Source organism: Engystomops pustulosus, chromosome 10, assembly GCF_040894005.1.
Source record: "Engystomops pustulosus chromosome 10, aEngPut4.maternal, whole genome shotgun sequence".
Taxonomy (NCBI): Eukaryota; Metazoa; Chordata; class Amphibia; order Anura; family Leptodactylidae; genus Engystomops; species Engystomops pustulosus.
In genome coordinates this window covers 3,640,528-3,712,616 of record NC_092420.1, presented here as the reverse complement: position 1 = coordinate 3,712,616, position 72,089 = coordinate 3,640,528, and the positions used below count along the sequence as shown (strand labels likewise).

The following is a 72,089-nucleotide window of genomic DNA, read 5'->3' as shown; positions in this document are numbered from 1 at the left end:
GCTCAATTTCTTAATTTCGATTTGTGCAAAATGGAGGATCTTTAGAGGATCTTTCTATTTTATTTAACTACACAGATGTAATTTTTTTTAATTCAATGGCACAATAAGCCCGGGTCTAGAACATACATTTTTCACCTGATTTGTGACCTTCCTGGAGACTTTCTGTAAGATAAAATCCAAACAATGTGGAACATCCCATATTCTGCTGCTAAGCCTCTGCCATGCAAAATCCCATGGAGTCTGAGGAAAAGCAGGTTTCACAAGTAGAGATGAGCAGGCACCAAAAAGCTTGAGTGCTCATTACTCGTTTCGAATAACGAACCCCATTGAAGTCAATGGGAGACTCAAGCATGTTTAAAGGGGACCAAGGCTCTGCAATAAAATGTGTAATTTTATTGAGAAATACGGAAGTCAGTCCCGTTTCTCCTTTTTTTTCATTCAATGGAATATTCGTGGAACTTCAAAAAGGAGAATGACCCGTGTTAAACATCTGCAATGTGTTCTTCACACATATTGTTCTTCACATACTATTGTGAAGAACACCGTTCGGCACTAATGTCTTCTGATAAGTTAGCAGATGTGTGGAACATCTGCAATGTGTTCTCCCCTGGGTTCTTCACTAAAATGATCCTGTGTTCACTGTTTTCACTGTGTTCTTCACTGTTCTTCACTGTGTTTCCTTAAGTGAAAGCTCGTTATCGAGCAGGCAAAATACTCGTCCGAGCAGCGAGCCGTTTCGAGTACGCTAATACTCGAACGAGCATCAAGCTCGGACGAGTATACTCGCTCATTTCTATTCACAATCCATGTGTCACGGGTGCTCCCGCGATCGCTGTCTTGGATCGCGGGCGCACCCGTGTTCCTGTTGCTGCCCCCGGTCCCGTGCCCCGCTCACCCTCCCTGGCTCCCGCAGCTCGGCGCACGCGTCCCCGTCTCCTAGGGCGGGCGCGCGCGCCATCACTCTAATATTTAAAGGGCCAGCGCGCCAATAATTGGCGCTGGCCTGCTATAAGTTTCTGCCCCTTCCTGTGACCCTTGCCGGATCTTTGAGCCTCACAGCCTAAGAGAAAGCTTCCTTGCGAGTATTCCTGATTTCCTGTGTCCTCCAGCATTCCTCACTGCCTTACTATGTGTTCCTGCTCCCGAGCCCTGTGTTGCCGTGTTACCTGTGTTCCTCTGTGTTGCTGTGTTCCTGTGCCTATATTCCCATCCACTTCTGCCTGGACCTCCCGTTGCTGACCCCGGATTGGACTTTACCCTGCATCTCTGCCACCTGCCTTGACCCTGTGCCTGGACCCGACCACGAGACTGTCTCCTGTTAAGGTACCTAGACCTCGCCTGCCACCGCGGGCCAGTCGCACCTGTGGAACGACCAGGTGGTATCCTGCCGCAGCAAGTCCAACCACGCTTTGTGGCGGGCTCTGGTGAAGACCAGGTGCCACTTGGACTCCGGTCCCAGGTGTTTGCTGGTATCACCTGCCGCGGTGGTCCAGGGGATTCACACACCCCGAATCCTGACAGTAAGATCCGGCCATGGATCCTGCCGAGGTCCCGCTTCCTACTCGTCCCAACTTTGCCGCCATTGTGGTCCAACAATCCCGGGAGATTGCTGCTCAGCGTGAACAGCTGGATCAAGTCACCACCATGCTGCAACAGCTGCTAGCCGCCCAGCTACAGCAACAGGCTCCTTTGCCCGCTCCCGTGACCCCTGCCGGTCCGGTCTGTCCTCCTACCGCTGAACCCCGACTTTGGCTGTCTATGCCCCGCAAGTTTGACGGAGACCCCAAGGATTGCAGGGGCTTTATAACTCAGTGCTCTCTGCAAATAGAGCTCATGCCTTCGCAATTTGTCTCGGAGCGGTCTAAGGTGGCATTATTCGTCAGCCTCCTCTCCGGGAAAGCCCTGGCCTGGGTTACCCCTCTTTGGGATAGAGGCGACCCGGTCACGGCTACGCTCGCGGCTTTTCTGGCAGAGTTCCGGGCTGTATTTGAGGAACCTGCACGGGCCTCTTCTGCCGAGACTGCTTTACTGAACCTGCACCAAGGCAGCTCGTCTGTGGGAGAGTATGCGGTTCAGTTCCGCATCCTGGCCTCTGAACTTGCCTGGAACGATGCAGCCCTCATCGCTACCTTTAAAAAGGGACTCTCTGCGCAGGTCAAGGACGCTCTGGCTGCTCGGGACCTGCCGTCAACTCTGAGTGGTCTTATCACACTGGCCACTTGGATTGATGTTCGCTTCAAGGAACGCGCCAAGGAACTGCGCACTGAGCACCCTCAAGCTCGGGTAAGACGTTTTCCTCGCCTGGCTCCTGCCTTTCAAAGACCTCTCCAGCCTCCGCCTGAATTGCTGAGGAACCTATGCAGGTGGACAGAATTCGTCTCTCCCTAGAGGAGTGTTCAAGACGACAACAGGAGAACCTCTGTCTGTACTGTGTCAGCCCAGAGCACTTCACCTGTCCTGTCCATCCTCAACGTCCGGGAAACGGCAGCACCTAGGCTTCTTGGGAGAGGCGTCCCTAGGTGTAAATACAGCTTCTCCACGTCTGACTCTGCTCCGCAGTGCTGGCACCGGTACCAAGATCCAGGTTTCTGCCTTCCTGGATTCGAGCTCTACAGCGAACTTTGTGGATGCTGCCCTGGTCTCTCAGCATCACTTCCCGGTGGTTTGTCTCGAGAAGCCATTGTCCATAGCCTCGGTCAATGGTCAGATTCTTTCCATGCCCATCTGGTTTCGCACGGAACCCCTGCTTCTGCAAGTTGGTGCCCTACATCAAGAGAGACTTTGTTTTTTTGTGCTGCCCCAAAGCACATCTGCTCTTATGCTAGGTCTCCCCTGGTTGCAGCTACATGCCCCTGTTCTGGATTGGTCTTCTGGGGAGATTCTCCGTTGGGGTCCGGATTGTTCCTCACATTGCATGCGGGTCCTTCCAATACCTGTCAGGACTTCTACGTTGTCTCACAAATCTCTGCAGACACTTCCCGCTCCGTATATGGACTTCGCAGATGTGTTTTCCAAGAGACCAGCTGAGACTCTACCTCCACATCGTTCGCATGATTGCCCTGTGGATCTCCTTCCGGGTGCCACTCTCCCCAGAGGTAGGGTCTATCCGCTTTCTGTTCCTTAGATGGCTGCCATGTCTGAATACATCAAGGAGAATCTGCAGAGGGGTTTCATACGCAAGTCCTCCTCTCCGGCTGGTGCAGGATTCTTTTTTGTCACCAAGAAAGACGGCTCCTTACGTCCCTATATAGACTATCGTGGGCTGAACAAGATCACGGTTAAAAACCGATACCCCTTGCCGTTGATCACGGAACTCTTTGATCGCCTGCGCGGTGCCAAGGTGTTCTCCAAACTGGATCATCCAGATCCGCAAAGGTGACGAGTGGAAGACGGCGTTTAACACCCGTGATGGGCATTTTGAATATTTAGTAATGCCCCTGTAGTCTTTCAGGAATTTGTTAATTACATTTTCCTGGACCTCCTCTATACGTGTGTCGTGGTCTACCTGGATGACATCCTGGTGTACTCTCCGGACCTTGAATCCCACCAGAGACACGTACGTCAAGTTCTTGGTCGACTTCGTGCCAACCATCTCTACGCCAAACTGGAGAAATGCCAGTTTCACCAGCACAGCCTTCCATTTCTTGGTTATATAATTTCCGACAGAGGCCTCCAGATGGATCCCGCGAAACTGTCAACAGTTCTTCAGTGGCCACGCCCAGAGGGCCTCCGAGCCATACAGAGGTTCCTGGGGGTTTGCAAATTATTATTGACAGTTTATTCCCCATTTCTCCACTGTGGTGTCTCCCATCGTGGCGCTCACCAAGAAGGGTGCCAATCCACGTGCCTCGTCTCCTACAGCTGAAGAGGCCTTCTACAAGTTAAAGTGCTTTTGCCTCGGTTCCAGTATTCTCTAGGCCTGATACAGACAAACCTTTTCTTCTTGAGGTGGATGCGTCCTCCGTGGGAGCTGGAGCAGTCCTCACCCAAAAAGGGCCCAGGGGCCGAACTTCCACATGCAGCTTCTTTTCCAAAACCTTTACCCCAGCTGAAAGAAACTATTCGATTGGAGACCGAGAGCTCTTGACCATTAAACTTGCTCTGGAAGAATGGCGGTATCTTCTGAAAGGTGCTCTTCATCCCGTATGTGTGTACACTGACCACAAGAACTTGTTATGCCTCCAGTCTGCCCAGCGCCTGAATCCCAGGCAAGCCCGGTGGTCATTGTTCTTTTCTCGTTTCGACCTGATAATCCATTTTCGTCCGGCAGACAGGAATGTCAAAGCTGATGCTCTATCTCGTGCTTCTGATGTGATTGGAAAGGAACCAGCTCCTCGGCATATAATTTCTCCGGACCAGCTTGTTGTTGAAGCTCCAGTAGATTTTCGCCAGCTACCTCCTGGCAAGACATATGTTAGACCTGCTCTTCGGAAGAGGATTTTGTCTTGGGGACATTCTTCCCATGTGGCTGGGCACCCTGGGGTGTAACGCACCGTGGCCCTCATCTCCCGCCACTACTGGTGGCCTGACCTGGTCAAAGATGTTCGGGAGTTTGTGGGATCCTGCTCCTCCTGTGCCCGCAACAAAGCTTCTCGTCTCAAGCCGGCTGGACTGTTACTACCATTGCCGATACCCAGTCGCCCGTGGTCCCACATGGCAATGGATTTTGTCACTGATCTGCCTGTCTCCTCGGGCAGTACTGTCATCTGGGTGGTGACGGACCGGTTTTCGAAGATGTCACATTTTGTTCCCCTTCCAGGTCTTCCGTCTTCTCCACAGCTTGCCAGCATTTTCTTCAGACATATCTTCCGGCTGCATGGTCTTCCGCTGCACATCGTGTCCGATCGTGGAGTCCAGTTTGTGTCAAAATTCTGGCGTTCCTTGTGTAACCAACTGCAGGTCAACCTTGACTTTTCTTCTGCCTACCACCCTCAGTCTAATGGTCAAGTGGAGAGGGTGAACCAGACTTTGGGCTGCTATCTCCGCCACTTCGTCAAGACAACTGGGCTGACCTCCTACCCTGGGCTGAGTTCTCATATAATTCCCTGGACTCTGGGTCTACTGGCTTGTCTCCGTTCTTTGTGGTCTATGGACGTATTCCTCGCCCTCCTTTCCGCTGTCTACTCCCTCTGATGTCCCTGCAGGACCTCAACTCTATTTGGGACCAGACCCGCCAGTCTTTTCTGTGAGCTACAGACCGTATCAAGACCCAGGCTGATAAGAGGTGTCGGGCTCCTCCCGTCTTTTCTCCTGGTGAAAAAGTATGGTTGTCTTCCAGATACGTCTGACTCAAGATACCTAGCTACAAGCTCAGTCCCCGGTTCCTTGGTCCTTTCGAGGTAATCAAGCACATCAATCAAGTGGCCTACAAACTCCGCCTTCCTCCATCTATGCGCATCCCGAACTCCTTCCATGTCTCCCTTCTGAAACCAGTCATCCTGAACCGCTTCTCCCAACAATCCCCTCCTCCTGCTCCTGAGGCGGATTCCCCAGACGTCTATGAGGTTAAGGAAGCTCTGGACATGAAGTTTGTGAGAGGTAAGCGGTTCTTTCTTGCAGCCTGGAAGGGGTTCGGGCCTGAGGAGAGATCCTGGGAGCCCGAAGAGAACATTTTGGATCGGACTCTCCTCCAGAGGTTTATTGGCCGCAAGAAGAAGAGGGGGAGGCCGAAGGGGGGGTACTGTCACGGCTGCTCCCGCAATCGCTGTCTCGGATCGCGGGCGCACCCATGTTCCTGCTGCTGCCCCCGGTCCCGTGCCCCGATCACCTTCCCTGGCTCCCGCAATGTCCTCTTTGGCTCCCGCAGCTCAGCGTGCGCATCGTCACTCTAAGATTTAAAGGGCCAGCACGCCAATAATTGGCGCTGGCCTGCTATAAGTTTCTGCCCCTTCCTGTGACCCTTGCCGGATCTTTGAGCCTCACAGCCTAAGAGAAAGCTTCCTTGCGAGTATTCCTGCGGATTCTGTTGGAGAACCTGTCACCATCTGTACACATTAGTAAGGTTTAGTCCCTGTAGCAGCATTGTAATCCCTCCTTTGAAGGCAATGATAAGGACATAAGGATAGTGTGACACTAAGTGTGATACCCCTGGGTTACACCATGTAATCGCTGCACCAGGGGCCTACAACCACCATTATCCATACTGCATCTTAGTATGACTGCTCCATGTAGTGATGAAAGGCTGGAGCCTTCATGATCCTGCCCGAGCCAAGTCTGGAGAAATTCTGTAGTCACTATCCTCCACATAACTACTACTAGCCCCAGCGTCTCACCCCAACCTGCCAAACTCTGAAATCCCTTTATTCAGTTGAGCCATTTTCCTTGGATCTTGCTGATGTTACATGGATCCTTTGCTTTTGAAACCTGGTGAATTGGTTCCAGATTTCATGTACTGATCCTATAATCAATGTTATAGTCATAATAATTGTAAGGGGTGGTCCTGGTATTGTAGTCTTTGTTGCTACAGAATATTTAGGACAGGCACTTAGTATGTATTATGTGATATCTGTGACCCTAAGGCTCTGACAGCTTCCTATATATCTCTCCATATTCATTGTCTCGCCCTGAATATCCCGAGGACTCCCTAGTATATTCTGAGCCCCTTATGTATTAGATAAAATGTCCTACAGATTGTGTTTTACTCGAATGAAAAATGGGTCTAGAATTTCCACTTGTAACTTGTGTTTAAAGTTCAAAGTAGATAATTTCTGTAGGTGCATCAGATATTTTGCCATAAATCCTCCTTTTTTTTATAACACTATTTAGTTTGTGTTGTTTATTCTCCACCTAAAGCCGTAACATTTATTTTCAATTTACAGAGATTTATGGGGAATTTTTCAGTGGAACAATAATCCATGTTATGTAATTGAAAGCCTAAAAATTAGGCGTCCCCTTTATTCTTTGGGTCAGGACAATCACAGACAACACATTTACATAGTTTATGTTATAATTTTGGTGCCTTTTTTTGAAATTAGTTTAATCTTTAAAAAAAAAAAAAGAAAATTTCTGCCCTTATACGACCCGTAATTTTTTGTTAGTGTTGGTGTAAATTTTCCGGATGTTGATGGTTTCCTGGAGAACTTTATGACCTCTTGGTGACTTTTTATATTTAGCTTTTTCATCTCTAAGACTAGAATTGGTTTTAAATACATGAAAAAAAATTATAATTCTAGTTTTATCACTAAATGTGCACATGTCCCTTTCTTCTGGATAAATATTGTAACTTTTGTGGTTATTCTTTAATTTTGACCAAATCTTTGAAGCAAATTTTTCTTTGGAAACTTTAATATAATTTATTCAAGAATAACCAAACGTTTAAACAAATTGCATAGATGAATAATACAAGTGAACGTTGTGATATATTTTATTAAAGAAAATGTTCCCGTCTCCTGTTATCCCCTCGTTTGGTCTTTGAGCATTGAGTATAATTCAGACTTCCCTCCTGTCCTCACACTGACAGCTGATAGATATTTTATACTGTTACTAGAGATGAGACAATTATTTGAGATATAATTCTCTGAAGCTTGGAGGAATTTAAAAAAAAATTTTTAGCTTCAAGTCCAAATTGAATCAATCTAGACCAATGTCTCTTCAATTGTCCTGATTGTCAATGATTTTTTTATTGTGATTAGGCCTAACCTTAAACTTATTCTAAACCGAATGCTTATACTAAATGTATCCATCTAAGTGTTTGTTCAGTATATGATGAAAGCAACAATAAGACTTATTAAAACAAAATTATTACAATTTGAGTTACAGACAGTCCCCGGGTTACGTACAAGATAGGGTCCGTAGCTTTGTTCTTAAGTTGAATTTGTATGTAAGTCGGAACTGTATATTTTATCATTGTAGTTCTAGACAAATAATTTTTTTTTTGCCCCAGTGACAATTTGAGTTTCAAATATTTTTGCTGTAATGGGACCAAGGATTATCAATAAAGCTTCACTACAGACACCTTACAGCTGATCATTGCAGCCTGGGACTATAGTAACATCCAGAGAGGTCACCAGAGGTCACAGGGGGCAGAGGGGTCTGTATGTAACTATGGGTTGTCTGTAAGTCGGGTGCCCTTAAGTAGGGGACTGTCTGTATTGCGAGGGGGATTAAAAACCCAGGGGGTCTTAGATTTAACTAGCACAGAAAAGCCAGAAAAGGCAAATATTAACCCTTTCTCATCTCTAAAATATAACTTTTATTACAAGAATTTAAAATTAGAGTTATGCAAATATCGTGCCTAACAATCAATTCAAAATGAAATGGTCAGCCAGGGGTAGGTGGTGCGGTATATAGGATCACAGGTGCTCAGTATATTGCGAGAGTTTTATTGCAGGTAAATTGTGAAGCTAAGTGGGAGGAAGACTAATTTACAATACACTGTCCCACCTACATTAACATGGGTTATTTTTACGTGTAGTACCACATCTCCCCCACTGTATGTTCAACCGTGGCTTATCCTGACACTACAGTATTTTTTGGACTATAAGGCGCACCGGAGTATAAGGATGAATGACCAGCAGGTGGCAGACCTGTGCACAGTTCAAGGCAGCTGTTGTCTGTAAGTGCGGTTCATATATAAGGCGCACTGGACTATAAGGCGCACCTTTGATTTCTGAGAAAATCAAAGGATTTTTAGTGCGCCTTATAGTCCGAAAAATACGGTAATTCTAAATTAAATGTTAGTCGCTACACTTGGAAAACTTGGATTTTTGTAATAAAAGTTCTATTTTAGTGATGAAAAAGGGTTGATATTCTTTTGAAAAATCCTTTTTTGCTGATATTAGATTTAATTAGGGCAGATAATGGAAGCCAAAGAGACCTCTTTCCGAAAGAAATCGTGGCTGGAAGATGTTGTCATGGAAAAGAAAACAAAGGAAAAGTGAATGTGATCAGTCGTAAGTTGTAACATTTAATCATGTCTTAATTACTAGGGGGATTTTCCTGTCATTTTTTGGCAAAAAGAAAGAAAAATGTCAAACAAGGGACAAATACAACCAGTGAAAATCTGTGATTTATTGACCCATGCCATGTCCAAGGAAGAAACATGTCTACTAAGCTAAAGCTAAGGCCTTTCCTTTAGATCTCGGAAATTTGACCTCTAGACCTGAAAAACTTCACACAGAAAATCACCTTGAACTTCACCATCAATGAAGCTAAGAGCTGGACTTCCGAAGATGACACAACAGATTGCTTCATCCTCAGCCTCCTCAAACCTCATCAGTTTTAATCCAACTCAGGGTTAGGGCCCTAACATGCACTTTCTTTTCTCTGGTGGCCTCAGACTGAAAAGATCCTGCACTCAACCTTCCAAATTGCACAATACCAACAAAATAAGGACATCTTTGAAGAACCTTATTGAAAATCTGGAAATAATAATCAATGTAGCAGGTAAAGGTGGTGGCACTGTCATCCTTAATTAAGACTATGTTCTTGAATGTACCAAGCTCTTAACAGATACAGAATACTACTTGCAGTTTACTATGGATCCGAAAATGGAACATATGGAATAGGTGAAGATCCTGCTAATTGAAGCCCATGCTACCAGAATCCTAACAAAAAAGAGTTTCATTAGATTCTACCCAATAATCCACGTACTGCATTATTCTTTTAGCTCTCAAAAATTCGAACCACCTTCCCAGCAAACCTATTATCTCAGGTATTAATTCAGTCACTTCCAACCTTTCAGAAAATGTGGATATACTACTAAGGCTATGTACTCACTGTACTGGCCGCGCGCGTCCCTGCTCACTAGGGCGCAAGCACGCAGGCGCCCCTAGCCTTAAAGGTTCAGGGTCCTCCTGATTGGCTAATCCGGCACCCCCTTATAATCCGACACCTCCCTTCGCGCCTCGCTCGATCTTCAGCTTTGTTTAGGAACTTCCAAGATTTCCTCGCTTTCCATAGCAATTCCCTGTTGAAGAGGAAAGCCCGTCAGTGTTTCCAGACGCTCCTGTGTTCCTGTTGTCTCCAGCTTTTCCAGACACCTCCGTGTTTCCTGTGTCTCAACAGAGTTTCCTGACACCTCAGTGTTTCCTGTGTGTCTCCAGCGTTTCCAGATGTCTCCGTGTTTCCAACACTCCTCCAAGGACCTGTGAGTTTCTGTCCGTTTGGGTCGTGTGCCAGCTCCTGCCTGCTTGTCTGCCATGAGTTCCAGCCCATCCTTCCAAGCAGTACTCCTGCTGTCATCCCAGGCTCGAACTGAGTCCTGCATCCCTAGCTGCCATTGCGGGCCTAGTCGCACTCGTGGAACGACCATGTGGCCCCCTGCCACAGCAAGACCATCCCACTTTTCGGCAGGCTCAGGTGAAGACCAGGTGCCACTTAGACTCCAGTCCCGGGTCTACATCTCCCGCAGTGGTCTAGAGGGTCCACTGGTCCACAGACCCCTCCTTGCGGACTATTCCCACAGAGACTTTCCTCCCCTGTACTCCCAAGTACGTTCCGTTGTATGTTTACCGTTACACTATCAAACCTTTTCAATGTCACATTTGTCATTTTTTTTTCTCAGTGTTCTCCAAAGTTTTTCCCTGGTGGGGAATGCACTAAGTATATGCATACAGTTGACAGAGTACAAGTTACAAGTGGGGTACAACAAATATAAGCATGTGCTGCCCCAAGGGGGAGGGATAGTCAGCAAATTTTAGGTTCTTTCTTCCTTCATGTTGATGACAAATATATCTCTTAGGAAATGAATAATGGCCAAGAGGCCAGTTTGGTTTTTAAGGTCATGTAGACACCCCTCACCTGCCCCTAGACAGTTAAGCCTCCTGTCTGAATCAGGATCTAGAGCCTTGGGTGAATTCTAACTTCTCAACAAGAGGTCATAGGACTATAGTTCCGTTGCCATCAGACCCACACAGATATCCAATATCTTGTGAGACTGAACATGATCCCCTTCCTATGCTTCCATTGAGATTTCCGCATATCTCCCCATTGGAAGCCTCCAAAACAGACTGAGATCCAGGTGCGCATTTACCCCACTGCCCTGATCCCAGAAATGTATCTGGCTGGAGTGGTCCATGATTCCATAACTGGCAAATATTGTTGGCCTTTTCAAGTTTTTGAGGGAACTCTATGAAGACTCTTGGTGCAACGAGGTCTACACAAGGTGTGAAGTGTCTTGCACCACCCATGGAGAAAGCTACCTTATCCAGTGTCAGGGTTCAGGGTCAGTAGACCCCCTGGACCACCACGGGAAATGGTACTAGCCGACACCTGGGACCGGAATCACAGCAGGGTGCCACCAGGTTGATCCTCAGGTGTGACTAGCTCATTGTGGCTGCTAAGGTCGCAGTACAGAATCGTGATCCAGGCTCAATGACAGGAAAAGGCACAAAGTCACAGCAGGCGTCAGAGATGCAGAGGTCAGGTCCGAGGTCACAACCAGAGGTCAACACAGAGGCAAGGATTGTCACAGGAACTCACTGGGAAGCTTTCTCTAGGGCTAATGAGCGCAAAGATCCTGCAGGAAATCCTGGGAAAAGCCGGCCTTTAAGGAAACCTGTAAGTGCCAGCGCCAATCAGTATTGCGCTGGCCCTTTAAATGTTTTAGTGCCGGTGTGCAGGGAGCGGGGACCCGGGCGGGCCAGGCCGGATATGAGCATGTGTGTGGAGAGGTGAGTTAGGTGCGGGGACCCGGGTGATCAAGTCATCAGATCTACATCCAATGGTGACTAGTGTAGTTGCAAGACCCACAGTGGGTGTAGCAGGAGGTCAAGGAGAGTAATGACTAATGGACCCGCTACTAATTCAAATCTGTTCACTGAGAAGAACTTTGACCATACGATGATGAGTTTTCCCCATCATCTAGGGAGGACATAATCAAAAATACCTTTTGCGCTTGAGACCTATGAATTGTGGAGGTTCAACAAACCTGTATGGGGCACATTTACTTACCCGGTCCAGTCGCGATCCCACGCCGCGTTGTCCGACGTGGATTCGGGTTCTGCCGGGATTCACTAAAGTCGTAAGCCGATATCCAGTAGGAGTTGCTGCTGCGCCGAGGTCCACCAGAGTTCACCAGCTTCGTTCCGGTGCATGTAAGTGCTTGATCTTGTGACACATTTCGTTTTTTAAATTCCGCGGTTTTTCCGAATCTGTCGGGTTGTCCAAAGACCACGCCCCCTGATTTCTGTCACGTGAAACTTGGCATGATTGCGCCAAAATCCGATCGCGTGCACCAAAAACCCGGCGGAATTCGGCGCAAAACTGAAAAATTTGGGAAGCCCGACAAAAGTGCGGCCGCGGAGCCCTTAGTAAATGAGCCCTTATGTGTCAATCTCTCCAGGAAGAACATACTTTAGAGTTCAAATCTACTTTTAATGCAAACAAAATTTAGATAGTTGAGATCAGTTCTAGTGATATAGAAGGATAGACTGTGAGGTTCCTGGCCTAGCACAATGGCTGCCTAAACATTTTTTTTACACCACATAATTCTATTCTGAAAATAACCATGAAAATTAATCTCCGGAGACCGATTACATTATTCCTAGATGTGTAGAAAAGAGCTTTGTGGATTCTGCAGTTTCTGCTCCAGGGAGAACTGATGAGATATAAAGCGAGGAACAATGTAAGTATCAGTAATCTTATATCTGGGCCCGGCAGTTTGCACATTGTATCCTTATTTCACATAAAAATCTACTCATTTGTAAGTGTTATCAATTTTTATTTTTTTATTTATTTTTTTTTTCTCACCACATTCTCACCACACTCATGAAGAACCAAACATCCATCACCAGCGTTCTTCTCATGAGTTTATCAGATGATCGGGAGACCCTCTCTGTCCTCTTCATCTTTTCCCTTCTCATCTACCTGATGACTGTCTTCTCCAACTTTCTCATCATCCTTCTAGTTTTTACATATGCTCATCTTCATACACCCATGTATTTCTTTCTTGTAACATTGTCTTTCATGGACATGTCCTACTCATCAGTCACTGCCCCAAGGATGCTTTTTTCCCTCACTACGCGTGACTGGTCCATCTCCCTCCAAAACTGCACAGCGCAAGCGTTTTTTGTGGTGTATTTTGTGGCCTCTGAGGCTTACTTGTTGTCCTCCATGTCTTATGACCGGTATGTAGCCATCTGCTACCCTCTCCATTACTCTCAGGTCATGTCTTGGAGCAAGTGTACTCAGATGGTGTCTTTGGTTTGCTCATCTGCTCTTGTTGCTCCCACCATTTTCATCTTATGTTTAAGAAGATTGACCTTCTGTGGTCCCAAACTCATCAAGAATTTCTTTTGTGACTTGCCCCATTTGTTCCAGATCTCCTGTACTGATCCTACAATCAATGTTCTAATCTTAATGCTAGTAGGTGGTGGTCTTGGCATCATCAACCTTGTTGCCACACTTTACCCCTATGTCAGAATATTTAGGACAGTGCTCAGAATCGGCACCAGTGATGGGAAGAGTAAAGCTTTCTCCACCTGTACGTCTCATCTGACTGTAGTTGTTGTATATTATGCATCAGTAACTTTTATCTACTTTGTGCCTAACACAAGTGAATTTCTCACATTGAATCAAGTGGTCACTGTTATCTATACACAAATCACCCCCTTACTGAACCCCTTAATCTTCAGTCTGAGGAACAAAGACCTGAAAGCTGCACTGCAGAGATCCTTCCACATGCCGAAGCTTCATCCAATCACTGTTAAACGGTGATGCCGTCTTCCATTGGCGGAGGGTCTATGGATATTATATGTTTATGAGGGGTTTACTGTATAGAATGGCTGTTGTCTGAATATACAATTAAAATTTAATTCTGTCTAATCTAATATGTGTTCAATATAACTAAGCACATAGTCATGTAATTTGGTAGATTTTACAAATTAATCTGACCCCTGAATATATTACAGGTAGAAGACATTGCTTCAAAAAATCTAATAGTTAACCACCCTGCGAAGCTGGATCAGCGCTGTCCGACATCCACCTCCATGTGCTTCCTCTGTGCCCTTCGCCCTGGTTTTATTGTTATTCATGGCTAATCTAATGAGGAAATTATATTACAGGCTCACTAGATACTTCCTAGATGTAAGGTTTTATTTTAGTTATACACACACATATACGGGTAATTACCAGGAAGGGACGTTGTGAACAAATCGGTGGCATATTTATTGAGTAGAGCACTAATGATTAAGTGGGGACACTTCTAAGATGGGATACAATTTATTGAGAGGGGACTCATACAGTAGGACACTATTGTAGGGGTCAATATTTAGAGGAGGTGCTAAAAACTAGCAAATCTCTACTATGATCCAAAAGTACTGTTAAGGTAAACCTAGCTAAAAGCATTGTAACAGAGATTTCATTTTAAGATGGCGCCGGCCTCGTGATCATAACGAAAACAATTAAGGCTAACGAACGTCAACATGACGTCAGTAAGCAACAGCAGGGAAGTTCTCCAATCAAGAGACTACATGAGCTGGGAACTCTCCGCCCCTTCTGCTTCCTTCATAATTTCTATATAGTTTTGTGAAACCAAATAAAGCTTGCGCAGTGCAGATTTGCCACGGCCATGATCGCATGAGTGAGATTTAAATCTGCAAATGTGTCTGAATTCATTTCTTATGATGTGAACGCATGCTCATTAATTAGAAACACGCAGCCAACGCACACTAAAAGAGGATAATCTTAAATCCTACCCCAACAGTTGAAGGCACTGCTGAGATGAGAACTCGTGAGCAGGACCAGGAAGCTCCCTCGTTCCAGCATTGTTTGCAGTCTTGGGGATCACCTTTTTCCGACTGGGTCTGATCAGCTCAAGATCACGGTAAGTTTCAGATTACATATGTTTTGCTACTTGCCTGTGACTCGGGGAATGGTGATACTGTGGCTGTAGACAGCTAGGATTGGAGGGTAAATATGTATAGCTACCTGATGTCCTGCATCAAGGTCTGAATTGTTATAGAGCTCTGTATGAGAAGTGCCTTGGCTGCTGTGTGTATGCGATTTGTCAAGCCAGAACCGAAAGGGAGGGGGAGGACGTTCGAAGTTCATGTAGAGAGGAATATAGCGAAGCCGCAGTGAAGATCAGACATATGGGTCGTTAGAATTAGGAGAAAAGGACGGATGTCTGCACCTCAGACATAGGCCGCCAGAATAAGGAGAAAAAGGGCGGATGTTTGCCCGCCAAACATAGGCCGCTAGAATAGGAGAACAGGTAAAGAACTGGTGTCTGGGGATTTTGAAAGGAATTAGGAGAAAAGGGGAGATCGTTAAGCGGGGACCTTCTGATAAACCTCTAACCGACATGCAGTGAGCTAAGTCTCTATAACTGGTGATCGGGGAGCTTGAAGGTCAGCCCTTAAGCCGTGAGCAGCTGCACGGTAAGGGTCTCGGACAAATTATGCTGTGGTTTTGGAATTGAAAGGACGTCCTCCCGGAGGGAACCACTGATGCGCTTGCGATAGTTCAGAACAGGGATGGGAAAGATGTAGGTAGACAGAAGATTGGCTTGATGTAAGTAGAGAGAAGGTTGCTGAGTTAAGTAGGACTGATGGAAAAGTGCAAAGTTGATATGATGGAACAGAAGGGCTGGTAGTTTTGTGCTGAAAAGAAAAGTAATAGTAAAGGTTTGAAGGTTTTGGGATGTGTTGGAGGATCTGATGATTGTACAAGTGAGAAAACTTGATCAGATTTGCAAACAGACACTTAGAACCTCTGACTTTGACGGGCAGACCAGGACAGAGTGACAGAAATCCTTCAGAGTGTCCATTGAAGAAAAAGACAGGCGATAAGGCACATTTCAAAGTTTTGGAAATGGAGAGAATTTGACAAAAAGAGATTTTATTATATTTTCCTTGGGATTGAAAGATGGCCCCTGTAATGCAGACTCCACCCCTGTATCTAGTGGTTAGAGAAGATGACACGCCCTACCCTCCTTCAGTGGTGGCCATCTTAAGACAGTTATATTCCCTTCAAGTCCCCTAAAGTTAATTGCCTATGACTCTACTCTGTTGGCAGCCATAAAGGCTGGTTGAGGATAATAGTTGTAGTATAGCAGCTGAGCACCCTTGAAGGGCCTGCACAGATTCTGAAATAAACGCGGGCTGAGATGACTTCATCTTATTTCAGTTCTCTGTTCGGATTATTCTTGGATGTGCAATGTTGTTTGTTTGGGTGGTCTACTTAAAACTTATTTGATCCTGACAATTAGAGAAAAATTACTATAAAAATTGTTGGAATGTCTCTGGTAACTGCTTTCTGGTGTTTAAGGGGTTAACTAGTCAGACCATGGGGGCAGGCTTCTGCATGGTTTGGATTGGAATTCTGTGTCTGTCTTATCTACGAGAGAGACAGCAACCTTGACATTCACAGAAAACTGAATTTCTCCATATTGAGTTGCTTGGAATCTGTGTTCTGTTATCTCGTGATTCACAGGCTAGTGATAATATTTACAATAGGGAGGGGCAGACCACTGCGTTTAGAGTTCTTACTGACAATCTAAAAAAGACTTGAAGGAATTTATTTGCTTGTGACACAAGAATACAGTATGATGTGACGTCCTCCTGTATACCCCACGAACAGACTAAGCAAGAACGAGCCCCCCAACTGTATTACAGAGCCTATGACTGTCTTTTGTTTCTTTTATGACTAAAAACCAACACACCTGGGTTTTGTTGAGACATTGGAGTCTGGCCAGAAGTTTATAGATAGTTAAGAGAATCCTATATGTCTGGATGAGATAAAGCGGAGACGCACACGGTAATGGAAGAGTTCCATGGGAACAGTTTGCAGCTTTGGGACACATGGGGGAAGACCTGACAGTGTAGTGTACATCTGTTTTGTAATGGGTTGTTACTAAAGGTGTTAACAGACTAGAGACATCTCTACAAGACTTGCGTACACAGGGACCGATAAGACTGACTGAAAGCCAGAGGGAAACAGAGACCAGTTTCACAGACCATAGCAAAGTGAGACTGAGAGAAAGTTGCGGTCCGCTGACAGCCCAACCCAAGGGGGCTTGTTTTGACTGCACGGAGGAGACATTACTGAGGTGAGTGGCATATTCTAATAGGGGGGTGTGGTAAGGAACGAGGATGTCAGCACGCACAAGAACAGATGTGTGACTCCTCCCCTGCTAGCCCGTTGATGATTTTAACCCATTCTCAGTCAAGAAAAAGACCCAGGAAGAACAGCCAGATACATGTAGGATGGTCAATGACTTCCAAGCTGCCAATGAGTGTACTGAAGCCCAGTGGTCCCTAGCCCACACTGGCAGCAGTCCCTGAGAGTGACATATTATTCACTGTTATTGACTTGCCAAAATTTTTCTCTCTGTGCCCCTACAGTACATATTTGTCTTCACCAGTTCAATTTTCCAGTATAGCTGATGCAGATTCCCACAAGGGGGATAAAAATCACCCAGCCAGTACTCCATACTACACGGCCCTATAGGGAGTAGACTGGCAGACTAGCCCCTTACTGGATGATGTCCTTTTACAGTATGTGGATGACCTACTATTTCTGTGCCTTCATTTTTTACAGATTTGCTAGTTGCATTTATTGACCTTATGTGTTTTCTGTTCCAGAAGGGTTGCAAAGTTTCCAGAGACAAACTCCAGTATTGCCAGAAGAAGGTGGTCTTCCTAGGCCACTGCTTCTCAGCCACAGGCAGATACCTGACAGAGGAAAGAAAGCTGGCAGTCGAGAATGTGCCCCTGCCCTTAGGCCCTAGGCCTCTTCATATGTTTCTAGGACTGGCCAGCTCCTGCAGGCCTGGGATAAGGTCTGCTGCCTCCAGCCTGATGCTGCCCCTTGATGACTGCATTGCCTCTTCCCCATTTGCCCTTAGTCAGGAGGCAATTGATGCATTCCATAGCCCTAAGCTGGCAAATCCTGTCTGCCCCGGCCCTAGGCACATCACATTGAACCAGACCTTTTATTTTGCACCAAGTATCTAGGCCACAGGTGTCTTAACCCAGGAACGTGGTGGCCTCCCCAGTGGCCCACTATTAGGCCCAGTTAGACTCAGTCATGAAGGGAGCCTTTCATGCATCAATAGCTGCAGCCAGCAATCTGCTCAGCAGGGCCAGTGAGTTGATCCTAGATCCTAGATCACTCAGTTACAGTGCAAACCCCATATACCTTGCACAGTGTCCTCACCCAAGTACAGCCCAAGCATCTGAGCAAAGGCCGTTCTGTCACCAGTCTTCCAGGATTCAATGAGGGGGTAGAGAAGGGTGATTAACGCAGATGTTGAGTTTTTTCTCATAGATAGCTCCAGGTCTGCAGGAGAAGACAGACAGTTCTACACTGGATATACAGTGGTCAGTGGCGCACATGAGGTAGTACAAGCAGAACCACTCCCTCCACATAGGTCAGCGCAGGAGGTGAAATGATGGCACTCAGGGAAGTGCTACAGCTGGTGGAAGGTAAAAAGGCAAACATCTATACTCAAGGTAAAGTCCTGGGGTCTAAACACGACTATGAACCCATATGGAAGGCCAGAGATTTCCTCACCTCTGCAGGGACCCCCTTTAAGCATGGCACGCTGATTAAAGAGCTCATAGATGCTCTCTTACTTCCACAAGAGGTGGGGATAGTAAAACTAAAAGCACACACAATTTGGTAACTCCACAAGCCAAGGGAAAGTATGTGGCTGATGGGATGGCGAAGGCAGCTGCACAGATGGAGCCCAGAGACTGTCCTGAAGTCTCAGCGGTGACTTCTGAGCTAAAAGTTTGATCCACAGGTGTTCCAGTCCATGGTGGCCCAAATGTCATCAGAAGTGAAGGAAGTGTGGAGGAAATCTGGAGCCCAGATGCCGATGGGACCTGGATGCTGGGAGAGAGGGTGTGCCTGCCCAGAGCCCTGCACCCAACAGTAAGTCAAGTAGCCCACGGACACACACACACATATCCAAAATGGCCATGCTGGTGCTCATAAACCATCAGTGGTTTCCCCCGGGCATTACTACCCCTGTCACTAGACTAGTGAAAGCCTTTATAGCCCGCCAAGGTGGTAAAGACCCCACAGAAGGTGACCCCCAAGCTGCTGTATCCCTTCCAGAGGGTCGAGTCCGGTCGCAAAACACACATCACTGGACAGGTAAAGACCTGAAACCTTGTCCCTCCTGGGTGTAGAGCAAGCCCTGTACACCCCTTTGCCCTTCCCAAGTTGTTGGTGGGTTTGAGATACTTTAAACCGTACTCTTAACCCCTTAAGGACGGAGGGTTTTTCGCCTCATTTCTCGCTCTCCAACTTCAAAAATCCCTAACTTTTTCATTTTTCCGTGTACAGACCTGTGTGAGGGCTTATTTTGTGCGTAACGAATTTTACTTTCCCGCAATGTTATTTATTTTAACATGCCGTGTACTGCGAAGCTGAAAAAAAATTCCAAATGTGGAAAAATTGAAAAAAAACCGCACGTGCGTCACGTTCTTGTGGGCTCAGTTTTTACGACTTTCACTCTTCGCTCCAAATAACATGCCTACTTTATTCTTTGGTTCGGTGCGATCGCGGTGATACCAAATTTATATAGGTTTTATTGTGTTTTAATACATTTTCAAAAATTAAACGAATGTGTACAAAAAAGAAAAATTTTTTTTTGCCATCTTCTGACGCTAATAACTTTTTCATACTTTGGCGCACGGAGATGTGTGAGGGGTCATTTTTTGCGAAATGAGGCGACGTTTTCATTGCTACCATTTTGAGGTCTGTGCGACATTTTGATCATTTTTTATTTCATTTTTTATGTTATGTAAAAAGGTGTAAAAGTCGCATTTCGGACATTTGGGCGCCATTTCCCGCCTCGGAGGTCACCGCCGGCCGTAACCGTTTTTATATTTTGATAGATCGGGCATTTTGGGACGCGGCGATACCTAATATGTTTGTGATTTTTACTGTTTGTTATGTTTTATATCCGTTCTAGGGAAAGGGGGGTGATTTGAACTTTTAATATTTTATTGATTTTTTTTATTTTTTAAACTTTTTTTTTTCTTTTTTTTTCCACTATCTTTTAGACCATCTAGGGTACATTAACCCTAGATGGTCAGATCGCTGCTACCATATACTGCAATACTACAGTATTGCAATATATGGCATTTTTGCAGCACATTCATTACAATGAGCCACTGGCTCATTGTAACGAATATGCAGCTGCCAGATAGCCTCGTGTCAAAAGAAGACACGAGGCTACCATGGCAACCGATCGCCGCCCCCCGATGACGTTCGGGGGCGTGGCGATCGAAAAAAAGATGGCGGCGCCCGCGCGCCGCCGTCTTTTAAACGCCGCCGGCGACTTTGCCGGCGGCGTTTAGGGGGTTAATAGCCGCGATCGGTGCAGGCACCGACCGCGGTTATTAGCGGTGGGGGTTTTGTGCAAAATGCAAAAACCCCCACCTCTGTATGAAGAGGACTCAGCCCGTGAGCCCTCTTCATACATCCCTTATACCTCTGCGCCGTAGAGCTACGGCGCAGAGCGTTAAGGGGTTAAGTTAGAGATCCGGAAGGCCATGGAAGTAACAAGGAAACCATGGCGCCAGTGCCTTCTTGCTGCCCACCATTCAGTTAGGACCACCCTTACCAGAAAGATGGGATTGTCCCCCTTTGAAGTACTTTTTGGCTGTGTATCCCTACTTTCTACAGACCCTATAGCTGATGGCAGGAAACAAGGTGGAACATGCCACACAGTAGAGCCAGGCCTTGAAAAAGGTCGGCAAAAGTGTTTCTGATTCCTTTTCAGATCCAGACAGAGACCTCAGGATGCATAACCTAAAGCCTGGAGACTACGTGGTGGTAAAGGGACACCAGAGAGTCTGGAGCCTCGCAACGATGGTCCTTTCCAAGTCCTGCTGACCAGTGCCATGTCTGTGAATCTAGAGAGAAGTCAGCACGCTTACATGCTTTCTATTGCAAACTTACTTATTCTACTTGCTAGCCGGTCTCTTCTGACTGACTGTATGCTCAGGGACACCCCAACCATGACTATCACTGTATCTATAGGGCTGACCAGGATGCCCCCAGGTTAGGAGACTTTACCTACGGTGGGTGCAACAAGACAATGACCTTCTTTAACATTGACAGCACAGGTAACCCTGTATTAGCAGTGTCTGATGTGTACCGGATTTGTGGGGATAGAAGAGTCAGGTCAGGCCTGGAGGCAGGGAAGGTGAGTGTACTGCGATAACATTTGTGCATTCCTTCCTCGTGATCCCCAGGGATAAGGTTGATCAGTCACATAAAGAAAAGGTAGAGAATCCCAAAGGATTCTGGAGGTCTGAGAGAAGCGCCTAGATGCCAACGTTTATATAGATACAGTGGGAGCACCAAGGGGGGTCCCAGATGAGTTTAAGGCCCACAATCAGATATGTGCAGGACTAGAGTCCATTATTCCCCAGAGAGCTATGAGCAAAGATGTTGATTGTTAAAGGGGTATTCCAGGAATATGAACGTCTGATACAAAAACCCATAATGCTATAAATAAATGAATGTAACAAAACTTAATGTCATTAGACACAAAATGGAGCTTAAATAGTTTGATTTTATGATTCACAACATTTTATGGCCAAGATGGCTGCCACTGGAAACTACAAGTTCCATGATCCTTTAGTTCTCAGTAACTCCTCCTACCTCTTATGTTCTGCTCCCAGTGATGATGTAACAGGTTTTTTGCTCTGTTACCATAGCAATGATGTGTAACTGCCATTACCACAACACTGACCATACTGGGTGCACTGCAACCAACCGACTACAGCCAAACATAGTGGTGATCACATGACCTGCCCAGGCACGTGCAGGACATGTGATGTGAACATGTGACCAGCGGCCATCTTCTATCCTGTGTATGCTCTGCAATGGACCGCATGGAGGAAATTAACGGACTGATTAAAGGGCCAGTAGCATTTTAATTTTCCATTACAGTCTATGTCGGCAGCATTTTCTGCTAACAGGAGCAAAATTTTAAATAACAACTAATTACATATTTTCTTACATTTGTATATGAATTATGCAGATTCCTGGAATACCCCTTTAACTGTTTTTATTGTAATCAACAGTGATTTGTGATGCTTCTCAGAACCGCACGGCTTTGGATATGATCCTTGCTGAGAAGGGAGGAGTCTGTAAGATGGTGGGAGCGGCTTGTTGCATGTACATCTCGGATGACCTCGCCCCCTTTGGATCCCTTCCCCATGCTTTTGCAAAGATTGGAGGACTGTCCAGGGAACTCAAGAGAAACTCTGAAGTGGACACTTTGTCCTTCACTTTGTAGTTGGGGGATTGGAAGGGTTTCCTTTAAGTGGGGGTGATATTGGGGATTGTGATTTTACTCTTGTCACTTATTGTGTGTTATGTGGTCCCCCCCATCAAGTCCACCTAGTATCATGGGTATCAGTAGTAAGCCAAGCCAAAGACCTTGTCTACCTAAATTTGCATAATGAATATATCCCTCTAAGATCAACCACCCCTGAAACATATCAAACAGCCCACGGAGTAGGGAGAGGTAGAGTAGGGATTTGATTTCCATATGTGAAAGTCCACTAAATGGGGGCAAACCCAACAGGGGTCTGCTGTCATCCAACTGGTGAAGAGGAGAGCGATGCACGTATGGGCAGATCTGTAGGTCCTTCTAGACTAAGAGTAGCTGAGAGAGAATCCAGGATTTAGGGGGGACTGTTAAGGTAAACCTGCTGATAGATCAAATCCTGTCATTTCTACTTGTTCTATTTTCCTAAAATCATTGTAACAGAGACTTCATTATAAGATGGTGCCGACATCGTGATCATAATGAAAACAATTAAGGCTAAAGAATGTCAACAAGACTTCAATCCTGATGTCAATAAGCAACAGCAAGGAAGTTCTCCAATCAAGAGACTACACGAGCTGGGAATTCTCCGCCCCTTCTGCTTCCTTCATAATTTCTATATAGTTTTGTGAAACCAAATAAAGCTTGCGCAGTGCAGATTTGCCACGACAATGATAGCATGAGTGAGATTTAAATCAGCAAATGTGTCTGAATTAATTTTTTATTATTTGCTCACATGCTCATTAATTAGAAACACGCAGCCAACGCACACTAAAAGAGGATAATCTTAAATCCTACCTCAACAGTACCTCTTGTATAAGGACTAGAGATGAGCGAACACTAAAATGCTCGGGTACTCGTTATTCGAGACGAACTTTTCCCGATGCTCGAGTGCTCGTCTCGAATAACGAACCCCATTGAAGTCAATGGGAGACTCGAGCATTTTTCAAGGGGACCAAGGCTCTGCACAGGGAAGCTTGGCCAAACACCTGGGAACCTCAGAAAAGGATGGAAACACCACGGAAATGGACAGGAAACAGCAGGGGCAGCATGCATGGATGCCTCTGAGGCTGCATAATCGCACCATTATGCCAAAATTATGGGCAACAGCATGGCCATGACAGAGTGACAGAATGAAGCTAGATAGCATCTAAAACATGCAATAATTGACCCTGACACTATAGGGGACGGCATGCAGAGGCAGCGGCAGCAGCGGCAGGCATGGCAACATACCCTAAATGGACTCAGGCTTCAAACCAATGGGTAGCAGAGAGGAACCAAAGGAGGTGAGCAAGAAGCGCTCAAATAATATCGGTACATGATAAAAGTTTGCCAGTATATTTTGTGGATTACACAGCAGGGTGGCGACAAAGTTAACATGGAAGCCATGAAAACAACCCAAAATTCTGCCTGACACAGCTCGTTTGATAAGGGGACCATGTATGGAGGCAGTGAACTAGTAGTAGATTAAAGGTGCTGCAGTTAAAACTATGTTAGTTGGATCTTGGCATGGAGCTGGCGCTCCGCTGCCAGGCGAGCTTTCGCCAATCCAAGCCCCTGTCTCTAGGCTACTCCCCAAACAGCACTTCTAAGAACCTTTTGTATAAGATCAAGTGTAGTAGCGTTCTTATAAGTTTAGGATATGCCGGGTGAGGGGAATGTAAACAGATGCGCAAGAAGCGCTGAAATAATATCCCTAAATGGTAAAAGTTTGCAAGTATATTTTGGGGATTACACAGCAGGGTGGCGACAAAGTTAACAACTTTGATGTGGAATGCCCTGTAATAGCTCTTGGGCGGTGTGCCTTTTATCGCCTAGGCTCAGCAGTTTCAGCACCGCCTGCTGTCGCTTAGCGATGGCACTGCTGCTGTGCCTAGAGCTACCGACTGATGGCGCCATGCCCACGGATGGTAATTCGGAGGAGGAGGAGGGGTGGGAGGAGGTATAGTAGGCCTTTGAGACCTGGACCGAGGTAGGCCCCGCAATTCTCTGCGTCGGCAGTATATGACCAGCCCCAGGGTCAGACTCGGTCCCAGCCTGCACCAAGTTAAGTGTAGTAGCGTTCTTATAAGTTTGGGATATGGCGGGTGAGGGGAATGTAAACAGATGCGCAAGAAGCGCATGATGCGCATGGAGCTGGCGTTCCGCTGCCAGGCGAGCTTTCGCCAATCCAAGCCCCTGTCTCTAGGCTACTCCCCAAACAGCACTTCTAAGAACCTTTTGTATAAGATCAAGTGTAGTAGCGTTCTTATAAGTTTAGGATATGCCGGGTGAGGGGAATGTAAACAGATGCGCAAGAAGCGCTGAAATAATATCCCTAAATGGTAAAAGTTTGCAAGTATATTTTGGGGATTACACAGCAGGGTGGCGACAAAGTTAACAACTTTGATGTGGAATGCCCTGTAATAGCTCTTGGGCGGTGTGCCTTTTATCGCCTAGGCTCAGCAGTTTCAGCACCGCCTGCTGTCGCTTAGCGATGGCACTGCTGCTGTGCCTAGAGCTACCGACTGATGGCGCCATGCCCACGGATGGTAATTCGGAGGAGGAGGAGGGGTGGGAGGAGGTATAGTAGGCCTTTGAGACCTGGACCGAGGTAGGCCCCGCAATTCTCTGCGTCGGCAGTATATGACCAGCCCCAGGGTCAGACTCGGTCCCAGCCTGCACCAAGTTAAGTGTAGTAGCGTTCTTATAAGTTTGGGATATGGCGGGTGAGGGGAATGTAAACAGATGCGCAAGAAGCGCATGATGCGCATGGAGCTGGCGTTCCGCTGCCAGGCGAGCTTTCGCCAATCCAAGCCCCTGTCTCTAGGCTACTCCCCAAACAGCACTTCTAAGAACCTTTTGTATAAGATCAAGTGTAGTAGCGTTCTTATAAGTTTAGGATATGCCGGGTGAGGGGAATGTAAACAGATGCGCAAGAAGCGCTGAAATAATATCCCTAAATGGTAAAAGTTTGCCAGTATATTTTGGGGATTACACAGCAGGGTGGCGACAAAGTTAACAACTTTGATGTGGAATCCATGAAAACAACCCAAATTTCTGCCTGACACACCTCGTTTGATAAAGGGACGATGTATGGAGGCAGCTATATGGACGACTTTTGGAGGTAGCAATGGAGACAACGTGTGGAGGCTGCTATGGAGACAATTTAATTTGGATAGTGCCTGTATGTGGCAGTCCCAAACATTTTTCAAACCAGAGGAGCAGGTAGGTGGCCCTCCAGTAAAATGGGATAGATTGAGTGCCTGTATGTGGCAGTCCCAAAAATGTTTCAAACCAGAGGAGCAGGTAGGTGGCCCTCCAGTAAAATGGAATAGATTGAGTGCCTGTATGTGGCAGTCCCAAAAATTGTTCAAACCAGAGGAGCAGGTAGGTGGCCCTGCAGTAAAATGGAATAGATTGAGTGCCTGTATGTGGCAGTCCCAAAAATTGTTCAAACCAGAGGAGCAGGTAGGTGGCCCTGCAGTAAAATGGAATAGATTGAGTGCCTGTATGTGGCAGTCCCAAAAATGTTTCAAACCAGAGGAGCAGGTAGGTGGCCCTCCAGTAAAATGGAATAGATTGAGTGCCTGTATGTGGCAGTCCCAAAAATGTTTCAAACCAGAGGAGCAGGTAGGTGGCCCTGCAGTAAAATGGAATAGATTGAGTGCCTGTATGTGGCAGTCCCAAAAATGTTTCAAACCAGAGGAGCAGGTAGGTGGCCCTCCAGTAAAATGGAATAGATTGAGTGCCTGTATGTGGCAGTCCCAAAAATTGTTCAAACCAGAGGAGCAGGTAGGTGGCCCTGCAGTAAAATGGAATAGATTGAGTGCCTGTATGTGGCAGTCCCAAAAATTGTTCAAACCAGAGGAGCAGGTAGGTGGCCCTGCAGTAAAATGGAATAGATTGAGTGCCTGTATGTGGCAGTCCCAAAAATGTTTCAAACCAGAGGAGCAGGTAGGTGGCCCTCCAGTAAAATGGAATAGATTGAGTGCCTGTATGTGGCAGTCCCAAAAATTGTTCAAACCAGAGGAGCAGGTAGGTGGCCCTGCAGTAAAATGGAATAGATTGAGTGCCTGTATGTGGCAGTCCCAAAAATTTTTTAAAACAGAGGACCGGGTAGGTGGCCCTCCAGAAAAATGGAATAGATTGAGTGCCTGTATGTGGCACTCACAAAAATTGTTTCAAACAGAGGACCGGGTAGGTGGCCCTCCAGAAAAATTAAATGCATGAAGTACTATAGCAAGAGCCAGTGGGCCCTGTCAAAAAATAGCCATTTTCCTCTGCTTTACTGTACAAAGAGGAGGAGAAGGAGGAAAATGAGGAGGAGGAGGAGGAGTGGATCAATTATTCAGGTTGAGCTTCCTTCACCTGGTGGAGATTGGAAATTCTGAGAAATCCAGCCTTTATTCATTTTAATAAGCGTCAGCCTGTCAGCGCTGTCAGTCGACAGGCGTGTACGCTTATCGGTGATGATGCCACCAGCTGCACTGAAAACCCGCTCGGACAAGACGCTAGCGGCAGGGCAGGCAAGAACCTCCAAGGCGTACAGCGCCAGTTCGTGCCACATGTCCAGCTTTGAAACCCAGTAGTTGTAGGGAGCTGTGTGATCATTTAGGACGATGGTATGGTCAGCTACGTACTCCCTCACCATCTTTCTGTAAAGATCAGCCCTACTCTGCCGAGACTGGGGACAGGTGACAGTGTCTTGCTGGGGTGACATAAAGCTGGCAAAAGCCTTGTAAAGCGTACCCTTGCCAGTGCTGGACAAGCTGCCTGCTCGCCTACTCTCCCTCGCTACTTGTCCCGCAGAACTACGCACTCTGCCGCTAGCGCTGTCAGAAGGGAAATACTGTTTCAGCTTGTGCACCAGGGCCTGCTGGTATTCATGCATTCTCACACTCCTTTCCTCTCCAGGGATGAGAGTGGGAAGATTTTGCTTGTACCGTGGGTCCAGGAGAGTGAACACCCAGTAATCGGTGCTGGAATAAATTCTTTGAACGCGAGGGTCACGGGATAGGCAGCCTAGCATGAAATCTGCCATATGCGCCAGAGTACCAACGCGTAAGAATTCACTCCCCTCACTGGCCTGACTGTCCATTTCCTCCTCCTCCAACTCCTCCAACTCCTCTTCTTCTGCCCATACACGCTGAACAGTGAAGGACTCAACAATGGTCCCCTCTTGTGTCTCGCCAACATTCTCCTCCTCATCCTCCTCCACCTCCACCTCCTCCGATATGCGCTGAGAAACAGACCTCAGGGTGCTTTGGCTATCAACAAGGGAATATTCTTCCCCCGTCTCTTGTGACGAGCGCAAAGCTTCCGACTTCATGCTGACCAGAGAGTTTTTCAACAGGCCAAGCAGCGGGATGGTGAGGCTGATGATGGCGGCATCGCCACTGACCATCTGTGTTGACTCCTCAAAGTTACTCAGCACCTGACAGATATCAGACATCCACGTCCACTCCTCATTGTAGACTTGAGGAAGCTGACTGACCTGACTACCAGTTCTGGTGGAAGTTGACATCTGGCAGTCTACAATCGCTCTGCGCTGCTGGTAAACTCTGGATAACATGGTCAGTGTTGAATTCCACCTCGTGGGCACGTCGCACAACAGTCGGTGAGCGGGCAGTTGGAGGCGGCGCTGCGCTGCCCTGAGAGTGGCAGCATCTGGGCTGGACTTCCTGAAATGCGCACAGATGCGGCGCACCTTCGTGAGCAAATCAGACAGATTGGGGTATGTCTTGAGGAAACGCTGCACTATCAGATTTAACACATGGGCCAGGCATGGCACATGTGTCAGTCTGCCGAGTTGCAGAGCCGCCACCAGGTTACGGCCGTTGTCACACACAACCATTCCCGGCTTGAGGTTCAGCGGTGCCAGCCACAGATCAGTCTGCGCCGTGATGCCCTGTAATAGCTCTTGGGCGGTGTGCCTTTTGTCGCCTAGGCTCAGCAGTTTGAGCACCGCCTGCTGTCGCTTAGCGACGGCACTGCTGCTGTGCCTAGAGCTACCGACTGATGGCGCCGTGCCCACGGATGGTAGTTCGGAGGAGGAGGTGGAGGAGGGGTGGGAGGAGGAGGAGGCATAGTAGGCCTGAAACACCTGGACCGAGGTAGGCCCCGCAATCCTCGGCGTCGGCAGTATATGAGCAGCCCCAGGGTCAGACTCGGTCCCAGCCTCCACCAAGTTAACCCAATGTGCCGTCAGCGATATATAGTGGCCCTGCCCGGCAGCACTCGTCCACGTGTCCGTGGTCAGGTGGACCTTGTCAGAAACGGCGTTGGTCAGGGCACGGATGATGTTGTCTGACACGTGCTGGTGCAGGGCTGGGACGGCACATCGGGAAAAGTAGTGGCGGCTGGGGACCGAATACCGAGGGGCGGCCGCCGCCATGAGGTTGCGAAAGGCCTCGGTCTCTACTAGCCTATAGGGCAGCATCTCCAGGCTAAGCAATCTGGAGATGTGCACATTAAGGGCTTGGGCGTGCGGGTGGGTTGCACTATATTTGCGTTTCCGCTCCAGCGTCTGGGGTATGGAGAGCTGAACGCTGGTGGATGCTGTGGAGGATCGTGGAGGCGACGATGGGGTTTTTGTGGCAGGGTCCTGGGCAGGGGGCTGACTAGCAGCTGACACAGGGGAAGGAGCAGTGGTGTGCACGGCCGGAGGTGAACGGGCTTGTTGCCACTGAGTGGGGTGCTTAGCATTCATATGCCTGCGCATACTGGTGGTAGTTAAGCTAGTAGTGGTGGAACCCCTGCTGAGCCTGGTTTGGCAAATGTTGCACACCACAGTCCGTCGGTCATCCGGTGTTTCCTTAAAGAACCTCCACACTTCTGAAGATCTAGCCCTCGCCGCAAGAGCCCTCACCACGGGAGCTTCACTAGTTGACAGTGGCGCTGATGCACCAGCTCTGGCCCTGCCTCTCCGTCTGGCCCCACCACTGCCTCTTCCAACCTGTTCAGGTCGAGGACTCTCCTCCGTCTCAGAAGCACTGTGTTCACCCGGCCTCTCAACCCAGCTTGGGTCTGTCACCTCATCATCCTCCGATCCCTCAGTCTGCTCCCCCCTCGGACTTCCTGCCCTGACAACAACTTCCCCACTGTCTGACAACCGTGTCTCCTCATCGTCGGACACCTCTTTACACACTTCCACTACGTCAAGAAGGTCATCATCACCCACAGACTGTGACTGGTGGAAAACCTGGGCATCGGAAAATTGCTCAGCAGCAACCGGACAAGTGGTTTGTGACTGTGGGAAGGGTCCAGAAAACAGTTCCTCAGAGTATGCCGGTTCAAATGCCAAATTTTCCTGGGAGGGGGCAGACTGGGGGGGAGGAGGCTGAGGTGCAGGAGCTGGAGGAGTGGCGATTTCGGTGACATGGGTGGACTGCGTGGAAGACTGACTGGTGGTGGACAAATTGCTCGAAGCATTGTCAGCAATCCACGACATCACCTGTTCGCACTGTTCTGGCCTCAACAGTGCTCTACCACGAGTCCCAGTAACTTCAGACATGAACCTAGGGAGTGTAGCTCTGCGGCGTTCCCCTGCTCCCTCATCAGCAGGTGGTGTCTCACCCCGCCCAGGACCACGGCCTCTGACCCCTGCAGTAGTTGGACGCCCACGTCCCCGCCCTCGTCCTCTACCCCTAGCCCTCGGGTTAAACATTTTTAAAATGAGAGTTATAACTTTATTTTTTTTTTTACTTTTTTTTGTTTTTTTTTGTGTTTTTTTTTTTTTTTTGTGTTTTTTGTTTTTTTTTGAGTTTTTAAAACCAAACAATGCTATCCTATTGCTATGGCTATTTTCTAGCCAAGTATCAAAGGAAGCACAGTACTATGCCAGATGAGATGACACTGAGTTATTGCCTAATAGAAATCCAACCCCTACTGAATTTTGCCACTTCGGCCTTTGCTATGGATATGTGCGCCACTAAGCGCAGAACACAGCGGTCGCAAGTCCCACTACAAATTGCTCAGAATTGGCAAGTACATGCACTGCAGAAACTACAGTCACCAGCAGATCAACCAGAAATCAAATATATAGAACGCTACTGTAGGCTTCAAGAAGCTGTTTGTATTCTCCTATGGCTATTTTCTAGCCAAGTATCAAAGGAAGCACAGTACTATGCCAGATGAGATGACACTGAGTTATTGCCTAATAGAAATCCAACCCCTACTGAATTTTGCCACTTCAGCCTTTGCTATGGATATGTGCGCCACTAAGCGCAGAACACAGCGGTCGCAAGTCCCACTACAAATTGCTCAGAATTGGCAAGTACATGCACTGCAGAAACTACAGTCACCAGCAGATCAACCAGAAATCAAATATATAGAACGCTACTGTAGGCTTCAAGAAGCTGTTTGTATTCTCCTATGGCTATTTTCTAGCCAAGTATCAAAGGAAGCACAGTACTATGCCAGATGAGATGACACTGAGTTATTGCCTAATAGAAATCCAACCCCTACTGAATTTTGCCACTTCAGCCTTTGCTATGGATATGTGCGCCACTAAGCGCAGAACACAGCGGTCGCAAGTCTCACTACAAATTGCTCAGAATTGGCAAGTACATGCACTGCAGAAACTACAGCCACCAGCAGATCAACCAGAAATCAAATATATAGAACGCTACTGTAGGCTTCAAGAAGCTGTTTGTATTCTCCTATGGCTATTTTCTAGCCAAGTATCAAAGGAAGCACAGTACTATGCCAGATGAGATGACACTGAGTTATTGCCTAATAGAAATCCAACCCCTACTGAATTTTGCCACTTCAGCCTTTGCTATGGATATGTGCGCCACTAAGCGCAGAACACAGCGGTCGCAAGTCCCACTACAAATTGCTCAGAATTGGCAAGTACATGCACTGCAGAAACTACAGTCACCAGCAGATCAACCAGAAATCAAATATATAGAACGCTACTGTAGGCTTCAAGAAGCTGTTTGTATTCTCCTATGGCTATTTTCTAGCCAAGTATCAAAGGAAGCACAGTACTATGCCAGATGAGATGACACTGAGTTATTGCCTAATAGAAATCCAACCCCTACTGAATTTTGCCACTTCAGCCTTTGCTATGGATATGTGCGCCACTAAGCGCAGAACACAGCGGTCGCAAGTCCCACTACAAATTGCTCAGAATTGGCAAGTACATGCACTGCAGAAACTACAGTCACCAGCAGATCAACCAGAAATCAAATATATAGAACGCTACTGTAGGCTTCAAGAAGCTGTTTGTATTCTCCTATGGCTATTTTCTAGCCAAGTATCAAAGGAAGCACAGTACTATGCCAGATGAGATGACACTGAGTTATTGCCTAATAGAAATCCAACCCCTACTGAATTTTGCCACTTCAGCCTTTGCTATGGATATGTGCGCCACTAAGCGCAGAACACAGCGGTCGCAAGTCCCACTACAAATTGCTCAGAATTGGCAAGTACATGCACTGCAGAAACTACAGTCACCAGCAGATCAACCAGAAATCAAATATATAGAACGCTACTGTAGGCTTCAAGAAGCTGTTTGTATTCTCCTATGGCTATTTTCTAGCCAAGTATCAAAGGAAGCACAGTACTATGCCAGATGAGATGACACTGAGTTATTGCCTAATAGAAATCCAACCCCTACTGAATTTTGCCACTTCAGCCTTTGCTATGGATATGTGCGCCACTAAGCGCAGAACACAGCGGTCGCAAGTCTCACTACAAATTGCTCAGAACTGGCAAGTACATGCACTGCAGAAACTACAGTCACCAGCAGATCAACCAGAAATCAAATATATAGAACGCTACTGTAGGCTTCAAGAAGCTGTTTGTATTCTCCTATGGCTATTTTCTAGCCAAGTATCAAAGGAAGCACAGTACTATGCCAGATGAGATGACACTGAGTTATTGCCTAATAGAAATCCAACCCCTACTGAATTTTGCCACTTCAGCCTTTGCTATGGATATGTGCGCCACTAAGCGCAGAACACAGCGGTCGCAAGTCCCACTACAAATTGCTCAGAATTGGCAAGTACATGCACTGCAGAAACTACAGTCACCAGCAGATCAACCAGAAATCAAATATATAGAACGCTACTGTAGGCTTCAAGAAGCTGTTTGTATTCTCCTATGGCTATTTTCTAGCCAAGTATCAAAGGAAGCACAGTACTATGCCAGATGAGATGACACTGAGTTATTGCCTAATAGAAATCCAACCCCTACTGAATTTTGCCACTTCAGCCTTTGCTATGGATATGTGCGCCACTAAGCGCAGAACACAGCGGTCGCAAGTCTCACTACAAATTGCTCAGAATTGGCAAGTACATGCACTGCAGAAACTACAGTCACCAGCAGATCAACCAGAAATCAAATATATAGAACGCTACTGTAGGCTTCAAGAAGCTGTTTGTATTCTCCTATGGCTATTTTCTAGCCAAGTATCAAAGGAAGCACAGTACTATGCCAGATGAGATGACACTGAGTTATTGCCTAATAGAAATCCAACCCCTACTGAATTTTCCCACTTCGGTCTTTGCTATGGATATGTGTGCCACTAAGAGCTAAACACAACGGTAGCAAGTCCCCCTGCTAATTCCTCACAAAATGGTAAAAGATGCAAATTAAAATAAAAAAAGTAGAACGTTATTGTAGCCCTAAGAAGGGCTGTTGGGTTCTTTGAGAATCACTCCTGCCTAACAGTAAGCTAATAGAACACCCTAACGCTTTCCCTGAGCAGCAGCAGCTCTCTCCCTAGCGGCATCCAGAGACAGAATGATCCGAGCAGCGCGGCCAGCGGCTAGTCTATCCCAGGGTCACCTGATCTGGCCAGCCAACCACTGCTATCGACGTGTAAGGGTACCACGTCATGCTGGGTGGAGTGCAGAGTCTCCTGGCTTGTGATTGGCTCTGTTTCTGGCCGCCAAAAAGCAAAACGGCGGGAGCTGCCATTTTCTCGAGCGGGCGAAGTATTCGTCCGAGTAACGAGCAGTTTCGAGTACCCTAATGCTCGACCGAGCATCAAGCTCGGACGAGCATGTTCGCTCATCTCTAATAAGGACATAAAAGAGAAATGACTAGAAATATCATAGGGGGCTCAAGGTGCAGACAAAGGTGCACTGGAGAAAAGACAGCAAAAGTTTCACTGTACAGTTGCAAAAAGGCAAAAAGGAAAGAAAAAAACCACACAAAAATAAAGATATATGTCCGCAGGGAACCTGTCATCATAAACCTCCATTATAAACCTCACAAAATACCTTAGAGCCGGTAATATAGGCCGGCCAATGATTCTTTAGAGGTTTCCGTATGATTCTGCTGTGCCGTAAAAACATCTTTATTTTTTCTCAATTGAATTATGAGGGAGGTCTGGAGAGTTCTTGGATCCAGCCGTGCTCTCCCCGCTTCCTCTCTGTCATCTAACCACCTAGGTGCACAACCACACTGTCCCTCCACCCTGCCCTCATCTCCACGTCACTGCCTGCCCATACCCAATGGCGGTAGTCCTCAGTTCACATTGATGCACGTCCTCCTAGCTCTTCATAGTGCAGTGTGCGCACATTACAGGTGCATTGCGCATGCGCTGCCATTGGGAGTGAGCTGGTGGTGACGTGGGGAACAGGGCGTAGTGTACTGAGGAGATAGCTAGGAACAAGCAGGCCGGCTTCAAAGATACAGGGGCACCATGCACCACGCATGCATCATCAGGAATTCTGCACTGAAATGGGTGTCCCTGTGTACAGTCGGGCCGTGTGCCACATTTATCATGCAGAGTACGACAGAAATGTCTACCACGCCCTATGTTAGAGGTGCACCAAAAAAGTTGGTGCACTCTATCGGGGCAGTGCAGGAGGCATCAGATTCATGAAGAACGTGCACCAGCAATAGTAAATCTGTTGCCCTCTGTACAGTTTGCACAACTTTTGATAAATCTGGCCAGTGTATTTAAAGGGTCTGTCCTGTTTTGTTGATGTTTATACAAAGGGAGTCTTTACAACCTTTTGATCTTTATTTATTAAAATTTTTCAAAATGGTGAAAAAGTTTTGATTCAGAAACACCCATTGCTGTCCATGGAGTCCTCCCTTCCCTCTGTGATTTACTCACTTGTTGTTGTAAGTTTACTAAATAAAGATGAACATCGGCCCTGTTACGGTGAGGGCCACTCAAGCTTTCTTGCTATGGATTTTTTGGGCTTCACTGTTTATATTGTTTATATGTTGATAAATTGGACATTTTGGGACATAGGATGCCTAACATGCTTTTGATTTTGCCTTTTTGTTTGTTTTAAATGTTTTCTAGGGAAATGTAGATAATTAGAATTTTTATATTTGTAAATTTTTTTATTTATATATTTTTTACTTTTTACCTTTATTTTTAACTATCATTTCAGGCCTTCTATGGTTCTTCAACATGGATTCTTATCGCTCATTAAATATACTGAAATAAAACTGTAAATATGCGGCTTTTGTATTACTGTCTGACTGCAGCAGACTGTAATTTAGATTAAATACAACCAAACTTTGAGCGAATCGCTCACTCACGTGGAACCATACAGGTATGAGGAGAAGAACTGGTCTGTGAGGTCCGGTGCTCGGATCCCAAAGAAGGGCTGGCGGGAGACCCGTGATTAATTCCAAGAGAAAAGTAGATTTAGGACCGGCACTCCATACGGCTAAAAATGTTGAACTTTAATACAAATCCATTAAAAGTACAGTACACATGGCGTTGAGCCAAGAGACCTACGCGTTTCGAACGTAGAAATAAGGTTCTTAGTCATGGTCTAAGAACCTTATTTATAAGTTCGAAACGCGTAGGTCTCTTGGCTCAACGCCATGTGTACTGTACTTTTAATGGATTTGTATTAAAGTTCAACATTTTTAGCCGTATGGAGTGCCGGTCCTAAATCTACTTTTCTCTTGTAATTTAGATTGCTTAATGGCAGGCTCTTTTTAACAGATTCTCAGTTATTCTCGGAATGTATTGGCTCCCTCTGATGACATCACATAGGGCGCCAATCGGCATCCTTGTAATGCACTGTTAGGGGCTGAGGTTGGGTTCAACTGCAGCATCTTTAGGTTAACTGTCGTGATTAATGCCAGTAGTTAATCACCCCCTTACAGAACAGGCACAGAAAAGTTTTGTGGGATCCATGTCTGGTTCACCTTAATGAATGTGAGGATATCCACGTTGCTTGTGGACAGGTGGATCCTCTTGACTATCATAACACTCCCAGTGGTTCTGAACACACACTACAGGGCAGGATAGCACTACAAGGACTACAAGGTATAGCGGGCAAGCTCATGCCATGTGTCCAATTTTCCCACCAAGTAATTGTACTGGGAACACCAACCCTTCAGTACAAGTTGTTCTGCATCCTAGTACTATGTGCCATATCTGATGCTGGTGAAGGTCTAGTATTCACTACCTTGATTGTAAAGTTGCTCCTGTGAATAGCTTGCACTGATACATAAGTCCTAAAAGTGCTGTTGTCAGTGAATAATACATAGATCATAGAGGTGCTATTGTCAGTGTGTAGAGAAGAGTAACACCTTGATTGTAAATGTACTTTTCTCTGTGAATAGTGTGCCTTAATACATTAATGATACATGTGCACCATGGAGAGGATGTGTCCTCTCTCTGTCTGCTTCGAGTTCCTGTGGTGGAAGTAGGGACCAGGACAGGTAGTGTGTACTGGTAGACCCTAATAGTCCACACAAACCTTAGGCATTGATCAACTACATGGCAGACATGTGCATTAACTTCAGTGGGATTATCTTTGCCTCACTTATCCTCAGTTGGAAGTGCAGAGCCCTCCACCTCATCCTCTTCAAAGTAGAAAAGCTGTTTTATTCACAGGTCATGGAGAAGTCACTCATGCTGTTTAAAGACTCTCCTAGCTGGGATTCTGTGGCCCATCCACCTGCTCCAGTAGAAGAAAGTGAGTTACAATATTCCTAAGAATTTTTATTGGACGATAAGAGTGTGGGCAGTAGACTGTCAGAAGAGACCTATGATGATGATAATGATGAGACACAACTGCAAATGGCTGGGGCTTTCTGTTATGTGCAGACTGAGAAAGATGGGCTCAGTGGTAGAATGAGTGAAGGAAGGGGTCCTAGACCCGAAATGGGTGAAAGTGATACTTTGACTTTGGATGAAGAGGTGGTGGCCATGAAGCCACAGGCAGCCAAAAAACCTGGCTAATCTTACCACCATTGTGGCTCAACAGTCTCAACAAGTTGCTATTCAAGGTCAACAACTTGGACAAATCACCGCCATTTACCCAGCACCAGCGTCCAGTACCCATGGTACCTTCTGTTACTACGGCTGTCTTGTCAACTTCTGAACCCAGGCTGTGTCATTCTTTACCAAGCAAATATAACGGTGAGGCGCTTCATAACCCAGTGCTCCTTACACTGATGCCTTCACAGTTTGCCACAGAACAGGCAAAGAATTCTGCTCCTTCTTTGAGGATCAGCCTGGACATCTCCTGCCAAGACCGCACTGCTGAACCTGGGTCAAAGAGACTCCTCTGTTGGAGACTACGTGGTCCAGTTCTGTACTTTAGCCTCCAAGCTGGATTAGAATTATGCATCCTTGCTTGCTAAGTTTAAAAAAGGACTGTCTGGTCAGATAAAATATGCCCTGTCTGCAAGGGACCTGCCATCTACGCTGAGTGATCTCATCTCTCTGGCCACTCAGACTGACGTCAGGTTTACTAAATGCTCTGTGGAGTAATGTCTGGAACAACTGCAAGTCAGGACCCAACATCTGCCCAGCCTGGCTCTAGTCTTCCAAGGCTACCTCAGCCATCTTCCGTGTCTTCTGCAGAGGAGCCCATGCAGGTAATGTGCCAGCCCGGAGCACTTCCTTTAATTATGTCCAGTCCATTCAACGCGTCTGGGAAACCCACGCACCTAGGGTACTTGGGAGAAGTATCCCTAGGTAAGAACAAAACTTCTACACATCTAAACATGCCTGTCTTATTCAGCTCTAGGACAGGTAATCAGGGTCAAGTCTCTGCCTTTATAGATTTCAGCTCTGCAGGAAATTTCATGGATGCTGCCCTGGTCTCTCAGCATCATCTTCCTGTGGTCCATCTCGAGAAGCCGCTGGTCACCTCCTCTGTCAGTGGGCAGATTCTCTAGGACCCAGTCCGGTACCGCACTGAGCCCCTTTGTCTGCAAGTGGGAGCCTTGCACAAGAAGAGACTTTGTTTTTCTTGCCAACCTGGTTTACATTGTCTGTTTTTCTGGGTCTTCCATGGTTGCAGTGCCATGCACCTGTGCTCAACTGGCTGACCGGTGAAGTTCTGCTCTGGGGACTGGACTGCCAGTCATGCAGCTCGAGGGTACCTTGCCCCGTCTTCATGTCTTCTCTGATGTCCTCCAAGCCACTGGTGGGTCTCCCGCTCCATATAGGGACTTTGCTGATGTTTTATCAGAAAAGCAAGCAAAGACTATGCCACCGCACCGTCCTTACAACTGCCCTATAGACCTATTGCCGGGCAGGTCCCGATGGGGTTGCGTGTATCCTCTTTCTGTGCATGTAACTGTGGGTTTGTCTGCCTACTTGAAGAACCTTCAGAGAGGAAATTCTCTTCTCCTGCCAGTGCAAGATTCTCAAAAAGGATGGGTCACTCCACCCCTGCACAGACTATTGTGGCCTTAACAAGATCACCGTGAATAACCGCTACCCATTGCCGTTGATCACTTACCAAACTAGACCTTCGTGGGGCGTATAACCTTATCCATATCCGGGAAGGCGATGAGAGGAAGACCGTCTTCAGTAGTCGAGATGGGCACTTCAAGTATTTGGTCATGTCATTTGGGCTCTGTAACGCTCCAGTCCGTCAATGACATTTTTAGATATGTGTCATATATCTGTGTCGTGGTCTACCTCGATGAAATCCTGGTGTTCTCTACCAGTCCCACCAGTCCCACATGCGGCAAGTCCTCAGACGTCTAATAGCCAATTGCCTTTACGCCAAACCCGAGAAGTGCCAGTTTCCTCAAAAGAGTCTTCTTTTCTTCGGGTACAACATCTCTGACAAGGGACTTCTGATGGACCCTCACAGTACTTCAGTGGCCTCGTCAAGTAGGACTACGTCCTATTCAGAGGTTCCTGGGCTTCACTAACTACTACCAGCAGTTTATACCGTATGTCTCCTCTCTCGTGTCTCCCATCGTCCCGCTGACTAAGAGAAACGCTAACCCAAAGCTCTGGCCTTCGACAGCTTTCTCCAAGTTGAAGTCTGCCTATGCTTCTGCTTCTCTTCTCAACTGCCCTGATACGGAGAGACTGTTCCTGCTAGCCGTTCTCACCCAGAAATGGCCCAAAGGTCAATCCCTCACTTGCAGCTTCTTCTCCAAGATCTTCTCTGCCACATTGTGGAATTATTTCATAGGCAATCGGGAGCTTCTTGCCATAAAGCTAGCCTTCGAAGAATGGCGTTATCTGCTGGAGGGAGCTCATCATCCAGTGTGTATCTACACAGACCACAAGAATCTCCTTTATCTCCAGACCGCTCAGCGTCTCAATCCTCGACAGGCTTGTTGATCCCTTTTCTTCTCCCTATTCAACTATATGATACACTTTCATCTTGCAGAGAAAAATATTAAGGCCTTCTCTCTTGCCTCTGATGTAGTTGGGGAAGAACTAGTTCCTCCTGAACCGTTTTTCTTGCTGCTCCAGTGGACCTTCAGCAACTTCCGACCTACTCTGCGGAAGAAGATACTGACTTTGTGGCTGGGCATCCATGGGTGCAGCACTCTGTCGCTATCATTTCCCGGTTCTACTGGCGGCCAGATCTGGTCAAGGATGTACTGAATTTTGTGGGCTCCTGCACTTCCTGTACCCGAAACAAGCCATCTGGTCTTAAATCAGCTTAAATGGCAATGGACTTTAACACCAATCTCCCATCTTCCTTGGGTAATACCGTCATCTGGGTGGTAACCGAACGCTTGTTCGTGTTGCCAGCTTGCCATTCACCTACATCTTTGGGCTTATTTCCCCCCTTTCCCCCCGCATATTGTATCAACCGTGGGGTCCAGGTGTTTCCCGGTTCTGGAGTTCTCTGTGCAGAAAATTGGACTTTCCTTCAGCATATCACCCTCAGTCTAGGATCCTAGGCTTCTATCTCCAGCATTTAGTCTCCACCCGACAGGACGACTGGTCTACTCTGCTGCCATGGGCAGAGTTCTCCTACAACTCCCTGGACTCTGAGTCTGCCGGTGCAATACCTTTATTTGTTGTGTATGGGAGACATTCACGTCCACCCCTACCTCTCTCAGTGTCTGCTGATGTCCCTACCGTGGAAGAGTTGGTAGAAGACTTTAAATCCATCTGAGAAACAGACTCGTCAGTCTCTGCTTCGGGTATCCGCCGCACCAAAATTCAGGCTCATAAGAAATCCAGGGCTCCTTCCATCTTTTCTCCAGGAGACGTAGTGCGGCTGTCCTCCAGGTATGTTCAGTTAAAGATCCCCAGTTACAAACTGGGTCCACATTTCCAGGGACCCATTTCTCATGCCCTCTGAACTCTCTACCATCTGCTCTTTACACCCAGTTAATGATTGCATTCCAGGCGGAGATAAATGTGAGTTTCTGGTTTCTACTTACATCACCTGTGTCCCTGCGCTTAATCCTCAGCACCACATAATTCCATGGGTGACCTCATTCACCACCTGGAATTGCCGACCACATAACAATGTGGAACAAATATGCAAGTAAATAACAGTATCTCCATGACTAAAATAAAAATAATGATACCACAGAGTTATATTTCCCAATGCAGTAAAAACAGAACAGTCAGAAAATACCTATGAGTCCTGAACGGATACTAGATGTTGGATTGCCACACAATAACAACAATACAAAGGTTTTGGCACAGAAACGGAAATAATCAGATAAGAAGACACTTAGTCGAGAGCGGTACAAATCCCAATATAAAGATAATATCAAGGGATATAAAGATGTAACAAAATAAGGGAAGCCAGACCAAGTCCCGCACTTATCACCTCATAGCCATTAAATATGCACCAAACAGATCATCTCAACAAATCTTTACCAGAAAAGTCCTGGGTCAGATCGTCAGACAAGGATTTGGATTGACATGTCCTATATTCAACCAATAATTCAGGGCATGTCGCTTACTTTTTGCATCAGTAGATAATGAAGACAGAGGTGTCCTATTGCTTTCAAAGGGAAGTAATCTTTCCACATTTTTACTTGCCAAAAACATTGTGTCATGATCCACCATGTAAACTGACCTTAACAGTCTGTGTAATTCCAGAGAAGTCATGTGGTGGTTATTATTAGTCTACAAAATTCTTCTCTAGAAGCAACTATTAAAACTGATGTCCTGAGACACAATTACATTATTCCTGGATGTGCGGAGAAGAGGTTTGGGTATTCTGTTGCTTATGCTCCAGGGAGAATTGATGACATATAAGGCGAGGAACGCTGTTAGCATCAAGTAATTGTATCTATCAAGGTTTACACACATATTCCGTCAAATTCTTCAAACTTTTCATTTACAATTTTATTCACTTTTGAAAATTCTCCAGACTCATGAAGAACCAAACATCCATCACCAGCATTCTTCTCCTGAGTCCATCTGATAATGAAAAGGTCATCCATGTCCTCTTCATCTTCTTCCTCCTCATCTACCTGATGACTGTCTCCATCAACTTCCTCATCATCCTTCTAGTTGTTACTTGTGCTCATCTTCATACACCCATGTATTTCTTTCTTGGTAACTTGGCTTTCTTGGACATGTCTTATTCATCAGTCACTGCTCCAAAGTTGCTCTTTGCTATGAGCACCAAACACTGGTCCATCTACCTCCAAAACTGCATAGCACAGATGTTTTTTGTGGTATATTTTGTGGGCTCAGAGGGTTTCTTGTTGGCCTCCATGTCTTATGACCGGTTTGTAGCCATCTGCCGTCCTCTCCATTATTCTCAGATCATGTCTTGGAGTAAGTGCTCCCAGTTGGTATCTTTGGTTTGGTCTTCTGGTTTTTTTGCTCCCACCATTTTTGCCTTATGTTTGAGAAGATTGACCTTCTGCGGTCCCAACCTCATCCAGAATTTCTTTTGTGATCTTCCACATTTGCTCCTGATATCTTGTACTGATACAACAATCAATATTATAGTCATGCTAATTGTAGGCAGCGCTCTTGGCATTGTTGCCTTTATTACAACGTTTTACCCCTATGTCAGAATATTTAGGGCAGTGCTCAGAATTGGCACCAGTGATGGGAAGAGTAAAGCTTTCTCCACCTGTACGTCTCATCTGACTGTGGTGTTCATATTCTATTCATCTGTAACTTTTATCTACCTTGTCCCAAACACAAGTAATCTCCTTACACTGAATCGAGTGGTCACTGTGATCTACTCACTGATCACCCCCTTACTGAACCCCTTAATCTACAGCCTGAGGAGTAAAGACCTGAAGGCCGCACTGCAGAGAGCGTTACACATACACCGGCTGCATCCAGTCACCGCTACAAGGAGATGAACTTTTCCATAGGAGAGTCAGGGCATAATATGTATATGAGGGGAGGGGCTTTACTGTGTAGTCAGGACATGATATGTATATCGTAGTATTAAGTATTAAAGACACAAGTCCATCAAGTCCAGCCTTTAGGAAATAAAAAAAATGTATTTTCCCCTTAACGCGAGATATTTTTGCTTTCCAGAAAATCCTCCAGGCCTGTCCACCATACCAACCTCATGTGGCAGAGAGTTCCATAGTTTCACTGCTCTTACAGTAAAGAACCTTTGTCTATGGAGATGGTAGAACCTCCTCTCCACTAGGCGTAGAGGATGCCCCAGGTCTATGGTGATGGTAGAACCATCTCTCCTCTAGGCGTAGAGGACGGCCCTGTCTATGGTGATGGTAGGTCCCCCTCTCCTCTGGGCGTAGAGGATGCTCCCAATCTATGGTAATGGTAGAACCGTCTCTCCTTTAGGCGTAGAGGATGGCCCTGTCTATGGTGATTGTAGAACCTCCTCTCTTCTAGGTGTAGAGGATGTCCCCTATCTAAGGTGATGGCAGAACCTCCTCTAGGTGTAGACTGTAGAGGATGCCCCTATCTATGATGATGGTAGAACCTCCTCTCCTCTAAGTGTAGAGGATTCCCCCTCTCTATGGTGATTGTAGAACCTCCTCTCTTCTAGGTATAGAGGATGTCCCCTGTCTATGGTGATGGTAGAAGCCCCTCTCCTCTAGGTGTAGAGGATGCCCCCTGTCTATGGTGATGTTAGAACCTCCTCTCCTCTAGGTGTAGAGGATGCCCCCTGTCTATGGTGATGGTAGATCCTCCTCTCCTCTAGGTGTAGAGGATGCCCCTGTCTATGGTGATGGTAGAACCTCCTCTCCTCTAGGTGCAGAGGATGCCCCCTGTCTATGGTGATGGTAGAACCTCCTCTCCTCTAGGTGTAGAGGATGCCCCCTGTCTATGATGATGGTAGAACCTCCTCTCCTCTAGGTGTAGATGATGCCCCCTGTCTATGGTGATGGTAGAACCTCCTCTCCTCTAGGTGTAGAGGATGCCCCTGTCTATGATGATGGTAGAACTTCCTCTCCTCTAGGTGTAGAGGATTCCTTCTCTCTATGGTGAAGGTAGAACCGTCTCTCCTCTAGGTGTAGAGGACGGCCCTGTCTATGGTGATGGTAGAACTTCCTCTCCACTTGGTGTAGAGGATGCCCCCTGTCTATGGTGATGGTAGATGACCCTCTCATCTAGGCGTAGAGAATGGCCCTGTCTATGGTGATTGTAGAACCTCCACTCCACTAGGTGTAGAAGATGCTCCCAATCTATGGTGATTTTAGAACCATCTCTCCTTTAGGCGTAGAGGATGCCCCCTGTCTATGGTGATGGCAGAACCTCCTCTAGGTGTAGAGGATGCCCCCTGTCTATGGTAATGGTAGAACCGCCTCTCTTCTAGATGTAGAGCATGCCCCTGTCTATGGTGATGGTAGAATATCTTCTAGGTGTAGAGGATGCCCCCTTGTCCTGGTCACAGGCCTAGATATAAAAGCATCTTTGGAGAGATCCTTGTACTGTCCGTTCAGCTATTTGTACATTGTAATGAGGTCTCCCTGTAGCTATCTTTTTTCTAAATCCCAAATTTTGTAATCTGTTGTTGTATTCTTGTCCTACCATTCCCCTTATAATCTTGGTCGCTCTCCTCTGCACCCGTTCCAGCTCTACTTTTATACACTGGTGCCCAAAACTGTCCACAATATTCCATGCGTGGTCTGACCAGTGATTTGTATTAGGGCAAAACTATGTCCTCATCATGACAATCTATTCCCATCATTTTATTTGCTTTAGTAGCAGCCGCCTGGCTCTGGTCACTAAAATTATGTTACTATCCACCAATACCCCCAGGTCTTCATAGATGCCAATCAGATTAGTCTAACAGGACCGATAAATCCATGCTGATGGTGGATTATAAGGTTATGTACAGTGAGATACTGCAGGATAGAAAACACCTCAAATATTTTCCCCACAGCAGAAGTTAGACTCACAGGTCTGTAGATTCTACGATCGCTTTTTGATCCTTTTTTGTATATTGGTAAGTAACGGTCTGTCTTTCACAGTACATAGTTCATGCAGAACCCGGGGGTGTATTCCATCTGGGCCCGGTGATCTGTCTATCTTAGTGGTTGTGAAGCAGCACCGTACCTCTTCCTGGGTTAAACTGTTGACATTCCACAGAGAATTTACATAATTTCACCTCGTGCCTTCCACCAGGGGATTCTTAAGACAGTTGAGAAGACGACATTCAGTTGATTGGCCTGTTCCTCATCTTCTTCCACCATGACTCCCATGTTATTCCTCAGAGGGCCCACACTCTCCATTTTTAGTTTCTTATCATTTATATACTTGAAACATAATTTGAGATTATTTTTGCTCTCCCTGGCAATATTTTACAGCATGTATCTGCTTTTTACAGGATTTATTTTTCTGTCTTTAATCCTATAACACCTCATCGTTACCTTTGTGTTTTAGCACCTTAAACACCTTTCTCGCTTATTATTTTCCTTACAAGACCAGTTACCACATTTGCTTTTTCTTGTTCCTCTTATGCTTTTTCCCATATGGTTTGTGTTTCTTGCAGGCCTTTTTTAGATTGTGAAAAAGTCCAAATATTCGGGGGTGCTTTTATCTTTGAGAACATTGGGGCAGATTTACTTACCCGGTCCGTTCGCGATCCATCGGCGCGTTCTCTGCGCTGGATTCGGGTCCGGCCTGGATTCATCAAGGCAGTTCCTCCGACGTCCACCAGGTGGCGCTGCTGCGCTGAAGTTCCCTGAAATGCACTGAAGTTCACGATCCTATCCTGGTGAGTGCAAGCTCCGTGACACAATTTCCTTTTTTAAATGCAGAGGTTTCTCCGAATCCGTCGGGTTTTCGTTCGGCCACGCCCCCCGATTTCCGTCGCGTGTATGCCGGTGCCGATGCTCCACAAACCGATCGCGTGCGCCAAAATCCCGGGGCAATTCAGGTACAATCGGCGCAAATCGGAAATATTCGGGTAACACGTCGGGAAAACGCAAATCGGGCCCTTAGTAAATGACCCCCATTGTCCCAGTTTATGCCTATAAGGTTTTCCCTTAGCTGCTGAAAATTTGTCCTTCTGAAGTTTAGAGTGTTTGTTTCCCCTCCACTAACGCTCTTAGTAAAGTGTAACATAAAATCAATGATATTGTGGTCACTATTAGCCAGGTACCCCCCAACATGTAATTTTGATTAGGATAAGGTCCAGCAGTGCCCCTCCTCTTGTTGGCTCCAGGACCAGTTGTGAGAGGTAATTACAGGTCCTGCTACCTTTCAAGGACCTGCAAGTTTCTGCAGGTCACCCATGATAAGTACTTCCCTGAGCTTTAAAGCCATATCCATTTCACTTATCAGCAGTTCCTCGGCTGCCTCCATTATATTTGTAGCCTTATAACAAACCCATAGTAATATTTTATTTTTATTTTTCCCTCCCGTTAGCTCCACCCATCAGGAGCCTCCCCCCTTTTTTATTTATACGATCATTTGTAGGCTATTATTTATATAGACTATAACCATCTATAGTAACAGCCCAGTCATAGCTACTGTCCAGCCATGTCTCGCTGATACCCACTATATCATATTTACCCTCCAACATTAAGATGAGGGGATCTTACTGTGTAGTGAGGACATGATGTGTATACGGGGGGGGGGGGGGATTTGTTTTATTAGAGTTAAACAAGAACACATAGAATTGTATATTGTTTGTACCATAAATAAAATAAATTAAAGAAGAACTAAAAATTCCTCCCTGTCCAAAATCGTTCTGTAATAAGAAGAGGTATATACCTCAAAACTATATAATGAAAGGGAATCATATGCATCACAATAGCAGCTCTGACTATGGATCCCGGGACAGAGAGCAGGACCCGGGAAGACCGTGCTAATTAATCCGTTGTGTTACTGTCTCCTGAGCTCGGATCCCTGTCTCGCGGTGTGGTGTATTATGTGGTGCCTTAAACATGTCATCCATTTGCCCTAAACTGTCCTTAGGGGCATATTACAGTGACTGGATGAGAAAAGATGAAACTTGGAAGGGACTGACCCCGGGGCCCCTGAGCTAAGACAACTGGAGACCTTCTCACTTGATTTTGGCTTTGGAAGCCCCTGCCTTTTGTGGAGGAAGGTTCATTGCCCAATCCTGATGGAGGCTAAGAGAGTAGGCTCACAGCTACTATGTGCACTCGTCCTTGCCGCCGGAGTTGTGCGGCCCGCGGCTGCGAGATCTCGGGTCCAAAGTCGGAGCTACTGCCCTTGCACAGCACTCCGGCTTCACGGACAAGGCCTTGCAGCTCCTTGTACCTGCGCGCTGAAGATGTCTGGGTAGGAGGATCAAAGAGGCTACTGGGGCTACTGGGGCATTTGTTAGATGCATCTACCACCGGATAGTACCTACTATCTACCTTAATGGGTAGATCCGTAGTGGTAGGTTTCCTTTAAAGGGAATGTTCAAGTTTGTATGTATCTCCTTCTATTAGTAAAGTCTATCAGTAATATGCAATATGTATACATAAATAAATCCATTTTTATGCATGTAGTCTGCCATTTATTTTTTTTCTTAGGCCTCAACCTACTTAAAATGTAAAAAATGTAAAAATGTTATTATTTATTTATGATTTTTCCTTATTCCCCCTCCCCCTTGACCACTATGGCATTCTTAGGTATAATATATGACTCTGTGATTGGTGTTTTATGCCCATAGTTTGTCACCCTTGTCATATACCTCTATCATCTGCTCTAATTTGGGGGGGGGGGGGGGTTTGGTCCAATCAGTGTAGCAGAATGGGATTGGCAGATAATAATTTGCTACGGGTAATGATTGTCAGATGGTCCTGTCTTTGGTCATAATGAAATAGGCACATCCAGGGGGATTTAGTGAAATTTAATTTCTTATCACTTTCTGTAAAAATTTAATGAGTTTTCGTAAGCTGCGGTTTAAGGACCATAAATTTTTTTTGCATGCTGCCTTAAATTTTTTTGCAGTTTCTTTTGGGGACACATAGAGCCAGGTAACACATAATAAAAGTTTAAACATTTATTTTCATTTTTAGTTTTATTTGGGGTTAAAATTGAAAAAAAACACTTTTTTTGCAATTTGTAGTACATTTTTATTTTTAGTCTTCAAATAGCTCAAAATTAACTTTATAAATTAATTCCCTATTTTCTTTTGTTTTAATATTTTTTTGTGTATGTGTGTTTTTGCTTTATATGTCCCCCATGAGGTCATAAAAGGCCTGAAAAGGCTCTAGTGACCGGGCATTTTTATTGAATTTTCGTAAGCTGCGGTTTAAGGACCATAACTTGTTTTTTTGCGTGCTGCCTTAAATTTTTTTGCAGTTTCTTTTGGGGACGCATAGAGCCAGGTAACACATAATAAAAGTTTAAACATTTATTTTCATTTTTAGTTTTATTTGGGGTTAAAATTGGAAAAAAGGCTTTTTTTACAATTAATAGTTCATTTTTATTTTTAGTCTTCAAATAGCTCAAAATAAACTTTATAAATTAATTCCCTATTTTGTTCTGTTTTAATATTTTTTTGTGTATGTGTGTTTTTTGCTTTATATGTCCCCCATGAAGTCATAAAAGGCCTGAAAAGGCTCTAATGACCGGGCATTTTTAGTGAATTTTCGTAAGCTTCGGTTAGGGGCTAAAACTTTTGTTTTTGTGTGCTACCTTAACATTTTTAGCAGTTTTTTTGGGGGACGCATAGAGCCAGGTAACACATAATAAAAGTTTAAACATTTATTTTCATTTTTAGTTTTATTTGGGGTTAAAAGTGGAAGAAGGACTTTTTTTGTAATTTATAGTACATTATTTTTTTTAGTCTTCAAAATAACTCAAAATGAACGTTATTAATGAATTCCCTATTTTGTTTTGTTTTTAAATTTTTTTGTGTATGTGTGCTTTTGCTTTATATGTCTCCCATGAAGTCATAAAAGGCCTGAAAAGGCTCTAGTGACATTTTTAGTGAATTTTCATAAGCTGCGGTTTAAGGACCATAACTTTTTTTGCGTGCTACATTAAAATTTTTTGCAGTTTCTTTTGGGGACACATAGAGCCAGGTAACACATGATAAAAGTTTAAACATTTATCCTACATTGTTTTTTAAATTTTCAAAATAACTATAAATGAACATTATTATTGAATTCCCTATATTGTTATGGCCGTTTTGATATATAAGATTATGCATATATGTATAATATTTATGTACTATAGTCTTGGGCAAACAGGGCGGCTATGGTGATGTTTTTGTTATGTAACGGGGGATTTTTTTTATTACATGGGGAAATGGGAATATATTTTAATGAATATTTTTTTGTGCATGTGTGTTTTTACTTTATATGTCCCCCATGAGGTCATAAAAGACCCCTGGGTGACATCTTCACTGTTTTTTAATTTTCCTTTTTTTTCTCCTTTTATCTATAAGAGCCCCAGTTACAGGGTGAAACGACCACCTGCGACTGGTCTTTCTGATCAGCGCTTGGCTGGGTCTAATTAGACCCAGCAGCTCTGATTAACCCCTTTAGACCGTCACGTGACGGGTCTATAGAACTGCAGCGCGATGCTGTAAGGAGTAAAGAAGAGAGAAGCGGTAATTAACTGCACCTCCCTACTCCCTAAGATCTCTGGTGTCTCTGACCCGATCTCTGCAGCTCATGCCCCTAGTTTCTGTATTGATATGTGACATAGCCTTTGGTGAGAGGTATTTAAAAGGTTGTCTAAATTGTCTGAAGGTTTATCACCTCCATCAGGATGAATTTGAAGTGGTCTGTTTTTGTCATGGCTAAGGCCTCATGTTCTACATCCTACAAAGTTATGTCTTTGCCTCAAAACCTTCGACAATTTATCTTTGATGCTTTGGTCGTCCCTAATTTGTAGAATATGATCTTTCAGGTATCACTTAAAGACACTACTGAGAACATAGTTATAGTGGTTGGTAGCCCGGTTAGTAGGAGATGGGGAACATTGTTGGTCACAAGTTTTGATGGAGATTATTAACAGCACATGGGTTCTGGTAAGTGATATAAGTCAGAAGATTCCATAAAGCGGAAAAGAAGAATTTTTCAAATAAGATACAGATCAGGAGTGAAGGAGTTTTAGTGTGACATCAAAAGAAGGGAAGGTGAGAGAGAGAATAGGAGGAATGACCTGGAAAGTGAAGGTGATAGGAGTATGCCAACACTTGCCTATTCTTAGCTCTGGAGCAGTGAGAGAATTGTAGGCCACCATAGGACAGAGCAGCAGGACAAGCAGAGTCATCCTGCTGGATCCATGTTCTAGCGAGGGCTATCAATTTTAGAAAAAGGTCATGAATGGATTCCAGTTTATTGTACACTTATCAGGCGTTCCAGAGGTTATATTAAAAAGGGTAATAGATGGAATGAGAGGGACAAAAGGACACACTGATTATTATTGAGGATTGCATGTGTTCTGTGAGTAATGGAGTGGGTGGAATTTTAAAAAATGGGGAGAGATATCTAATCCACTATTAGAAGAATATACAGAGAAGGGAGATAGTTTAGTAATTTATGAGATAGAGTCAATGGGGCATATTTATCATACTTTGGCGCTCGTGCGCCAGCGTATGATTTCCCCGGCGCTGCATATTCACAGCAGGATACCTCAAGAGGCTTCTGCCTCTTGATGTATCGGGGTAGACGGCTGCGCAGCGTTTATCCTACGCCAGGCAGGCGGCGGCAGCAAGCGCGCAGGCGTGGGGACAGTAACGCCCCCCTTTGCGCCCTTTCACGCCCTTTCACGCCCCTCTGGCGTGAAGGTGGCGGATTGGGGCAAATAATCGCAAGTGCTAGAAATAAGCTGACGTGGCACAGAGGTCCTGATAAATGTGCCCCAATGAAAGGATCTTCTACACTAACAGCAATATAAACAGATACACAAATATAATAATACTACCAATCAGATAGGAGGTCCACCTAACCAAGAAGAAATTCCTGAAAAATCTGGTAAATACTGGGTAGAAATCCACTGCCATGCCTTATCTGCCAGATGGAATCCACCAAGATTTGACCCAGAATTTAGGTCATATTTCTTCTTTTCTCCCTGAGTAGACAACACTGCCTGTAGAGAAAGATCACAGCGAGATCCTACTAATTTCATTTGGAGAGGAAATTTTCCTTTTTTTTTTCTTGGTAGCAAAGGTATAGCAAGATCTGCCAGTCACCCTCTATCTACAGCACTGGACATAACTAGTCTACTAGATATATCCTACAGACAGAAGCATGGAGGATCTTCACTGGTTAATATTAGGCTACAAAATGTTATACTAAAAACAAACATAAAAATTAGAGTCTTGAGACCTGATTACATTATTTCGGGACGAGTGGAGCAGAGGTTTGGGATTTTGGTGTCTTCTGCTCCAGGGAGAACTGATGGGATATAAAGTGAGGAACGCTGCATCAATCATTGATGTTCACACATATTCCACGAAATTCTATTAATCTATTTACCATTACTATTATTACATAATAATATTTTCATGCCAAACTAATAATGAACCAAACATCCATCAGCGTTCTTCTCATGAGTCTATCTGACAGTCAGGAGACCAACTATATCCTCATAATCTGCTTCCTCCTCATCTACCTGATGACTGTCTTCTCCAACTTCCTCATCATCCTTCTAATTGTTACTTGTGCTCATCTTCATACACCCATGTATTTCTTTCTTGGTAACTTGGCTTTCTTGGACATGTCCTACTCATCGGTCACTGCTCCTAGGTTGCTCTTTGCCATCATCACCCAACACTGGTCCATCTCCCTCTCAGAATGTAAAACACAGATGTTTTTTGTGGTTTATTTTGTAGCATCTGAGTCTTTCTTGTTGGCCTCCATGTCCTGTGACCGGTATGTAGCCATCTGCCGCCCTCTCCATTATTCTCAAATCATGTCTTGGAGCACCTGCATTTATTTTATATCTTTTGTTTGGTCATGTGGTCTCTTTACTTCCATCACTTTCACCTTATGTTTAAAAAGATTGACCTTCTGTGGTCGCAAACTCATACGAAGCTTCTTTTGTGATTTGCCTCATTTGCTCCAGATTTCCTGTACTGATCCTACAATCAATGTGCTAGTCTTAATGGGTGTAGGTGGTACTCTCACCATTGTTGCCTTTGTTACTACATTTTACCCCTATGTCATGATATTTAGGACAGTGCTCAGAATCCGCACCAGTGATGGGAAGAGTAAAGCTTTCTCCACCTGTACGTCTCATCTGACTGTGGTCCTCATATTCTATTCATCTGCAACATTTATCTACTTTGTCCCTAACACAAGTCATCTTCTAACATTGAATCAAGTGTTCTCTGTGATCTACACCCTGATCACCCCCTTAATGAACCCCTTAATCTACAGCCTGAGGAGTAAAGACCTGAAGGCCGCACTGCAGAGAGCGTTATATGTACACCGGCTGCATCCGGCCCCCGCTACAAGGAGATGGCCTCTTCCATAGAAGGAAGTAAGGATAGTTCCATGTGTATTGGGGGGGGGGGTGTTACCATGTATTTAGGAGAGATTTCTTTTAGTAGAATTGTTTAATTTTGAAAACAAAATCACAGGATGAAAATAAATATATACAAGTTACCCCAAAAGTAAAAATAAAGCCCATAGCACAGGACACTTTATCATCCTTTGATGCATAACTTTCCCAGTAATTTATCATGTAAGATGCCGCCTGCTGCTGCTGCTCCTCATGTTTTCTTCTGTTGATACCAGACAGTACAATACAGCAAGACGCAGAGCCGATTCTTTACATAAGGCTCCTCCCCTGGTGCACTCAAAAAGATAATTTGTATGACAATAAAAACTGATTTCTATCTGAAACCGCTGGTATGTCCGGAAGGTTTACCTTCGCAGTGATAATTTTGCTCGTAGGAAGGTCTAGGAGATTTCTGAATTTCTTTGGTGGAGAATGCGGGCAACACAAAATCATTCCTGTTTGCAGACCCCATAACCAGAATTCCGGACCCAGGATAAGTAATCCATAGTGTTATGCATCGTCTTCTGAGCCTGTCCTATGGTGTTACATGGGGCCTTAAAGATGTTCTGGTGAATTGGTTACAGCTTCTCACTCTACATGAACTAAACTGCGCTTAGCCATGTGTTATTGTAAGAGGCTGAAGCTAGGAAGGGTCTGACCCTGGTGCCCCTGAGCTAAGACAACTGGAGCCCTGCTGACTGGCCAGCCCGGTCCTTGTCTCTGGAAGCCCCTGGCTCTTGTGGAGGAAGGTTGATGGACCTCTTCTGGTGAATGGGTTACACCTTCTAAACTGCCCTTAGCCATGTGTTATTGTGAGTGGCTGAAGCTAGGAAGGGTCTGACCCTGGTGCCACTGAGCTAAGACAACCAGAGCCCTGCTGACTGGCCTGCCCGGTCCTTGTCTCTGGAAGCCCCTAGCTCTTGTGGAGGAAGGTTGATGGACCTCTTCTGGTGAATGGGTTACACCTTCTAAACTGCCCTTAGCCATGTGTTATTGTGAGTGGCTGAAGCTTGGAAGGGTCTGACCCTGGTGCCACTGAGCTAAGACAACCAGAGCCCTGCTGACTGGCCTGCCCGGTCCTTGTCTCTGGAAGCCCCTGGCTCTTGTGGAGGAAGGTTGATGGACCTCTTCTGGTGTATGGATTACACCTTCTAAACTGCCCTTAGCCATGTGTTATTGTGAGTGGCTGAAGCTAGGAAGGGTCTGACCCTGGTGCCCCTGAGCTAAGACAACCAGAGCCCTGCTGATTGGCCTGCCCGGTCCTTGTCTCTGGAAGCCCCTGGCTCTTGTGAAGGAAGGTTGAAGGACCTCTCCTAGTGGAAGCTAAGAGTGAAGGCCAGTGTAGAAAGCTTCCCATCGTGTGATTGGATGGAGGCCCTGCAGCTCCTGATTGGTGGCTGGTGTTGGGAGTGCCACAGATCAGGGGGTTGTTTTTATGTGTCTGTGTGACCTTGTTTGTGTTGACTTCCTGCTGATTCTGATTGACGAGGAAATATATCATTTCTTATATGAAGAGAACGTGTCATCTACAAAGATCCATTGATGACACAGTCACAGCCGGCAAAATAGACAAGTCCAGGAATGCTGAATATTTTAATTAAATTAATCTTTTTGTAAACTGGAGTAAAGAGAACAGATTAGTTATAAATGTTAGTGAAAGGAAAGAAATGCAAATCAGAACTGGGAGGAGTCAACCAGATTTTTTGTCAGTAATAATTGAGGGAGGAGATCCTACAAGTATCTGGGAATTTACATTGATAATTAATTGGATTGGAAGTAAATTCAGGTTATTTATATAAGAAAGACTTTTTATTATGTGAATTACGATCAGGAAAGATTATTGGTAAAATCTATGTCTATGTCAAGGATCTGGAAATTAGCAACCTCCACAGTGAATTCAGTGGAAGGTGCCACCTACTTAGAAACAGTGAAAATCAGAATTTGCAACATAACAGTGTGACTGGAGCTTACAAATTATTTATGCTTGAAGGGATTGGCCCCTCCCCAGAGCCCCTGTGTAATCCATTCCTTTTAGTGAGCAGCAGACGTCCTATTTTCCCTAGAATCAGTAGTGAAAGGTTCAAGCTCATTTTTGCCATCTGCTATAACCAATGGCAGATCTTCATATAGGGGGCATGTATGGGTGTCCGGAGGCCTTTGGATTCCAAATGTACCCGCCCCCACCCAAACCCAGGCCCTATATGAAGATCTGCCTGGAGCCGGATCATCATGGACACTCTTGTAACGCCAACGCCTTGCCCCCATATCCTGATATACCCTGTATATAGCCTGCACCTACACCCATATATAGCCTGCACCTGCCCCTTATATAGCCAAGCAGCTTCCATATATACCCAGCATATGCCCCTAATATATGCCCCTGACCCCTATATGCCCCTGGCCCCATATATAGCCTGTAACTGCCCCCGTATATAGCCTGCACCTGCCCCGTATATAGCTAGGCAGCTGCCCCCGATATAGCCAGCTCCTGCCCCCGTATATAGCCAGCTGCTGCCCCTGTATATAGCCTGCACCTGCCCCAGTATATAGCCAGCTCCTGCCCTGGTATATAGCCTGCACCTGCCCCAGAATATAGCCTGCACTGCCCCACTGTATAGCTAGCTCCTGCCCTGGTACATAACCTGCACCTGCCCTGGTATATAGTCTGCACCTGCCCCAGTATATAGCTGCACTTGCCGCAGTATATAGCCTGCACCTTCCCCAGTATATAGTCTGCACCTGTCCCAGTATATAGCCAGCTCCTGCCCCAGTATATAGCCAGCTCCTGCCCTAGTATATAGCCTGCACCTGCCCCAGTATATAGCCTGACCCTGCCATGGTATATAGCCTGCACCTGCCCCAGTATATTGCCAGCTCTTGCCCTGGTATATAGCTTGCACCTGCCCCAGTATATAGCCTTCACCTTCTCCAGTATATAGCCTGCACCTTCCCCAGTATATAGCTTGCACCTGCCCCAGTATATAGCCTGCACCTTCCCCAGTATATAGCCTGCACCTGCCCCAGTATATAGCCTGCACCTTCCCCAGTATATAGCCTGCACCTTCCCCAGTATATAGCCTGCACCTGTGCCCCTGTGCCAGTATATAGCCTGCACCTTCCCCAGTATATCCTGCACCTGCCCCAGTATATAGCCTGCACCTGCCCCAGTATATAGCCAGCTCCTGCCCCAATATACAGCCTGCACCTGCCCCACTATATGGCCAGCTCCTGCCCCAGTATATAGCCAGCTCCTGCCCCAGTATATAGCCAGCTCTTGCCCTGGTATATAGCCTGCACCAGTATATAGCCTTCACCGGCCCCAGTATATAGCCTGCACCTGCCCCAGTATATAGCCAGCTCCTGCTCCAGTATTTAGCCAGCTCCTGCCCCTATATATAGCCAGCTCCTGCCCTGGTAGATCCTTACTCTAGTGTTAGCTTTCTTTTACTCTTACTTATGTTAACGGGTGGTTTTGACCCGTGTCTTAAATCACCTCTAGGATTCCCTAAAAACAGTTATTTATGATCGAATTTGTTTCTTACCTCTTGTTAGGGTTTCTCATTCATGGAAGGATTGATTTTAATATTTCATTTGAGAGCGTACCCTTTATTTTCAATATAAAAATATTGTCAAATTAACCTCAAGAGAATAATATAAACTTTAAAAAGTTTGTTATATTACCTGACTATTACTGAAGGGTTTTAGAACACATTTTTTAAATGTAAAAAATATATATATATATATAATTTTTTTATTATTGTTATTAACTCTAGTAACATCTATGGTGTTACGGGTCAATTTTGACCCATATCTAACTACTTTACAAATAAAAGATGAAAATTATATTAAAATTAATAGCAATAATAATAAAAAGTAGCTTTTCTAGGTCAAACAAACAAACAACAATCAATCAAGCAACTCAAATCAACAGAAATCAAGTACTAGTATTTAGATGCCTGTTTGGCAAAAAGTGACACTTTTTGTGTGTTCTTTGCAGAGGTATCTTTTGCAGGCGGAGCACGATGTGTTTGTCTTTCTGTCCTTATTGCTAGGGCAGACCTGACACCTCTTCCTTTTGGAATCAGGTGGTCTCACTGGGGTTGTGGCTGTTGTGGTTGATGTTGAGGAGGATGGTGGTGATGATGCTCGTTGTGTTGCAGCGGGTGTGGGCGAAGCACTTGTTAAGCTCTGGAGTTGTCGGACCAAGGCTGCAGCGGTTGGGTCTCTGGGCACCCGTTCCCTTTGGTCAATATGCGCCTTGACAAGGGATCTTCCTAGTTCCTCGAGAAACATCCTCTGCTTGTTTTTATTTCATCCTTGGTGAATATGGGTCCACAACACAAATGCATTGTATGCTAACACATCAAGGATGTTGGAAAATACAACCATTGGCCATCTCCTAGTCCTTCGCTGGCAAGTGTAGGTGGCAGTCAGCATGTCCAAGTTGTCCACTCCTCCTTTGTTATTATTATAGTCCAGGATGATTCTGGATTCCTGAGAAGTTCTTGTCCAAGGTCAAATCTGGTAAAATAATTGTCACAAGTAATGTTGTGACCCTGCAGTCCAGTAGTCATATCGAGGACTAAGCGTTTTACTTGGGTTTTTTTGTGCAAATCTGTAGATTCCATGCATAGCGAGTTTTTGCATCACAGGCTGCCCTGATTTTTAGGCCGTATTTGCCTGGCTTATTTGGCATTTATTGCCGGAAGGGACATTTTCCACGGAAAGGTAGAAAACGTTTGTCTACTGTCACCTCTGGCCCTGGGTTGAACATCAGTGGAAGGAGCTGCACCCATTTCTCCCAAACATCCCTGATGGGAGCAAGTTTGTCAGATGTTGTTCTGGTGTCTCTGTTGTCACATCTGAGGACTCTTGATATCATTTGAAACTTTTGAAGTGACATTGTTGCCCGGAAAATATTCCTGCCTGTCGATGCGTCCCAGTGGCCTCATTGCAGGATTTGTACACTCCAGCAAGGAGAAGGCATCCAGGTCATCATGAAGGTCATTCCACATGTTGCCGTGGACTTTTTTTTCTTCAAGGTTTGTCATAGCAATAATGGGGCACATTTACTTACCCGGTCCTGTCGAGATCCAGTGGCGCACTGTCTGACGGGGATTCGGGTCTTCCGGGATTCACTAAGGTAGTGTGCCCGATATCCACCAGGTGTCGCTGCTGTGCCACGGTCCGCCGTAGTTCACCTGCTTCTTCCTGGTGCATGTAAGTGCTTCATCTTGCCACACAAATTATTTTTAAAATTCCGCTGTTTTTCCGAATCTGTCGGGTTTTCCGACAACACGCCCCCTGATTTCTGTGGTGTGAAAGCCGGTGCAGATGTGCCAAAATTCGATCGTGTGCGCAAAAATCCCAGGGCAATTCGGCGCAAATAAGAAATCGTTGGGAAACCCGACAAAAGTGAGCGATTTGGACCCTTAGTAAATGAGCCACCATGACTTTTTTTTTATTGACAATGCCATAACCAGATCAAAACATGTCTTGATGCCCCTTACTCTTGTCACAACAAACCTGGAGATCCCAGGGATAATTTTTATGACATTTGCAGGATCTGCCCTGCCATGGACATCTGGAGGTACTGAGCTCCAAATGATCTTGCCACTTTTGGATTTGAATCTTTCAGCAGGAGCAGCTTCAGCACCGGTGACCTCCTCATCAGACTGATCAGAACTGTCCGTGTCTTCCGGGTTGATACTCCACATCTTCTTCCTCCTCAGAAACCTGTTCATCTGTGTCAGTTTGCTGCTGTGTGTCCACTGATTCATTATCATCCAAGATATAATCCAGAACTTGGCTTCTCCTCATTGTTGCATGGTGTAACCTGTAGATGTCTACTCTGCAAAGTACCAACTGTAAGCTGATTTGGCCAAATGTGCCTGGACATGTCCCTAACTGAAGTTGTTGGAGGCAGAGCGGGCTGTGGGCTATTGGTTTATATTGTGTTGAGTTCAGTTTTGGGACTTATTATTGTTTTTTTACTCTTATATTAGACCTGGGTCGAAATTGACCCCAACAACACAAATGTTCGAATTTTAATAAGAGCATTTTACAATTTATTGTATTTTGTTTAAAAATAAGTTCCTGACAAAGTCAAAAAGTCTTGATGCAATAAACAAATGTATGTAGAATTTGTATGCATTAAAAACCTAAAACGGGTCGGTCGCGACCCTAACACTAGAGCATACGTCCCAACATTTGTCAAAGGCAAAGAGGGACAAAATGGTGGCGATCCCCCTAAGCCACACCCCAATCACTCCCTGGCCACGCCCCAAATTTTAGCCATATTATAATAATAAAAATCATCTCAATAAAAAAAAAAAAAATTATCCTCGATGGGATTTGAACCCAGAACCCGCAGTGTCCATGTACAATAATGTCACAGCACCCCAACCAACTGAGCTATAATCTCAGTGATTATCAAGGTGTAGAATTTTGGTAACTAAGAACTATGACTACTGTTACACTGTGACACAGACTTAATGCCTTGGTATATAGGGAGGGATCTTCTCAAAGATTATTGTAATTATTGAGACTATTATTATTATTATGGAGATTATTATTATTATTATTATTATTGAGTTGATTATTATTATTATTTTTACTATTATTAATAATCATCTCCATAATAATAAAAATAATAAAATTTATAATAATAATAATAGTCTCAATAATTACAATAATAATCTCTGAGAAGATCCCTCTCTATCAGTGCATTAGTCTGTGTCACAGTGTAACATTGGCAGATAAGACTTCTTAGTTACCAGAAATCCTCAGCTCTGTATCACTGGGATTATAGCTCAGTTAGACAGTGCAGAGGGTCCCAGGTTTGAATCTCTGCCTGGGCAAAGCTTTATTTAATTGAATTAAATAAATAGCTTGTGTCTGGGGAGGCCCTAGGAGACCATATATGGACAGATACTGATCTGAAGCTGATGACGTGGTCCCTGCTCTGCGCTAAGCCCGACACTTCTCTGAAAAGGATTCCCTGCCCGATGTGTGCTCTGGGGAAGCCTAGGAGATGCAGTGACCATATATGGACAGATGCTGATCTGACCTGATGACGTGGTCCCTGCCCGATGTCTGCTCTGGGGAACCCTAGGAGATGCAGTGACCATATATGGACAGAGATCTGAACCTGATGACGTGGTCCCTGCTCTCCGCTAAGCCCGACACTTCTCTGAAAAGGATTGCCTGCCCGATGTCTGTAGAAGCTATTCTGTACTATCAGTTCTGGCTTTCAAAGTATTTACTATGCGGACACAGCAGAGGGACCTGGGGGGAAAATCTGTGACAATCTCATAGCTGCCCGTGACGCGGGGCAGAGGTAAGAAAAACTTTCCCGGCAAAATCGGGACGGTTGGGAGCTATGCTAGAGGAAGGATATACCTCTCACACCACAACTGACCACACTGTACCCCACATATATCATATAAATCCCTCAAACCACAACTGACCACACTGTACCCCCACATATATCATATATACCCCTCACACCACAACTGACCACACTGTACTCCACATATATCATATATACACCTCACACCACAACTGACCACACTGTACCCCCACATATATCATATATACCCCTCACACAACTGACCACACTGTGCCCCCCCACAAATATCATATATACTCCTCACACCACAACTTTCCACACTGTGCCCCCACATATATCATATATACACCTCACACCACAACTGTCCACACTGTGCCCCAACATATATCATATATACCCCTCACACCACTACTGACCACACTGTGCCTCCACATACATCATATATACCTCTCACACCACAACTGACCACACTGTGCCCCCACATATATCATATATACTCTTCACACCACAACTGACCACACTGTTCCCCCACATATATCATATATACCCCTCACACCACAACTGACCCCACTGTACTCCCACATATATCATATATACCCCTCACACCACAACTGACCACACTGTACCCCACATATATCATATAAATCCCTCAAACCACAACTGACCACACTGTACCCCCACATATATCATATATACCCCTCACACCACAACTGACCACACTGTACTCCACATATATCATATATACACCTCACACCACAACTGACCACACTGTACCCCCACATATATCATATATACCCCTCACACAACTGACCACACTGTGCCCCCCCACAAATATCATATATACTCCTCACACCACAACTTTCCACACTGTGCCCCCACATATATCATATATACACCTCACACCACAACTGTCCACACTGTGCCCCAACATATATCATATATACCCCTCACACCACTACTGACCACACTGTGCCTCCACATACATCATATATACCTCTCACACCACAACTGACCACACTGTGCCCCCACATATATCATATATACTCTTCACACCACAACTGACCACACTGTTCCCCCACATATATCATATATACCCCTCACACCACAACTGACCCCACTGTACTCCCACATATATCATATATACCCCTCACACCACAACTGACCACACTGTACCCCCACATATATCATATATATCCCTCACACCAAAACTGACCACACTGTACGCCCACATACATCATATATACCCCTCACACCACAACTGTCCACACTGTGCCCCCACATATATCATACATACACCTCACACCACAACTGACCACACTGTACGCCCACATACATCATATATACCCCTCACACCACAACTGTCCACTCTGTACCACACATATATCATATATACCCCTCACACCACAACTGACCACACTGTGCCCCCACATGTATCATATATACCCCTCACACCACAACTGTCCACACTGTACCACACATATATCATATATATACCCCTCACACCACAACTGATCACACTGTGCCTCCACATATATCATATATACTCTTCACACCACAACTGACCACACTGTGCCCCCACATATATCATATATACCCCTCACACCACAACTGACCACACTGTACCACACATATATCATATATACTCTTCACACCACAACTGACCACACTGTGCCTCCACATATATCATATATACTCTTCACACCACAACTGACCACACTGTACCCCCACATATATCATATATACCCCTCACACCACAACTGACCACACTGTACCCCACATATATCATATATACCCTCACACCACATCTGACCACACTGTGCCCCCACATATATCATATATACCCCTCACACCACAACTGACCCCACTGTACTCCCACATATATCATATATACCCCTCACACCACAACTGACCACACTGTACCCCCACATATATCATATATACCCCTCACACCACAACTGACTACACTGTACCCCCACATATATCATATATATCCCTCACACCACAACTGACCACACTGTGCCCCCACATATATCATATATACCCCTCACACCACAACTGACCACACTGTGCCCCCACATATATCATATATACCCCTCACACCACAACTATCCACACTGTACCCCCACATATATCATATATACCCCTCACACCACTACTGTACTCACTGTGCCCCCACATATATCATATATACCCCTCACACCACTACTGACCACACTGTACCCCACATATATCATATATACCTCTCACACCACAACTGCCCACACTGTGCCCCCACATATATCATATATACCACTCACACCACAACTGACCGCACTGTACCCCACATATATCATATATACCCCTCACACCACAACTGACCCCACTGTACTCCCACATATATCATATATACCCCTCACACCACAACTGACCACACTGTATCACGCGGCCGCGCATCCAGGTTCAACGAGGCTTCACCTGCAGTAATAGTGCTCGAGCATTGAGCACTATACAGTGACGGGCATGAGCTTCCTGTCCAGACAGAGGCCGCTTCCAAAGGTCAGGGCCTGCCAGGAGCCCTAGCAGGAGCCTAATCATTGGTGCTATTGGAGCGCCAAGCCTCGGGGGCCCCCAACCAATAAATCCGGATTCGGAGGCCCGGGGCTGGTGCTCCAAGAGCCACAATGATGATCCGGCTCTGGGCGAACATTCATATAGGGCCTGGGTTTGGGTGGGGGCGGGTCCACATGCCGCTTTTACGAAGATCTGCCATTGGTTATAGCAGATGGCAAAAATTAGCTTGAACCTTTAACTACTGATTCTAGAGAAAATAGGACATCTGCTGCTCACTAAAAGGAATGGATTACACAGGGGCTCTGGGGAGAGGCCAATCCCTTAAAGCATAATGAATTTGTAAGCTCCAGTCACGATGTTATGTTGCAAATTCAGATTTTTACTGATTCTAGGTAGGTGGCACCTTCCACTGAATTCACAATGGAGGTTGCTAATTTCCAAATTTAGGCGATCCATAAAATAGACTTAAATTTTGCCAATAATCTTATGATCTGATTATAATTTACATAATAAAAAGTCTCGCCAAATCTTTCTTATATAAATAACCTGAATTTACTTCCAGTCCAATTAAATATCAATGTAAATTCCCAGATACTTGTAGGATTCCACTATCTCCTCCCTCAATTATTACTGGAGAAAAATCCGGTTGACTCCTCCCAGTTCTGATTTGCATTTCTTTCCTTTCACTAACATTTATAACTAATCTGTACTCTTTACTCCAGTTTACAAAACGATTAATTTGATCAAAATATTCAGCATTCCCGGACTTGTCTATTTTGCTGGCTGTGACATCACTGGATCTTTGTAGATGACACGTTCTCTTCATATAACAACTACAATATTTCCTCGTCAATCAGAATCAGCAGGGAGTGAACACAAACAAGGTCACACAGACACATAAAAACAACCCCCTGACCTGTGGCACTCCCAACACCAGCCACCAATCAGGAGCTGCAGGGCCTCCATCCAATCTCACGATGGGAAGCCTTCTACACTGGCCTTCACTCTTAGCTTCCACCAGGAGAGGTCCAACAACCTTCCTCCACAAGAGCCAGGGGCTTCCAGTGACAAGGACCGGGCAGGCCAGTCAGCGGGGCTCTGGTTGTCTTAGCTCAGGGGCACCAGGGTCAGACCCTTCCAAGCTTCAGCCACTCACAATAACACATGGCTAAGGGCAGTTTAGAAGGTGTAACCCATTCACCAGGAGAGGTCCTTCAACCTTCCTCTACAAGAGCCATGGGCTTCCAGAGACAAGGACCGGGCAGGCCAGTCAGCAAGGCTCCAGTTGTCGTAGCTCAGGGGCACCAGGGTCAGACCATTCCAAGCTTCAGCCACTCACAATAACACATGGCTAAGGGCAGTTTAGTTCATGTAGAGCGAGAAGCTGTAACCAATTCACCAGAACATCTTTAAGGCCCCATGTAACACCATGGGACAGGCTCAGAAGACAATGGATGACACTATGGATTACTAACACGTACAACCGGTTTCAGATAGAATTCAGTTTTTATTGTCATACAAATGATCTTTTTGAAGAGGAGCTTTATGTAAAGAATCAGCTTTGGGCCTTACTGTATTGTACTGTCTGGTATCAACAGAAGAAAACATGAGGAGCAGCAGCAGGCGGCATCTTACATGATAAATTACTAGAAACAGAAACGTTATGCATCAAAGGATGATAAAGTGTCCAGTGCTATGGGTTTTTTTTTTTTTTACTTTTGGGGTAACTTGTATATATTTATTTTCATCCTGTGGTCTGTTTTTAAAATTAAACAATTCTACTAAAAAAAATATCTCCTACATACATGGTATTCCAACCCCCCACCCCACCCCACCCCCGTACACACGTAACTATCCTTATTTCCTCATATGGAAGAGGCCATCAATTTCTAGTGGGGGCCGGATGCGGCCTGTGCATATGTAACGCTCTCTGCAGTGCAGCCTTCAGGTCTTTACTCCTCAGGCTGTAGATTAAGGGGTTCAGTAAGGGGGTGATCAGTATATAGTTCACTGAGAATACTCGGTTTAATGTTAGAAGATGACTTCTGTTAGGGATATAGTAGACAAATGTTGCAGCTGAATAGAATATGAGGACCACAGTCAGATGAGACGTACAGGTGGAGAAAGCTTTACTCTTCCCATCACTGGTGCCGATTCTGAGCACTGCCCTAAATATCATGACATAGGGGTAAAATGTGGCAACAAAGGTAACAAAGCTGAGAATACCGCCTACACCCATTAAGATTAGTACATTGATTGTAGGATCAGTACAGGAGATCTGGAGCAAATGAGGCAAATCACAAAAGAAGCTTTGTATGAGTTTGCGACCACAGAAGGTCAATCTTTTTAAACATAAGGTGAAAGTGATGGTAACAAAGAAACCAAATGACCAAACGAAAGATACAAAATGAATGCACATGCTCCAAGACATGATTTGAGAATAATGGAGAGGGCGGCAGATGGCTACATACCGATCAAAGGACATGGAGGCCAACAAGAAAGCCTCAGAGGCCACAAAATAAAGCACAAAAAACATCTGCGTTATACATTCTGAGAGAGACATGGACCAGTGTTGGGTGATGATGGAAAAGAGCAACCTAGGAGCAGTGACTGAAGAGAAGGACATGTCCATCAAAGCCAAGTTACCAAGAAAGAAATACATGGGTGTATGAAGATGAGCACAAGTAACAACTAGAAGGATGATGAGAGAGTTGGAGAAGACAGTCATCAGGTAGATGAGGAGGAAGAAGATGAAGAGGACATAGTTGGTCTCCTGACTGTCAGATAGACTTATGAGAAGAACGCTGATGGATGTTTGGTTCATTATCAGTTTGGCATGAGATTATTATTATTATTATGTAATAATAGTAATGGTAGATAGATTAGTAGAATTCCATGGAATATATGTGTGAGCACCCAAACTTGGGCAAAAAAAATATTGATGCTAACAGCGTTCCTCACTTTATATCCCATCAGATCTCCCTGGAGCAGGATACACTAAATTCCCAAACCTCTGCTCCACTCATACCGGAATAAAGTAATCAGGTCTCAAGACTCTAATTTTTATGATTGTTTTGAGTATAATATTGTGTAGCCTAATATTAACCAGTGAAGACCCTCCATGCTTCTGTCTGTAGGATATATCTAGTAGACTAGTTATGTCCAGTGCTGTAGATAGAGAGTGACTGGCAGATCTTGCTATACATTTTCTACCAAGAAAAAAAAAATAGGAAAATTTCTTCACCAAATGAAATTAGTAGGATCTCGCTGTGATCTTTCTCTACAGGCAGTGTTGTCTACTCATGGAAAAAGAAGAAATATGACCTAAATTCTGGGTGGAATATTGGTTCATTCCATCTGGTAGATAAGGCATGGCAGTGCATTTCTAACCAGTATTAACCAGATTTTTCTGGAATTTCTACTTGGCTAGGTGGACCTCCTATCTGATTGTTAGTATTATTATATTTGTGTATATGTTTATATTGCTGTTAGTGTAGAAGATCTTTTCATTGACCCACTACCATAAATTACTAAACTATCTCCTTTCTCTCTATATTCTTTTCTAGTGGCCAATTTTTGGAAATTCCAACCTCTCCATTACTCATAGAACACATGCAATCCTCAATAATAATCAGTGTATCCTTTTGTCACTCTCATTCTATCTATTAACCTTTTAAATATAACCTCTGGAAGGCCTGCTTATTGTGGAATAAACTGGAATCCATTCATGACCTTTTTCTAAAATTGATAGCCCTCACGAAAACATGGATCCAGCAGGTTGGCTCTGCTTGTCCTGCTGCTCTGAACTATGGTGGCCTACATGGAGCTACACAGGTATGGGTCGCAGGGGCACCTGTGACAGTATTCCCCCTTTGGCCTCCCCCTCTTTTTGGACTGGAGGAACCTCTGCAGGAGAACACGATCCAGGATGTTGTCCTCCAGCTCCCGAGCCTTCTCCTTGGCCCAAAACCTTTCCAGTGGACAAGAAAGAACCTCTTCCCTCTGACTGACTTCATACCCAGGACCTCTATCACTTCACAGACATCAGTGGAATTCACCTCAGGAGCTGGAGCTGGTACTTCCCGTGAGGAGCAGTTCAGGATGACTGGTTTCAGAAGGGAGATGTGGAAGGAATTCGGGATGCGCATGGTGGGAGGAATGCGGAGCTTATAGGCGACTGGATTGATGTGTTTAAGCACCTCAAATGGGCCCAGATAGCGAGGACCAAGCTTGTAGCTGCGAACCTTTAGCCTGACATATCTTGAAGACATTCACACCTTATCACCTGGATTGAAGACTGGAGGAGGCCTGTGTCTCTTGTCAGCCTGGGTCTTGGTGCGGGTGGAGGCCCGAAGTTGTGACTGCCGTGTTTGCTCCCAGATGGACTTGAGATCTTGAACCAAATCCTCCACGGCAGGAACATCAGAAGGCTCAGACAGAGGAGGAAGGGGGCGTGGATGTCGCCCAAATATGACAAAAAATGAAGTGGAACTGTCAGATTCAGAGTCTAGAGAGTTGTAAGAAAACTCTGCCCAAAACAGCAGGTTGGACCAGTCGTCCTGGCGGGTGGAGACAAAATGACGGAGATTTCATCCCAGGGTCTGATTAACCTTCTCACCTTGTCCACTGGTTTGTGGATGGTAAAGTCCAAAGTCCAGAAAAGGGAAAATACTAGACCCCAAAGTCCAAGACAATGTGCAGCGGAAGGGGTGGAGCTGACGGCAGACCTGGCAGAGGAGCAAAGTGGGACATCTTAGAGAAGCGATCTGTTACCACCCAGATGACTGTATTACCGGAAAAAGATGGGAGATCTGTAATAAAGTCCATGGCTATGTGAGTCCACGGGCAACTGAGCCACGATGGTGGGAAGATCCACCAGAATAGGTTGCGGAACCTGGGTGGGATCCATGGCCGGATTTTACTGTCAGGATCAGTGGTAGTGGATCCTCTGGACCAGCATGGACGATGACGTAGAATGACACCTAGGACCGGAGTCTAAAAGGCACTCAGTTTTCACCAGAGCACGCAGCAAAACGGGTTGTACTGCGGCATGGCACAACCAGGTCATCCCACAGGTGTGACTTTGTCCGCAGTGGCAGCCAAGGCGAGGTACAAAGACGGTAGGCAGAATTGTAGTTGGGGATAGGCAGGAGGTCCGTTCGGGCAGCACGAGATCAGAGTCGGGAACGTAGCAACAGGTCAAGGCAGGCAGCAGAGGAGCGTAGTTAGGAACGGAACCAAGGTCACAAAGGGAAATCACTATAAACGTAAAGGACATGGGAACAAAGCTTTTTCTAAGGCTGTGAGGCACAAAGATCTGGCAGGGAACACAGGAAGGGGCTGGGAATTTATCAAAAAGGGCAGCTGGCCAGCACCAATTATCACTGCGCTGGCCCTTTAACAGAGCCGGCGTGCACCCTAGGAGGCAGGAAAGCGCACAAGGAGCCGCGAGAGACGCCGCTGGATCCCGGCAAGGTGAGTCGCTCGGCGAGTGCAGTGGCCGGCATGGAGGTACACGGGTGAGCCTGCAACCCAAGACACGGGTCACAAGGGCATCCGTGACAGTACCCCCCCTCCCCTTCGGCCTCCCCCTTTTCTTTGTGTGAAGGAATCTCTGAAGAACAGAATGGTCCAGAATGTTGTCTTCTGGCTCCCAAGACCTCTCCTCTGGCCCGAACCCCTTCCAGTCAACAAGAAAGATCAGCTTCCCTCTGACTGACTTCAGGACCTCTTTCACCTCATAGATATCAGAGGAGTCCGCCTCAGGAGGTGGAGGTGGTACTTGCCGGGCAAAGTGGTTCAGGATGAAAGGCTTCAAAAGGAGTTCGGGATTCTCATGGTAGGAGGAAGGTGCAGCTTATAGGCCACAGAGTTGATGCGTTTCAGCACCTCAAATGGACCCAGATAGCGAGGACCATGCTTGTAGCTGGGAATCTTCAACCGGACGTATCTTGAAGACAGCCACACTTTATCACCCAGGGAAAAGATTGGAGGAGACCTGCATCTCCTGTCGGCCTGGGTCTTGGTGCGGGCGGATGCCTGAAGTAGAGATCGCCGTGTTTGCTCCCAGATGGATATGAGGTCTTGAACCAGTTCCTCCATGGCAGGAACATCAGAAGGCACAAACAGAGGAAGAGGTGGGCATGGATGTCGTCCAAAGACAACAAAGAAGGGAGCGTCACCAGCAGAATCAGAGTCCAGAGGATTACATGAAAATTCTGCCCAAGGTAAGAGGGTAGACCAATCGTCTTGACAAGCAGAGACAAAGTGCCTTAGATAGTAGCCCAGATTTTGGTTGACCCTTTCCACTTGTCTGTTAGTCTGCGGATGATAGGCAGAAGAGAGGTCCAGCTTAACTTGTAGTTGGCTGTACAAGGAACACCAGAACTTGGAAACAAACTGGACCCCTCGGTCCGAGACGATGTGTTGAGGAAGCCCATGAAGCCAAAAGATGTGAACAAACTGGCCAGACATGGAGCCAATGGCAGACCTGGCAAAGGCACCAAGTGGGACATCTTGGAGAACCTATCCGTTACCACCCAGATGACTGTATTACCGGAAGAAAATGAGAGATCTGTAATAAAGTCCATGGCTATGTGAGTCCACGGGCAACTGGGTATCGGCAATGGCAGGAGCAGACCTGTAGGCTTGAGACGTGATGACTTGTTACAAGCACAGGAAGCACAGGAACTCACAAAATCTTGAATGTCTTTGAACAGATCTGGCCACCGGTAGTAACGAGATATGAGAGCGATAGATCTCTGCACCCTAGGGTGCCCAGCAACATGAGAGCAGTGTCCCCAAGTTAGTATCCTCTTCTGTCGGATATAAATCTTGAAAGGAGGAAGCTGCTCTAGGTCCACAGGAGCAGCAACAACCAGACGTTCCGGAGGAATCGTATGACAAGGTTCTTCCCCAACAATATCAGAGGGACGAGAGAGGGCATCAGCTTTGATGTTCTTCTCAGCTGGACGGAAGTGAATCGAGAAGTTGAACCGGGAAAAGAAGAGGGACCAACAAAGCTGTCGAGAATTGAGATGCTGAGCGGTCTGGAGGTACAGGAGATTCTTGTGGTCAGTGTAGCCATAGACCAGATGATGAGCTCCTTTCAGAAGATAGCCCCATTCCTCCAAAGCTAGCTTTATGGCAAGAAGTTCCTGATCACCAATTGAATAATTCCTCTCCGCAGCTGAGAAGGTTTTAGAGAAGAAGCCGCAGGTAAGGGTTCGACCTTTGGGCCCTTTCTGGGTGAGAACGGCTCCAACACCAACGGATGAGGCATCAACCTGTAGTTGGAACAGTCTCTCAGTATCAGGTCGTGTGAGAACTGGAGCAGAGACAAAGCTTAGAGAAAGCTTCTTCAGCCGCCAGTGGCCAGAGTGTGGCGTTCTTCTTGGTCAACGCCAAAATAGAAGATACAAGACAGGAGAAATGTGGAATAAATTTGTAGTAATAACTGGTGAAGCCCAGAAATCTCAGTATGGCACATGGTCCCACTGGGCAAGGCCACTGAAGCACAGCAGGCAGCTTTGCAGGATCCATCTGTATTCCTTTGTCAGAAATAAGGCTACTCTGATGAAACTGGCATTTCTCGAGCTTAGCATACAAGTGATTGGCCCTTAGACGCCTGAGAACTTGCCAGTGGACCTGATGAAACTGCAGGTCAGGAGAAAACACCAGAATATCGTCCAAATAAACAACGACACAAGTGTAAAGCAAGTCTAGGAAGATATTGTTGACAAATTCTTGGAACACTGCTGGAGCATTGCAGAGTCCACAGGGCATTACAAGATACACAAAATGTCCACCACTAGTATTGAAGGCTGTCTTTTATTCATCACCTTCACGGATACGGATGAGGTTATATGCCCCTCGCAGATCCAACTTGGTGAAAACCTTGGCACCCCGAATTCGAGCAAAAAGTTCAGTGATGAGAGACAACGGGTTAATGTTTTTTTACATTGACTTTATTGAGGCCGCAGTAGTCGATGCATGGACGGAGGGAACCATCCTTCTTGCCCACAAAGAAGAATCCAGCACTGGCAGGAGAAGACTACCTGGGGATGAATCCCTTCTGCAAATTCTCCTTGATGTAGGCCGACATAGCCGCGGTTTCAGGCACAGATAACAGGTATACCCGACCTTGTGGAGGAGATTTGCCCGTCAGCAGGTCAGTGGGGCAGCCATATGGATGGTGCGGTGGCAGAATCTCCGCTTGCTTCTCAGGGAAAACATCCGCAAAGTCCTTATGAGAAGCGGGAAGAGCTGTTAGCTGCTTGAGGGAGTCCGGAGTCCAGAGACATTAAGGAACCAGAAGGAGGGCCATGAGACAGCGAGAATGGCACCCTGCTTCCCAATGAAGGATTTCCCCAGTCTACCAGTCGAGCACTGGGGCATGTTGCTACAACCACGGGAGGCCCAAAAGCACTGAAGACGTAGACCAGGGGAGCATATAAAATGACAGTCTCTCCTTGTGCAACGCCCTAATTTGCAGAGCCAGAGGCTCCGTACAATACTGGACCGGGTCATGCAGAATCTGTCCACTGACAGAAGAAATAACCAGCGGCTTCTCTAGGCAAATCACAGGAGAGTGATGCTGGGAGACCAAGGCAGCATCCATGAAATTCCCTGCAGAGCCAGAGTCCAGGAAGGCAGAAACTTAAACTGGGTTGCCAGTTGAAAAACAGTAACATTCAAACGAGGAAAACTTTGATCTCACCTAGGGATGCTTCTCCCAACAACCCTAGGTGCAGACGTTTCCTGGACACTGTGGATGGACAGAACAAGTCTCAAGAAAGTGCTCAGGACTTGCACAATAAAGGCAGAGATTCTCCTGTCTTTGTCTGGAACACTCCTGGGGGGTCAGACTAGCTCTATCTACCTTCATTGGTTCCTCTGCAGCAGACACTGCAGGTGGCAGATATGGACTTTGGAAGACAGGAGCCAGGCGTGAAAAAAGTTAGATCTTGGTTTGCAGCTGATCCAGACATTGCTCCTCAGAATGCTCAGCAAACCGGATATCCATCCGAGTGGCCAGAGCGTCTTTAACTTTTCCCAAAAAGTCCCTTTGTAAAAGTTGCAATGAGAGCAGCTTCACTCCAGGCTAATTTAGAGGCCAGAGTTCAGAACCAAACCGCACAGTCACCAAAGGAGTCCCCTTGAAGCAGGTTCAGCAGTGTGGCCTCAGCTGAAGTCACCCGGGCAGTTTCCTTGAAGACGGACCTGGACCTGAATTCAGCGAGGAACCCGGTGAGAGTAGCCATGACTGGATCATTCCTATTAATGACAATGCAGCCGTAGTAACGGGAAGTATCGCATGTACTAGACACTGGTGCTTAGTAACCAACAGTTGCTGTCCTTGTGCCGCAATCTGTTGAGACTGCCGGACCATGATACTGGTAAGATCAGCCAGTCCTGGAAGCAGAACCTTGGCGTGATCCATGGCCGGATCTTACTGTCAAGCTCCAGGGTAGTGGACCCACTGGACCACTGTGGACGATGATGTAAGCCAACACCTGGGGATGGAGTCAAGTGGCAACTGGTTTTCACTAGAGCCCACTGCAAAGCGGGTTGTACTTGCTGCAGCGTGGTACCACCGGGTCATTCCACAGGTGTGACTTTGTCCGCAGTGGCAGCCAAGGTGAGGTACAAAGATGTTAGGCAGAATCGTAGTCATACAGGCATCAAGGGATCAGAGTCGGGGACGTAGCAACAGGTCAAGGCAAGCAGCAGAGGAGTGTAGTCAGGATCAGAATCAAAGTCACAACGGGAAATCAATATAAACGCAAAGACATAGGAACATGGCTTTGAGGCACAAAGATCCGGCAGGGAACACAGGAAGGGGCTGGGAATTTATATGGAAGAGCACCAGTGCCAATTATTGGTGCGCTGGCCCTTTAAACTCTAGGTGGCGGGAACGCGCATGAGGAGACGCCGCTGCATCCCAAGTATCCCAAAGTATATAAGATAGTCACATGTGACTCAACAGAGAATGTCAAACTAACACTGACACATAGGGGCTCATTTACTAAGCGTCCGAACGCCTCACTTTCGCCGGGTTTCCCGAATATTTCCGTTTTGCGCCGAATTGCCCTGGGATTTTGGCGCACACGATCGGATTGTGGCGCATCGGCGCCGGCTTTCACGCAACTGGGGGCTGCGGGCCTTCGGACAATCCCAACGGATTCGGAAAAAACATGGAATTTAAAAAACGATTTGTGTTGCAAGATCAAGCACTCACATGCACCAGGAAGAAGAAGCTGAACTTCAGCGAGCCTCGGCGCAGCAGCGACACCTGCTGGATATCGGGCTCAAGCCCTTAGTGAATCCTGGCAGACCAAAATCCTCACCGGACAACACGCCGCTGGATCGCGACTGGACCTAGTAAGTAAATGTGCCCAATAAAATACCATGGGGAGTGTCTTTAGGTTTACATACTGAGAAAGAATCTATCTTTTTAGTTCCTGATAATCCACTATGCCCTATTTTCCACACCTTTCCGAGAGCACATAAGAACATTTTCCCTCCACCTCTACGCCCCATAATTACGGGGGTAGACTCCATTCTGTAGCATTTAAGTGGGTGGCTAGACTCATTTTTACAGCCTATGGTAAAAGCATTACTGGGATATCTTCAAGACACAAAGCAAATACTTCAAACTATGAGTAATTTACAATGGAAAGATAGATTTTTATGGGTAACGTGACATTGTGTCGCTGTATACAAATATACCTCACGATAAAGCATGAGTTTATGCACTGGTTATACGTATGACTTACAATATATTTTGTCAGTAACACATATTTTAATGACTAATAACTTTTTTTTCTTTTCATAAGACCTTCTATATACAAACCCAGGGTTGCCCTATGGGTTCATGTATTTCGCCATCGTTGGCAAATTTTTATGTATCCTGGTGGGAACACAAC

The 72,089-nt window shown here is 45.8% G+C and overlaps 4 protein-coding genes across 4 annotated transcripts; 3 read left to right on the top strand and 1 right to left on the bottom strand.

Moving 5' to 3' along the window:
• The first annotated feature begins 12,708 nt into the window (after positions 1–12,708).
• LOC140104671 (olfactory receptor 1J1-like) lies at positions 12,709–13,656 on the top strand. The gene has a single exon (XM_072128307.1). The coding sequence runs from the start codon at positions 12,709–12,711 to the stop codon at positions 13,654–13,656; it is 948 nt and encodes a 315-aa protein (XP_071984408.1).
• A 27,109-nt stretch (positions 13,657–40,765) lies between these two features.
• Positions 40,766–41,716, top strand: LOC140104670 (olfactory receptor 5V1-like). Its single transcript, XM_072128306.1, has one exon. The coding sequence runs from the start codon at positions 40,766–40,768 to the stop codon at positions 41,714–41,716; it is 951 nt and encodes a 316-aa protein (XP_071984407.1).
• Positions 41,717–50,276: 8,560 nt separating this feature from the next.
• LOC140104669 (olfactory receptor 1G1-like) lies at positions 50,277–51,233 on the top strand. The gene has a single exon (XM_072128305.1). It carries the CDS (start codon positions 50,277–50,279, stop codon positions 51,231–51,233), a length of 957 nt encoding a protein of 318 aa, XP_071984406.1.
• Positions 51,234–63,043: 11,810 nt separating this feature from the next.
• LOC140104668 (olfactory receptor 1G1-like) lies at positions 63,044–63,985 on the bottom strand. Its single transcript, XM_072128304.1, has one exon. It carries the CDS (start codon positions 63,983–63,985, stop codon positions 63,044–63,046), a length of 942 nt encoding a protein of 313 aa, XP_071984405.1.
• Between the last annotated feature and the right edge of the window lie 8,104 nt (positions 63,986–72,089).

Bases quoted from the DNA above. Each gene is read 5' to 3' on its own strand.
- LOC140104670 (XM_072128306.1), top strand. From the start codon at position 40,766: ATGAAGAACCAAACATCCATCACCAGCATTCTTCTCCTGAGTCCATCT.
- LOC140104671 (XM_072128307.1), top strand. From the start codon at position 12,709: ATGAAGAACCAAACATCCATCACCAGCGTTCTTCTCATGAGTTTATCA.
- LOC140104669 (XM_072128305.1), top strand. From the start codon at position 50,277: ATGAACCAAACATCCATCAGCGTTCTTCTCATGAGTCTATCTGACAGT.
- LOC140104668 (XM_072128304.1), bottom strand. From the start codon at position 63,985: ATGAACCAAACATCCATCAGCGTTCTTCTCATAAGTCTATCTGACAGT.